Source organism: Oncorhynchus masou, chromosome 17 (genome assembly GCF_036934945.1).
Source record: "Oncorhynchus masou masou isolate Uvic2021 chromosome 17, UVic_Omas_1.1, whole genome shotgun sequence".
NCBI lineage: Eukaryota > Metazoa > Chordata > Actinopteri > Salmoniformes > Salmonidae > Oncorhynchus > Oncorhynchus masou.
In genome coordinates, this window is record NC_088228.1 from 463,811 (window position 1) to 535,899 (window position 72,089).

The following is a 72,089-nucleotide window of genomic DNA, read 5'->3' on the forward strand; positions in this document are numbered from 1 at the left end:
AATGAATGAGTAGGAGAGTGTACCTATCGGAATGAATGAGTAGGAGAGTGTACCTATAGGAATGAATGAGTAGGAGTGTGTACCTATCGGAATGAATGAGTAGGAGAGTGTACCTATAGGAATGAATGAGTAGGAGAGTGTACCTATCGGAATGAATGAGTAGGAGTGTTTCTATAGGCTTGCGTTGTTATTATTAGCGGCTTGGGTCTTTTTTTGATATCGAGGAATATTTCACTTTCTCTGTTCATAGGAGTAACAACATTAATTTGTGCATGAGACCAATACTCGAGTTTACCAATAAAACGGTGTCACATTTAGGTCAGTGGCAGAGCTGAGGGATGTTGAGGCGGACCCTCAGTCTGCTGCTTTCTCCTTAAGATACAAAGCATACTGTATTATTTAAATGTATGCTCACTCAGCTGTGCCTCAAGTAATACAACAACGGATCTATTACCGGTATGATCATATAGCCTACCTCAAATTTTGAAATATCTTTTTTTTTTTAAATGGCCCAAACAACAATGCATTGGCAGGTAAATTCAAGCAAAGCCAGTATGCGGTGATAATGTATTAGGTCTACAGCTTACTGCTCAAACCTCATTGCTACAGGACTGTTTTTAATTGGTTAATGTTGCATAGGTTTACGTTTTTTTAAGTCATGTTAAAAAGTCTCAGCGGTAGATCTGGGCATTTTGACTCAGAAAGTGATTTTTTATTTTATTTTATTACCCCTTTTTCTCCCCAATTTCGTGGTATCCAATTGTTAGTAGTTACTATTTTGTCTCATCGCTACAACTCCCATACGGGCTCAGGAGAGACGAAGGTTGAAAGTCATGCGTCCTCCGATACACAACCCAACCAAGCCGCACTGCTTCTTAACACAGTGCGCATACAACCCGGAAGCCAGCTGCACCAATGTGTCGGAGGAAACACTGTGCACCTGGCAACCTTGGTTAGCACACACTGCGCCCGGCCCGCCACAGGAGTCGCTGGTGCGCGATGAGACAAGGACATCCCTACCGACCAAGCCCTCCCTAACCCGGACGACGCAAGGCCAATTGTGCGTCGCCCCATGGACCTCTCGGTCGCGGCCGGTTACGACAGAGCCTGGGCTCAATATTTTACATAATTTCCCATCAATTCCCATTTTTAAAGTGGCTGGAGTTGAGTCAGTGTGTTGGCAGCAGCCACTCAATGTTAGTGGTTGCTGTTTAACAGTCTGATGGCCTTGAGATAGAAGCTGTTTTTCAGTCTCTCGGTCCCAGCTTTGATGCACTTGTACTGACCTCGCCTTCTGGATGATAGCGGGGTGAACAGGCAGTGGCTCGAGTGGTTGTTGTCCTTGATGATCTTTATGGCCTTCCGGTAACATCGGGTGGTGTAGGTGTCCTGGAGCGCAGGTAGTTTGACCCCGGTGATGCGTTGTGCAGACCTCACTACCCTCTGGAGAGCCTTACGGTTGTGGGCGGAGCAGTTGCCGTACCAGGCGGTGATACAGCCCGCCAGGATGCTCTCGATTGTGCATCTGTAGAAGTATGTGAGTGCTTTTGGTGACAAGCCAAATTTCTTCAGCCTCCTGAGGTTGAAGAGGCGCTGCTGCGCCTTCTTCACGATGCTGTCTGTGTGGGTAGACCAATTCAGTTTGTTTGTGATGTGTATGCCGAGGAACTTAAACCTTGCTACCCTCTCCACTACTGTTCCATCGATGTGGATAGGGGGGTGTACCCTCTGCTGTTTCCTGAAGTCCACAATCATCTCCTTAGTTTTGTTGACGTTGAGTGTGAGGTTATTTTCCTGACACCACACTCCGAGGGCCCTCACCTCCTCCTTGTAGGCCGTCTCGTCGTTGTTGGTAATCACTGTTGTGTCGTCCGTAAACTTGATGATTGAGTTGGAGGCGTGCGTGGCCACGCAGTAGTGGGTGAACAGGGAGTACAGGAGAGGGCTCAGAATGCACCCTTGTGGGGCCCCAGTGTTGAGGATCAGCGGGGTGGAGATGTTGTTGCCTACCCTCACCGCCTGGGGGCGGCCCGTCAGGAAGTCCAGTACCCAGTTGCACAGGGCGGGGTCGAGACCCAGGGTCTCGAGCTTGATGACGAGCTTGGAGGGTACTATGGTGTTAAATGCCGAGCTGTAGTCGATGAACAGCATTCTCACATAGGTATTCCTCTTGTCCAGATGGGCTAGGGCAGTGTGCAGTGTGGTTGAGATTGCATCGTCTGTGGACCTATTTGGGTGGTAAGCAAATTGGAGTGGGTCTAGGGTGTCAGGTAGGGTGGAGGTGATATGGTCCTTGACTAGTCTCTCAAAGCACTTCATGATGACGGAAGTGAGTGCTACGGGGCGGTAGTCGTTTAGCTCAGTTACCTTGGCTTTCTTGGGAACAGGAACAATGGTGGTCCTCTTGAAGCATGTGGGAACAGCAGACTGGTATGGGGATTGATTGAGGGCGCGGCTGAGGATGCCGTCTGGGCCTGCAGCCTTGCGAGGGTTAACACGTTTAAATGTTTTACTCACCTCGGCTGCAGTGAAGGAGTCCGCATGCTTTCGTTGCAGGCCGTGTCAGTGGCACTGTATTGTCCTCAAAGCGGGCGAAAAAGTTATTTAGTCTGCCAGGGAGCAAGACATCCTGGTCCGTGACTGGGCTGGTTTTCTTTTTGTAGTCCGTGATTGACTGTAGTCCTTGCCACATACCTCTTGTGTCTGAGCCGTTGAATTGAGATTCTACTTTGTCTCTATACTGACGCTTAGCTTGTTTGATAGCCTTGCGGAGGGAATAGCTGGGAATAGCTGCACTGTTTGTATTCGGTCATGTTTCCAGTCACCTTGCCCTGATTAAAAGCAGTGGTTCGCGCTTTCAGTTTCACGCGAATGCTGCCATCAATCCACGGTTTCTGGTTTGGGAATGTTTTAATTGTTGCTATGGGAACGACATCTTCAACGCACGTTCTAATGAACTCGCACACCGAATCAGCGTATTCGTCAATGTTGTTGTCTGACGCAATACGAAACATATCCCAGTCCACGTGATGGAAGCAGTCTTGGAGTGTGGAATCAGCTTGGTCGGACCAGCGTTGGACAGACCTCAGCGTGGGAGCTTCTTGTTTTAGTTTCTGTCTGTAGGCAGGGATCAGCAAAATGGAGTCATGGTCAGGTTTTCCAAAAGGAGGGCGGGTTAGGGCCTTATATGCGTCGTGGAAGTTAGAATTACAATGATCCAAGGTTTTGCCAGCCCTGGTTGCGCAATCGATATGCTGATACAATTTAGGGAGTCTTGTTTTCAGATTAGCCTTGTTAAAATCCCCAGCTACAATGAATGCAGCCTCAGGATGTATGGATTCCAGTTTGCAAAGAGTCAAATAAAGTTTGTTCAGAGCCATCAATGTGTCTGCTTGGGGGGGAATATATACGGCTGTGATTATAATCAAAGAGAATTCTCTTGGTAGATAATGCGGTCGACATTTGATTGTGAGGAATTCTAAATCAGGTGAACAGAAGGATTTGAGTTCCTGTATGTTTCTGGGATCACACCACGTCTCGTTAGCCATAAGGCATACGCCACCACCCCTCTTCTTACCAGAAAGATGTTTGTTTCTGTCGGCACGGCGTCTCTCCAGTGAGCCATGTTTCCGTGAAGCAAAGAACGTTACAGTCTCTGATGTCCCTCTGGAATGCTACCCTTGCTCGGATTTCATCAACCTTGTTGTCAAGAGACTGGACACTGGCAAGAAGAATGCTAGGGAGTGGTGCACGATGTGCCCGTCTCCGGAGTCTAACCAGAAGACCGCCTCGTTTCCCTCTTTTACGGAGTCGTTTTTTTGGGTCGCCGGCTTCGCGAAAGTCATATTCTTGGTCGTACTGATGGTGAGTTGATGCTGATCTTATATTCAGTAGTTCTTCTCGACTCTATGTAATGAAACCTAAGATGACCTGGAGTACTAATGTAAGAAATAACACGTTAAAAAAAAACGCAGGAGTCCTTTTGCCTTTTGGTAGGCCGTCATTGTAAATAAGACATTTGTCCTTAACTGACTTGCCTAGTTAAATAAAGGTTAAAAATCTAAATAAATAAACATTTAAAACCTATTTCCATGTTAAAATATTATGGGATGCATTTTCTCCACTGTTTTTAATGGTAGGCCACTCTGTTAGACCTACATTATGATCAAATAGCCACAGCAGCCTGCTTGACCACTGTTAAAACTAACTTAAAGTGGGTACAGCCTCCATATTGACAGTAAACATGCGCTGGAAGTTGCACAGAATGTACACAACATTCAAGTTTGCGCTCAGCATACAGTTCTCAGTGCCTAATATTTTTTGAGGGAACATTGTTTTGGCCGTGTGAAGATACGAACTCCAGAGTATGGTACAGGAACTAGCAACCCTGTAGTTACACCTGTGCCTTAAAGGTCAGGACCTCTTGAAAGAGACAATGCTCATTGCTCATATTCCAAGACCTAGAAGTATTTATAGTTTAGCAGTGTTTGCGTGCGTGTGCGTGTGTGTGTGTGTGCAGTTGGTGTACCAGATGGTGATGCAGCTGGTTACTCTCAATAGTGCAGCTGGAGAACTTCTTTAGGCTCTGAGCGCCATGCAGGGCTGAATTTCCTCCTGAGGTTGAAGAGGCTGTGATGCGCACGCAAAGGAACTTCACGTTTTTGACCCTCTCCACTGCAGCCCGTCGACGACAATAGGGGCATGCTCCTCCCCGTTTCCTGTAGTCCACGATCAGCTCCTTGGTTTTACTGACGTTGAATGAGACGTCTAATCTCCTCCCTGTAGTTTGTTACCAGGGCTCCAACCTCCTCCCTGTAGTTTGTTACCAGTGCTCTAACCTCCCCCCTGTAGTTTGTTACCAGGGCTCTAACCTCATCCCTGTAGTTTGTTACCAGGGCTCTAACCTCCTCCCTGTAGTTTGTTACCAGGGCTCTAACCTCATCCCTGTAGTTTGTTACCAGGGCTCTAACCTCCTCCCTGTAGTTTGTTACCAGGGCTCTAACCTCCCCCCTGTAGTTTGTTACCAGTGCTCTAACCTCATCCCTGTAGTTTGTTACCAGGGCTCTAACCTCCTCCCTGTAGTTTGTTACCAGGGCTCTAACCTCCCCTGTAGTTTGTTACCAGGGCTCTAACCTCCTCCCTGTAGTTTGTTACCAGGGCTCTAACCTCCCCCTGTAGTTTGTTACCAGGGCTCTAACCTCCTCCCTGTAGTTTGTTACCAGGGCTCTAACCTCCCCCTGTAGTTTGTTACCAGGGCTCTAACCTCCTCCCTGTAGTTTGTTACCAGGGCTCTAACCTCATCCCTGTAGTTTGTTACCAGGGCTCTAACCTCCTCCCTGTAGTTTGTTACCAGGGCTCTAACCTCCTCCCTGTAGTTTGTTACCAGGGCTCTAACCTCCTCCCTGTAGTTTGTTACCAGGGCTCTAACCTCCTCCCTGTAGTTTGTTACCAGGGCTCTAACCTCATCCCTGTAGTTTGTTACCAGGGCTCTAACCTCCTCCCTGTAGTTTGTTACCAGGGCTCTAACCTCCCCCCTGTAGTTTGTTACCAGGGCTCTAACCTCCTCCCTGTAGTTTGTTACCAGGGCTCTAACCTCCTCCCTGTAGTTTGTTACCAGGGCTCTAACCTCCTCCCTGTAGTTTGTTACCAGGGCTCTAACCTCCCCCTGTAGTTTGTTACCAGGGCTCTAACCTCCTCCCTGTAGTTTGTTACCAGGGCTCTAACCTCCTCCCTGTAGTTTGTTACCAGGGCTCTAACCTCCTCCCTGTAGTTTGTTACCAGGGCTCTAACCTCCTCCCTGTAGTTTGTTACCAGGGCTCTAACCTCCTCCCTGTAGTTTGTTACCAGGGCTCTAACCTCCCCCTGTAGTTTGTTACCAGGGCTCTAATCTCCTCCCTGTAGTTTGTTACCAGGGCTCAAACCTCCTCCCTGTAGTTTGTTACCAGGGCTCTAACCTCCCCCTGTAGTTTGTTACCAGGGCTCTAACCTCCCCCTGTAGTTTGTTACCAGGGCTCTAACCTCCTCCCTGTAGTTTGTTACCAGGGCTCTAACCTCCTCCCTGTAGTTTGTTACCAGGGCTCTAACCTCCTCCCTGTAGTTTGTTACCAGGGCTCTAACCTCCTCCCTGTAGTTTGTTACCAGGGCTCTAACCTCCTCCCTGTAGTTTGTTACCAGGGCTCTAACCTCCTCCTGTAGTTTGTTACCAGGGCTCTAACCTCCCCCCTGTAGTTTGTTACCAGGGCTCTAACCTCCTCCCTGTAGTTTGTTACCAGGGCTCTAACCTCCTCCCTGTAGTTTGTTACCAGGGCTCTAACCAGGTCTCTAACCTCTCACCACCGTCGTTTTGTCTGCAAACTTAATGATGGTGTTAGAGACCAGGGCTCTAACCTCCTCCCTGTAGTTTGTTACCAGGGCTCTAACCTCCCCCCTGTAGTTTGTTACCAGGGCTCTAACCTCCTCCCTGTAGTTTGTTACCAGGCTCTAACCTCCTCCCTGTAGTTTGTTACCAGGGCTCTAACCTCCTCCCTGTAGTTTGTTACCAGGGCTCTAACCTCCTCCCTGTAGTTTGTTACCAGGGCTCTAACCTCCCCCTGTAGTTTGTTACCAGGGCTCTAATCTCCTCCCTGTAGTTTGTTACCAGGGCTCAAACCTCCTCCCTGTAGTTTGTTACCAGGGCTCTAACCTCCCCCCTGTAGTTTGTTACCAGGGCTCTAACCTCCTCCCTGTAGTTTGTTACCAGGCTCTAACCTCCTCCCTGTAGTTTGTTACCAGGGCTCTAACCTCCTCCCTGTAGTTTGTTACCAGGTCTCTAACCTCGCCCCTGTAGTTTGTCTCACCACCGTCGTTTTGTCTGCAAACTTAATGATGGTGTTAGAGACCAGGGCTCTAACCTCCTCCCTGTAGTTTGTTACCAGGTCTCTAACCTCCCCCCTCTAGTTTGTCTCACCACCGTCGTTTTGTCTGCAAACTTAATGATGGTGTTGGAGTCGTGCATGGCCACGCAGTCATGGGTGAACAGGGAGTAAGGGGGGGTACTAAGCACACACCCGAGGGGCCCCTGTGTTGAGGGTCAGCGTGGCACGTGGCATGTGTTGTTGCCTACCCTTACCACCAGGGGGTGGCCCATCAGGAAGTCCAGGATCCAGTTGCAGAGGGAGGTAGGTGCTCATACCAAGGGCCTTGAGCTTTAGTGTCAAGCTTGTAGTGGACTATGATGTTGATGAACAGCATTCTCAAATAGGTGTTCCTCTTGTCCAGGTGGGATAGGCCTGTGTCCATCGTGCCTGAATGAATGTTTTTGCACCTCTATGTTGTACCAGAAAATGATCCATCGGGTCATTTGTAATTTTCAGTGATTAGTAATGTTTTGAGCTAGTCTATATTAAAATAGATATGTCCATTTTATATATGATAAAATAATGAACAGATTGCATTTTGCACCCCGTACCCCCGTCACCTCAAAATGAATGGTTTTGATCACTCAAAAGTGTAGTTTTTCTTTGCTTCCGCTTAACTGTATTGGCCTGTGTTGGACTGTGTTGGCATGTGTTGGCCTGTGTTGGCCTGTGTTGGCATGTGTTGGACTGTGTTGGCCTGTGTTGGCACAGTGCAGTCAGAAGGCACTAGTCGCACCACTGGTGTTAAAAAGAAAAGGCACCTGCTGAAGACAATGTTTATCTACTTCATTGTGCTGTTACATTTGTATCGTTGTTTTAATGTTCGGTGGTGTTGATCCAATAGTGTTGATCCAATGGGGTGTTGATCCGATAATGTTGGTCCGATGGTGTTGATCCAATGGTGTTGATCCGATAATGTTGGTCCGATGGTGTTGATCCGATAATGTTGGTCCGATGGTGTTGATCCGATAATGTTGGTCCGATGGTGTTGATCCGATAATGTTGGTCCGATAATGTTGATCCAATGGTGTTGATCCGATAATGTTGATCGGATAATGTTGATCCGATAATGTTGATCCAATGGTGTTGATCCGATAATGTTGATCGGATAATGTTGATCGGATAATGTTGATCGGATAATGTTGATCGGATAATGTTGATCCGATAATGTTGATCCAATGGTGTTGTTACATATCACTGAGCTGCGTGTAAACAGCACCACAAGCTGTTTACAGGCATTGAACACCATTCTTAATTTTGCCATCTATTTTCCAACTTCAATCGGTTAAATCACATTGTTACATTTTTTTCATTCAGTTACAAAAGTAACAGTCTTGGCCCATTTGAGAATGTAGCCAAGCTGTGTCTGTATGCCCTATGCGCCAAATGAAAAAGCACAGGATGTGTGTCTGGATAAAACAGCTCTGCATGGCAACACGACGGGGGCTAAAGTTGAAACTTGAGCCCCCCCAGTTTGTTTTATGTCCCTATATGAAAATAGCAAGACATTTAAAATAACCAGAGGCAAATTTAGCATGTAAATCTTGGTGGGGCAAACTCCCAAACATGTTTTAGATGCCAGCAAAGCCACTACACTACACAATGCATTAATTACACTATAACGGTGACAAGCGGTGCCCACAAGCTGTAAAGCCACTGGGCAGTGTAGGGGGGGCTATGTAAAGCCACTGGGCAGTGTAGGGGGGCTATGTAAAGCCACTGGGCAGTGTAGGGGGGCTATGTAAAGCCACTGGGCAGTGTAGGGGGGCTATGTAAAGCCACTGGACGGTGTAGAGGGGCTATGTAAAGCAACTGGGCAGTGTAGGGGGGGCTATGTAAAGCAACTGGGCAGTGTAGGGGGGGCTATGTAAAGCAACTGGGCAGTGTAGGGGGGGCTATGTAAAGCAACTGGGCAGTGTAGGGGGGGCCATGTAAAGCCACTGGGCGGTGTAGAGGGGCTATGTAAAGCCACTGGGCAGTGTAGGGGGGGCTATGTAAAGCCACTGGGCGGTGTAGGGGGGCTATGTAAAGCCACTGGGCAGTGTAGGGGGGCATATGTAAAGCCACTGGGCGGTGTAGAGGGGCTATGTAAAGCCACTGGGCAGTGTAGGGGGGGCTATGTAAAGCCACTGGGCAGTGTAGGGGGGCTATGTAAAGCCACTGGGCGGTGTAGAGGGGGCTATGTAAAGCCAACTGGGCGGTATAGGGGGGGCTATGTAAAGCCACTGGGCAGTGTAGGGGAGCTATTGAGAGCCGCTGGGCAGTGTAGGGGGGGCTATTGAGAGCCGCTGGGCGGTGTAGGGGGGCTGTGGAGAAAGTTGAAAGTTTACATACACTTAGGTTGGAGTCATTAAAACTCAATTTTCAATCACTCTACAAATTTCTGGTTAACAATCTATAGTTTTGTCAAGACGGTTAGGACATCTACTTTATGCATGACACGTCATTTTTCCAACAATTGTTTTCAGACAGATTATTCCACTTATAATTCACTGTATCACAATTCCAGTGGGTCAGAAGTTTACATACACTCAGTTGACTGTTCCTTTAAACAGCTTGGAACATTCCTGAGAATTATGCTATGGCTTTAGAAGCTTCCGATAGGCTAATTAATTTAATTAATTAATTTGAGTCAATTGGAGGTGTACCTGTGGATGTATTTCCAGGCCTACCTTTTAAACTCAGTGCCTCTTTGCGTGACATCATGGAAAAATCAAAAGAAATCAGCCAGGACCTCACATTTTTTGTAGACCTCCACAAGTCTGGTTCATTCTTGGTAGCAATTTCCAAATGCCTGAAGGTACCACATTCATCTGTCCAAACAATAGTACGCAAGTAAAACACCATCGGACCACGCAGCCGTCATATCGCTCAGGAAGGAGACGCGTTCTGTCTTGATGTGGAATAGAGTTCCATGTAGTCACGGCTCTATGTAGTACTGTGCGCCTCCCATAGTCTGTTCTGGACCTGGGGACTGTGTATAGAAAATGATTGTGTTCCTAGCTCCAACAGTACAGTAATATCTAACAATTCACAACAATACACACTCACTTCCGGCGCCGACAGAGATGGCCGCCTCGCTTCGCGTTCCTAGGAAACTATGCAGTTTTTGTTTTTTTTACGTGTTATTTCTTACATTAGTACCCCAGGTCATCTTAGGTTTCATTACATACAGTCGAGAAGAACTACTGTATATAAGATCAGCGTCAACTCACCATCAGTACGACCAAGAATATGTTTTTCGCGATGCGGATCCTGTGTTCTGCCTTACAAACAGGACAACGGAATGGATCGCATGCAGCGACCCAAAAAAACGACTCAGAAAAAGAGGGAAACGAGGCGGTCTTCTGGTCAGACTACGGAGACGGGCACATCGTGCCCCACTTCCTAGCATTCTTCTTGCCCATGTCCAGTCTCTTGACAACAAGGTTGATGAAATCCGAGCAAGGGTAGCATTCCAGAGGGACATCAGAGACTAACGTTCTGTGCTTCACGGAAACATGGCTCACTGGAGAGACGCTATCCGAAGCGGTGCAGCCAACGGGTTTCTCCACGCATCGCGCCGACAGAAACAAACACCTTTCTGGTAAGAAGAGGGGTGGGGGTGTATGCCTTATGACTAACGAGGCATGGTGCGATGAAAGAAACATACAGGAACTCAAATCCTTCTGTTCACCTGATTTAGAATTCCTCACAATCAAATGTAGACCGCATTATCTACCAAGAGAATTCTCTTCGATTATAATCACAGCCGTATATATCCCCCCAAGCAGACACATCGATGGCTCTGAACAAACTTTATTTAACTCTTTGCAAACTGGAAACCATTTATCCGGAGGCTGCATTCATTGTTGTTGGGGATTTTAACAAGGCTAATCTGAAAACAAGACTCCCTAAATTTTATCAGCATATCGATTGCGCAACCAGGGGCGGAAAAACCTTGGATCACTGTTACTCTAACTTCCGCAACGCATATAAGGCCCTGCCCCGCCCCCCTTCCGGAAAAGCTGACCACGACTCCATTTGGCTGATACCTACCTACAGACAAAAGCTAAAAAAAGAAGCTCCCACACTGAGGTCTGTCCAACGCTGGTCCGACCAAGCTGACTCCACACTCCAAGACTGCTTCCATCACGTGGACTGGGACATGTTTCGTAATGCGTCAGATAACAACATTGACGAATACGCTGATTCGGTGTGCGAGTTCATTAGAACGTGCGTTGAAGATGTCGTTCCCATAGCAACGATTAAAACATTCCCTAACCAGAAACCTTGGATTTATGGCAGCATTCGTGTGAAACTGAAAGCGAGAACCACTGCTTTCAATCAGGGCAAGGTGTCTGGTAACATGACTGAATACAAACAATGCAGCTATTCCCTCCGTAAGGCTATCAAACAAGCTAAGCGTCAGTACAGAGACAAAGTAGAATCCCAATTCAACGGCTCAGACACAAGAGGCATGTGGCAGGGTCTAGAGTCAATCACGGACTACAGGAAGAAATCCAGCCCAGTCACGGACCAGGATGTCTTGCTCCCAGGCAGACTAAATAACTTTTTTGCCCGCTTTGAGGACAATACAGTGCCACTGACACTGCCTGCAACGGAAAAATGCGGTCTCTCCTTCACTGCAGCCGAGGTGAGTAAAACATTTAAACGTGTTAACCCTCGCAAGGCTGCAGGCCCAGACGGCATCCCCAGCCGCGCCCTCAGAGCATGCGCAGACCAGCTGGCTGGTGTGTTTACGGACATATTCAATTAATCCCTATACCAGTCTGCTGTTCCCACATGCTTCAAGAGGGCCACCATTGTTCCTGTTCCCAAGAAAGCTAAGGTAACTCAGCTAAACGACTACCGCCCCGTAGCACTCACTTCCGTCATCATGAAGTGCTTTGAGAGACTAGTCAAAAACCATATCACCTGCACCCTACCTGACACCCTAGACCCACTCCAATTTGCTTACCGCTCAAATAGGTCCACAGACGATGCAATCTCAACCACACTGCACACTGCCCTAACCCATCTGGACAAGAGGAATACCTATGTGAGAATGCTGTTCATCGACTACAGCTCGGCATTCAACACCATAGTACCCTCCAAGCTCGTCATCAAGCTCGAGACCCTGGGTCTCGACCCCGCCCTGTGCAACTGGGTACTGGACTTCCTGACGGGCCGCCCCCAGGTGGTGAGGGTAGGTAACAACATCTCCTCCCCGCTGATCCTCAACACTGGGGCCCCACAAGGGTGCATTCTGAGCCCTCTCCTGTACTCCCTGTTCACCCACGACTGCATGGCCACGCACGCCTCCAACTCAATCATCAAGTTTGCGGACGACAACAGTGGTAGGCTTGATTACCAACAACGATGAGACGGCCTACAGGGAGGAGGTGAGGGCCCTCGGAGTGTGGTGTCAGGAAAATAACCTCACACTCAACGTCAACAAAACTAAGGAGATGATTGTGGACTTCAGGAAACAGCAGAGGGAACACCCCCCTATCCACATCGATGGAACAGTAGTGGAGAGAGTAGCAAGTTTTAAGTTCCTCGGCATACACATCACAGACAAACTGAATTGGTCCACTCACACAGACAGCATCGTGAAGAAGGCGCAGCAGCGCCTCTTCAACCTCAGGAGGCTGAAAAAATTTGGCTTGTCATCAAAAACACTCACAAACTTCTACAGATGCACAATCGAGAGCATCCTGGCGGGCTGTATCACCGCCTGGTACGGCAACTGCTCCGCCCTCAACCGTAAGGCTCTCCAGAGGGTAGTGAGGTCTGCACAACGCATCACCGGGGGCAAACTACCTGCCCTCCAGGACACCTACACCACCCGATGTTACAGGAAGGCCATAAAGATCATCAAGGACATCAACCACCCGAGCCACTGCCTGTTCACCCCGCTATCATCCAGAAGGCGAGGTCAGTACAGGTGCATCAAAGCTGGGACCGAGAGACTGAAAAACAGCTTCTATCTCAAGGCCATCAGACTGTTAAACAGCCACCACTAACATTGAGTGGCTGCTGCCAACACACTGACACTGACTCAACTCCAGCCACTTTAATAATGGGAATTGATGGGAAATGATGTAAATATATCACTAGCCACTTTAAACAATGCTACCTTATATAATGTTACTTACCCTACATTATTCATCTCATATGCATACGTATATACTGTACTCTATATCATCGACTGCATCCTTATGTAATACATGTATCACTAGCCACTTTAACTATGCCACTTTGTTTACATACTCATCTCATATGTATATACTGTACTCGATACCATCTACTGTATCTTGCCTATGCTGCTCTGTACCATCACTCATTCATATATCCTTATGTACATATTCTTTATCCCCTTACACTGTGTATAAGACAGTAGTTTAGGAATTGTTAGTTAGATTACTTGTTGGTTATTACTGCATTGTCGGAACTAGAAGCACAAGCATTTCGCTACACTCGCATTAACATTGCTAACCATGTGTATGTGACAAATAAAATGTGATTTGATTTGAAATCTATAAGTAAAAGAACAGTGGCATGTCATGTGGGGTATATATTGGTGTCTGAGCTGTGTGTTAGTAGTTTAAAACAGACAGCTCAGTGCTTTCATCATGTCAATACCTCTCACAAAGACAAGTAGTGATGCAGTCAATCCCTCCTGCACCCTGAGCCAGGAGAGCTTGTTAGCTCTGTGTAGATTTAAGGGCCAGCCGTGCTGCCCTGTTCTGGGCCAACTAACTTCTATAGGGGTATCAAGCACCTCCCCCGATAGCGAAGTCTCAGTGAAACAGATTACGTTCCAATATCTCATATCTCTCTGGTAGGAAATCTAATCTTACATAGTTCACTGTCCAGAGACTGTACATTAGCAAGTATTATACTAGGAAGTGGAGGGTGGTTTGCTTGTCGGTAATAGGAAACAATACTAGAAACTTTCTGAGCAAATATCTTTGATACTTGTGTGTGTGTGTGAGTGGGGGGAAGGGTAGAGATAGCCCTTAGTAGCAGTCAGTCAGTCAGCTCTAACCCAGGACAACAGCTGCTGCTCTGCTCATGGCTGCATTGGACAGCTGCTGCTCTGTTCTAATGTCACACTGAAGGACTCTCAGCTTCAAACACAGGCATTTTACAGTTGGGCTAAACGCAGATATACATGTCATCTCCTGTTTAAAGGGCATTCCATTATTCATATTAATGTAGGCCTATTACCATTTGTAATTTTTCACTTTTCAAAGATTAATGTATCTACAACTGAGTATATTCACCAGAATCTCTTTCATTCATTTGAATTGATTTATTGTAGAATGTCCCTGTACAGAATCTGTCAATCTGAGCCATTTATGTTTTCTTGGTGAAACTAAATGTTACATTTATTTGTCATACAAAAGTCTCCAGAATATTTCATTCATATCCTCACCGTGAAATGCTTATTACAAGCACTTAACAGTGCCGTTCAAGAAAGAGTTATGAAAATATTGACCAAATAACCATAACGAGGCTATATACAGTCATGGCCAAAAGTTGAGAATGACACAAATATTTCAAAGTTTGCTGCCTTCGTGTCTTTAGATATTTTTGTTAGATGTTACTATGGATTACTGAAGTATAATTACAAGCATTTTCATAAGTGTCAAAGGCTTTCATTGACAATTACATGAAGTTGATGCAAAGAGTCAATATTTGCAGTGTTGACCCTTCTTTTTCAAGACCTCTGCAATCCACCCTGGCATGCTGTCAATTAACTTCTGGGCCACATCTTGACTGATGGCAGCCCGTTCTTGCATAATCAATGCTTTTTGTCAGAATTTGTGGGTTTTTGTTTGTCCATCAGCCTCTTGAGGATTGACCACAAGTTCTCAATGGGATTAAGGTCTGGGAGTTTCCTGGCCATGGACCCAAAATATCGATGTTTTGTTCCCCGAGCCACTTAGTTATCACTTTTGCCTTATGGCAAGATGCTCCATCATGCTGGAAAAGGCATTGTTTGTCACCAAACTGTTCCTGGATGGTTTGGAGAAGTTGCTCTTGGAGGATATGTTGGAACCATTCTTTATTCATGGCTGTGTTCTTAGGCAAAATTGTGAGTGAGCCCACTCCCTTGGCTGAGAAGCAAGCCCACACATGAATGGTCTCAGGATGCTTTACTGTTGGCATGACACAGGACTGATAGTAGCCCTCACCATGTCTTCTCCGGACAAGCTTTTTTCTGGATGCCCCAAACAATCGGAAAGGGGATTCATCAGAGAAAATTACTTTACCCCTGTCCTCAGCAGTCCAATCCCTGTACCGTTTGCAGAATATCAGTCTGTCCCTGATGTTTTTCCCAGAGAGAAGTGGCTTCTTTGCTGCCCTTCTTGACACCAGGCCATCCTCCAAAAGTCTTCGCCTCACGGTGCATGCAGATGCACTCACACCTGCCTGCTGCCATTCCTGAGCAAGCTCTGTACTAGTGGTGCCCCGATCCCGCAGCTGAATCAACTTTAGGAGACGGTCCTGGCGCTTGCTGTTCTTTTTTGGGCACCCTGAAGTTTTCACAAAAATTGAACCGCTCTCCTTGAAGTTTTTGATGATCCAATAAATGGTTGATTTAGGTGCATTCTTAATGGCAGCAATATGCTTGCCTGTGAAGCCCTTTTTGTGCAAAGCAATGATGACGGCACGTGTTCCCTTGCAGGTAACCATGGTTGACAGAGGAAGAACAATGACTCCAAGCACCACTCTTCATAACATTCTGGAGTATATGCACATTTTTATCATACAAACTGAGGCAGCAGACTGAAAATTAATATTTGTGTCATTCTCAAAACCTTTGGCCAACACTGTACAGGGGGTACCGGTACAGAGTCAATGTGCGAGGGTACAGGTTAGTCTAGGTAATTTGTACATGTAGGTATGAGTGAATTGACTATGTATAGATAAAACAGCAAGTAGCAGCAATGTAAAAAACAAATGGAGGGGGCGGGGGTGTGTCAATGTAAATAGTCCGGATGACTGTTTGATTAATTGTTCAGCTGTCTTATGGCTTGGGGGTAGAAACTGTTTAGGAGCCTCTTGGTCCTATACTTGCCGCACTGGTACCGCTTGCCATGTGGTAGCAGAGAGAACAGTCTATGACTTGGGTCTGAAATTTTTGGGGGCTTTCCTCTGACCCCACCTAGTATATAGGTCCTGGATGGCAGGAAGCTTGGCCCCAGTGATGTACTGGGCCGTACACACTACCCTCTGTAGTGCCTTAGGGTCAGATGCCGAGCAGTTGCCATACCAAGCAGTGATGCAACCAGTCAGGATGCTCTCGATGATGCAGCTGTAAAACCATTTGAGGATCTGGGGACCCATGCCAAACCTTTTCAGTCTCCTGAGGGGGAAAAGGTTTTGTGGTGCCCTCTTCACAACTGTCTTGGTGTGCTTGGACCATGATAGTTTGTTGGTGATGTGGACACCAAGGATCTTGAAACTCTCGACCCGCTCCACTACAGCCCAGTTGATGTTAATGGGGGCCTGTTCAGTCCTTTTCCTGTAGTCCACGATCAGCTCCTATGGTCTTGCTCACATTGATGGATATGTTGTTGTTCCGAGTACACGTCCTGGTAATCCGTCTGGCCCTGCAGCCTTGTGAATGTTGACCTGTTTAAAAAGGTCTTACTCACATCGGCTACAGACAGCGTGATCCAAAACGGCTAATGCTCTCATGCATGGTTCAGTGTTGCTTGCGTCGAAGAGCGCATAGAAGTAATTTAGCTTGACTGGTAGTCCAGAGTTCATCTAAACAGGGGATCTTGTGTGTTTATTTGTGTGTGCTGTCTGTGTGAGATAGAACCCAGTGGAGTGGGGAACAAATACATAAATATTGACTCATCACAACTCCGCAGCTGTATGCTGGCCTGGTGCCACGCACAACATAGCGGAGGTCTTAGTTTTCTATTCCAACAACTCTTCTCCTGTGAGAGGCAAAAGAAGATCCAGGGTCCAATGCTGGACTTGCTGTGGTCGGTCTCTCAATCTGACACGTTTTTCAAAATGCATCTTAAACTACCTGAGAGACTTTACCTTACAGTTATGAGAGATGACAGCAGTCAAGAACCTGCGAAGAAACACAGCCCATCAGACCCTCTAGATTAGTTTTATTGGAATGCATACTCAACATTTTACACACGACACAAATAACTTCAGCCATTTAAAATTGATTACAACACAAAGTGCTATTTAAATCACCTTACATCACATACGTGTGAGGACACATGACATAATATACTGTAGCATGACCAGGAAATCAACATACAGCCAGAGTGGAAGAGAATTGACAGGTAAGAAAAGAGACACCTTTTACACATCAACTCCTGACATAAACTGGACAGTTGATCCAGGTAATTTCATTGGATGATGTACATAGATACACACTCAGCCACACATACACTGGTATGCATGTATACCCCAGTACATGTATGCAGACACGGAGTGGGTTCCATGCAGGGGTCAGGAGTTAGGAGATCAGCTCCTGGTGGCCACAGCCGGTTGCTGCTGCTGGTCAGACGACTGGAGCTGCTTCCCCAGATACTCCCTGTAGAGGAGAGGAGGAGTATATCATCAATAATCCAGAATCCATCCTTGGCCTCAACCCCATCAAACAGCTTTGGAATTAATTGGAACACCGACTTTTTTTTTTTTTTTTTTTACATTTTTGCTAATTTATATACAAAATAAAAAAAACTGAAATATTACATTTACATAAGTTCAGACCCTTTACTCAGTACTTTGTTGAACAACCTTTGGCAGCAATTACACCCTCAAGTCTTCTTGGGTGAGATGCATTTGGGGAGTTTCTCCCATTCTTCTCTGCAGATCCTCTCAAGCTCTGTCAGGTTGGATGGGGAGCGTCGCTGCACAGCTATTTTAATGTCTTTCCAGAGATGTTAGACCGGGTTCAAGTCCGGGCTCTGGCTGGGCCACTCAAGGACATTCAGAGACTTGTCCTGAAGCCACTCCTGTCTTGGCTTTTTGCTTAGGGTCGTTGTCCTGTTGGATGGTGAACCTTCCCCACAGTCTGAGGTCCTGAGTGCTCTGGAGCAGGTTTTCATCAAGGATCTCTCTGTACTTTGCTCCGTTTATCTTTCCCTCGATCCTGATTTGTCTCCCAGTCCCTGCCGCTGAAAAACATTCCCACAACATGATGCTGCCACAGTCATGCATTACCGTAGGGATGGTACCAGGTTTCCTCCAGATGTAACGCTTTGCATTCAGGCCAGAGTTTAATCTTGGTTTCATCAGACCAGAGAATCTTGTTTCTTATGGTCTGAGAGTCTTTAGGTGCCTTTTGGCAAACTTCAAGCGGGCTGCCATGTGCCTTTTACTGAGGAGTGACTTCCGTCTGGCCACTCTTGTATAAAGGACTGATTGGTGGAGTACTGAGGAGATGGGAGTACCTTCAAGAAGGACAACCATCTCCACAGAGGAACGCTGGAGCTCTGTCAGAGTGACCATTTGGTTCTTGGTCAACTCCCTGACCACGGCCCTTCTCCCTCGATTGCTCAGTTTGGCCGGGTGGCCAGCTCTAGGAAGAGTCTTGGTGGTTCCAAACTTCTTCCATTTAAAAATTATGGAGGCCACTGTACTTGGGGACCTTCAATGCTGCAGAAATGTTTTGGTACCCTTCCCCAGATCTGTGCCTCGACACAATCCTGTCTCGGAACCTCATGGCTTGGTTTTTGCTCTGACATGCACGGTCAACTGTGTGAACTTATATAGACAGGTGTGTGTCTTTCCAAATCATGTCAAATCAATTGAATTTACACAGCTGGACACCAAAAAAAGTGTAGAAACATCTCAAGGGTGATCAATGGAAACAGGATGCACCTGAGCTCAATTTCTAGTCTCATAGCAAAGGGTCTGAATACTTATGTAAATAAGTAATCTTTTTTATTTTTTCTAAATTTGGTACAATTTCTGAAAATCTGTTTTGCTTTGTCATTATGGGGCATTGTGTGTAGATTGCTGAGAATTTTTTTTTTATATTTTGTAATCCATTTTTAGAATAAGACTAACTTAACAAAATGTGGAAAAAGTCAAGGAGTCTGAATACTTTCACAAGGAACAGTATATAGTGAACGTGTTGTAAACCAACAGGTTCATATATACAGTACCAGTCAAAAGTTTGGACACATACTAATTGCAGGGTTTTTATTTTACTATTTTCTACATTGTAGAATAATAGTGAAGACATCAAAAACTATGAAGAATCTATATATAAAGCCTATTTCAGAGTAGCCACCCTTTACCTTGACAGCATTGCACACTCTTGGCACTCTCTCAACCAGCTTTATGAGGTAGTCACCTGGAATGCATTTCAATTAACAGGTGTTCCTTGCTAAAAGTGAATGTGGAATTTCTTTCCTTCTTAATGCGTTTCAGCCAATCAGTTGTGTTGTGACAAGGTAGGGGTGGTATACAGAAGACAGCTTTGGTAAAAGTCCAAGTCCATATTATTGCAAGAACAGCTCAAATAAGCAAAGAGAAACAACAGCCCATCATTACTTTAAACATACATTGCTTGCTGTTTGGAGTTTCAGGATGGGTTTCTGTATTGCACTTTGACATCGGCAGATGAAAAAAGGGCTTTATAAATTTGACTGATCAGTGAATTCAGAAAATTTCAAGAACTTTTAAAGTTTCTTCAAGTGCAGTCGCGCCAAGAGCTATAATGAAACTGGCTCTCATGAGCACCGCCACAGGAACGGAAGACCGAGAGTTACCTCTGCTACAGAGGATAAGTTCATTAGAGTTAACAGCATCAGAAATTGCAGCCCAAATAAATGCTCCACAGTTCAAGTAACTGACACATTTCAACATCAACTGTTCAGAGGAGACTCTATGAATCAGGCCTTCATGGTATAATTGCTGCAAAGAAACCACTAAAGGACACCAATAATAAGAAGAGACTTGCTTCGGCCAAGAAACACAAGCAATTGACATTAGACCAGTGGAAATCTGTCCTTTGGTCTGATGAGTCCAAATGTAAGATTTTTGGCTCCAACAGCCGTGTCTTTGTGAGACGCAGAGTAGGTAAACGGATTATCACCGCATGTGTGGTTCACACCGTGAAGCATGGACGAGGTGGTGTGATTTGCTGGTGACACTGTTGGTGATTTACTTAGAATTCAAGGCACACTTAACCAGCATGGCTACCACAGCATTCTGCAGCGACACACCATCCCATCTGGTTTGCGCTTAGTGGGACTATCATTTGTTTTTCAAAAGGACAATGACCCAACACACCTCCGGGCTGTATAAGGGTCATTTCACCAAGAAGGAGCGTGATAGAGTGCTGCATCACCCGACCTCAACCCAATTGAGATGGTTTGGAATGAGTTGGACCGCAAAGTGAAGGAAAAGCAGCTAACAAGTGCTCAGGATATGTGGGAACTCCTTCAAGACTGTTGGAAAAGCATTCCTCGTGAAACTGGTTGAAAGAATTGCCAAGAGTGTGCAAAGCTGTCAGATTTGTTTAACACTTTTTTGGTTACTACATGACTCCATGTGTTATTTCATAGTTTTGATGTCTTCACTATTATTCTACAATGTAGAAAATAATAATAAAGAAAAACCCTTGAATGAGTAGGCGTGTCCAAACTTTTGACTGGTACTGTATATACACTACCATTCAAAAGTTTGGAGTCACTTAGAAATGTTATTGTTTTTGAAAGAAAAACTATTTTTGTCCATTAAAATAACACAACATTTACCAGAAATACAGTGTAGACATTGTTAATATTGTAAATAACTATTGTAGCTGGAAACGGCTGCTTTTATATGGAAGACATAGAGGCCCATTATCAGCAACCATCACTTCTGTGTTCCAATGGCACGTTGTGTTAGCTAATCCAAGTTTACCATTTTAAAAGGCTAATTGATCATCAGAAAACCCTTTTTCAATTATGTTAGCACATCTGAAAACTGTTGTTCTGGTTAAAGAAGCAATAAAACTGGCCTTCTTTAGACTAGTTGAGTATCTGGAGCATCAGCATTTGTGATTTTGATTACAGGCCCAAAATGGCCAGAAATACAGAACTTTCTTCTGAATCGCATCAGTCTATTCTTGTTCTGAGAAATGAAGGCTATTCCATGTGAGAAATTGACAAGAAACTGAAGATCTCGTACAACACTGTGTACTACTCCCTTCATAGAACTGGCAGCTTCATTAAATAGTACCCGCAAAACACCAGTCAACGTCAACAGTGAAGAGGCGACTCCGGGATGCTGGCCTTCTAGGCAGAGTTCCTCTGTCCAGTCTCAACGTCAACAGTGAAGAGGCGACTACGGGATGCTGGCCTTCTAGGCAGAGTTCCTCTGTCCAGTCTCAACGTCAACAGTGAAGGGCGATGGGATGCTGGCCTTCTAGGCAGAGTTCCTCTGTCCAGTCTCAACGTCAGTGAAGAGGCGAGTGCTGGCCTTCTAGGCAGAGTTCCTCTGTCCAGTCTCAACGAACAGTGAAGAGGCGGGATGCTGGCCTTCTAGGCAGAGTTCCTCTGTCCAGTCTCAACGTCAACAGTGAAGAGGCGACTACGGGATGCTGGCCTTCTAGGCAGAGTTCCTCTGTCCAGTCTCAACGTGAAGAGGCGACAGGGATGCTCCTTCTAGGCAGAGTTCCTCTGTCCAGTCTCACAACAGTGAAGAGGCGACTACGGGATGCTGGCCTTCTAGGCAGAGTTCCTCTGTCCAGTCTCAACGTCAACAGTGAAGAGGCGACTCCGGGATGCTGGCCTTCTAGGCAGAGTTCCTCTGTCCAGTCTCAACGTCAACAGTGAAGAGGCGACTACGGGATGCTGGCCTTCTAGGCAGAGTTCCTCTGTCCAGTCTCAACGTCAACAGTGAAGAGGCGACTACGGGATGCTGGCCTTCTAGGCAGAGTTCCTCTGTCCAGTCTCAACGTCAACAGTGAAGAGGCGACTACGGGATGCTGGCCTTCTAGGCAGAGTTCCTCTGTCCAGTCTCAACGTCAACAGTGAAGAGGCGACTCCGGGATGCTGGCCTTCTAGGCAGAGTTCCAATGAAAAAGCTGTCCAGTGTCTGTTCTTTTGCTCATCTTAAATGTTTCTTTTTATTGGCCAGTCTGAGATATGGCTTTTTCATTGCAACTCTGCCTAGAAGGCCAGCATCCCGGGGGTTGCCTCTTCACTGTTGACGTTGAGACTGATGTTTTGCAGGTATTATTTAATGAAGCTGCCAGTTGACTATAAATGTATAGTATTGATATAGTAAGTACCAGTTATTGACTAAGACATAATAGTATTAGCTCCCAAGTGGAACAGGGGCCTACGGTACTGCATCTCAGTGCAAGAGGCGTCACTACAGTAACTGGTTCGAATCCAGGCTGTATCACACCCGGCCGTGATTGGGAGTCCCATAGGGCGGCGCACAATTGGCCCAGCGTCGGCCAGGGTAGGCAGTCATTGTAAATAAGAATTTGTTCTTAACTGACATGCCTAGTTAAATAAAGTATAATAACAAACAGTTGAAGACCATACGTACCAGTTGGGGACCATGAGTTTAAACTAGTATCTAGTAGTATAGTAGTAGTAGTAGTAGTAGTACGTACCGGTTGCAGTAGTAATAGTAGTAATATAGTAGTAGTATGTACCGGTTGGGGACCATCAATTTAAACTAGTATCTAGTAGTATAGTAGTAGTAGTAGTAGTAGTAGTACGTACCGGTTGCAGTAGTAATATAGTAGTAGTACGTATCAGTTGTGGACCATGAGTTTAAACTAGTATCTAGTAGTATAGTAGTAGTACATACCAGTTGTGGACCATGAGTTTCTGCACGGCCAGCAGGGCGTTGTAGCGGACCAGCTGATCGTCATGGTGCATGTGGTTCATCACCAGCTGTTTACCTCCAAGCTGCTCTATCACCCTGACACAGAGATAAACACTGGTTATATAAACACAGAGTGGACAAAACCTTCCCACAGTTGTGTCAAGTTGGCTGGATGTCCTTCGGATGATGGACCATTTATTGATATATGCAGGAAACTGTTGAGTGTAAAAAACCCAACAGCGTTGCAGTTCTTGACACACAAACCGGTGCGCCTGGCACCTACTACCATACCCCGTTCTAAGGTATTTCAATATTTTGTCCTAATCATTCACCCCCTGAATGGCACACATACACAATCCATGTCTCAAGGTTTAAACATCCTTCTTTAACCCGTCTCCTCCCCTTCATCTCCACTGATTGAAGTGGATTTAACAGGTGACATCAATAAGGGATTATAGATGTCACCTGTTCAGTCTATGCCATGGAAAGAGCAGGTGTTCATAATGTATTGTTCACTCAGTATATACGGTGTGTCCTTACCGTTTCCCCCGAGGGTAGTGTCTGACGTATTCTCCAACATCATGAGCAGCTACAGCAATAACCTGAGGGTCATCAGATACCTCCAACAGCCGAGTAAGGATCCTGAGGAGGGAGAACATATAACACATAACTAACCCTGACATCAGATACCTCCAACAGCCGAGTAAGGATCCTGAGGAGGGAGAACATATAACACATAACTAACCCTGACATCAGATACCTCCAACAGCCGCCGAGTAAGGATCCTGAGGAGGGAGAACATATAACACATAACTAACCCTGACATCAGATACCTCCAACAGCCGAGTAAGGATCCTGAGGAGGGAGAACATATAACACATAACTAACCCTGACATCAGATACCTCCAACAGCCGAGTAAGGATCCTGAGGAGGGAGAACATATAACACATAACTAACCCTGACATCAGATACCTCCAACAGCCGAGTAAGGATCCTGAGGAGGGAGAACATATAACACATAACTAACCCTGACATCAGATACCTCCAACAGCCGAGTAAGGATCCTGAGGAGAGAACATATAACACATAACTAACCCTGACATCAGATACCTCCAACAGCCGAGTAAGGATCCTGAGGAGGGAGAACATATAACACATAACTAACCCTGACATCAGATACCTCCAACAGCCGAGTAAGGATCCTGAGGAGGGAGAACATATAACACATAACTAACCCTGACATCAGATACCTCCAACAGCCGAGTAAGGATCCTGAGGGAGAACATATAACACATAACTAACCCTGACATCAGATACCTCCAACAGCCGAGTAAGGATCCTGAGGAGGGAGAACATATAACACATAACTAACCCTGACATCAGATACCTCCAACAGCCGGATCCTGAGGAGGGAGAACATATAACAAGGATCCTGAGGAGGGAGAACATATAACACATAACTAACCCTGACATCAGATACCAACAGCCGAGTAAGGATCCTGAGGAGGGAGGACATATAACACATAACCCCTGACATCAGATACCACCAACAGCCGAGTAAGGATCCTGAGGAGGGAGAACATATAACACATAACTAACCCTGACATCAGATACCTCCAACAGCCGAGTAAGGATCCTGAGGAGGGAGAACATATAACACATAACTAACCCTGACATCAGATACCTCCAACAGCCGAGTAAGGATCCTGAGGAGGGAGAACATATAACACATAACTAACCCTGACATCAGATACCTCCAACAGCCGAGTAAGGAGGGAGAACATATAACACATAACTAACCCTGACATCAGATACCTCCAACAGCCGAGTAAGGATCCTGAGGAGGGAGAACATATAACACATAACTAACCCTGACATCAGATACCTCCAACAGCCGAGTAAGGATCCTGAGGAGGGAGAACATATAACACATAACTAACCCTGACATCAGATACCTCCAACAGCCGAGTAAGGATCCTGAGGAGGGAGAACATATAACACATAACTAACCCTGACATCAGATACCTCCAACAGCCGAGTAAGGATCCTGAGGAGGGAGAACATATAACACATAACTAACCCTGACATCAGATACCTCCAACAGCCGAGTAAGGATCCTGAGGAGGGAGAACATATAACACATAACTAACCCTGACATCAGATACCTCCAACAGCCGAGTAAGGATCCTGAGGAGGGAGAACATATAACACATAACTAACCCTGACATCAGATACCTCCAACAGCCGAGTAAGGATCCTGAGGAGGGAGAACCCTGACATCAGATAAGGATCCACATATAACGTAACACCCTGACATCAGATACCACCTAAGGATCCTGAGGGAGAACATCACCCTGACATCAGATACCTCCAACAGCCGAGTAAGGATCCTGAGGAGAACATATAACACATAACTAACCCTGACATCAGATACCACAGCCGAGTAAGGATCCTGAGGAGGGAGACATCAGATACCACATAACTAACCCTGACATCAGATACCACCTCGTAAGGATCCTGAGGATCAGATAACACATAACTAACCCTGACATCAGATACCACCTCAGTCACCCTGACATCAGATACCACCTCAGATCACTCCTGACATCAGATCCTGAGGAGGGAGAACATATAACACATAACTAACCCTGACATCAGATACCACAGCCGAGACATCAGATAACCCTGACATCAGATACCACCCTGACATATAACAGATAACTAACCCTGACATCAGATACCTCCAACAGCCGAGTAAGGATCCTGAGGAGGGAGAACATATAACACATAACTAACCCTGACATCAGATACCTCCAACAGCCTAAGATCCTCAGATAACCACAACTAACCCTGACATCAGATCAACAGATACATATAACACATAACTAACCCTGACATCAGATACCTCCAACAGAGTATCCTGAGGAGGGAGAACATACCATAACTAACCCTGACATCAGATACCTCCAACAGCCATCAGGATCCTGAGGAGGAGGACATATAACACATAACTAACCCTGACATCAGATACCCAACAGCCGAGTAAGGATCCTGACATCAGATACCACCCTGACATCAGATACCACCCTGACATCAGATACCACCTCGTCACCCTGACATCAGATACCACCTCGTCACCCTGACATCAGATACCACCTCGTCACCCTGACATCAGATACCACCTCGTCACCCTGACATCAGATACCACCTCGTCACCCTGACATCAGATACCACCTCGTCAACCTGACATCAGATACCACCTCGTCAACCTGACATCAGATACCACCTCTTCACCCTGACATCAGATACCACCTCTTCACCCTGACATCAGATACCACCTCGTCACCCTAACTAACCCGAACATTAGAAACGTCATCACACTAACAGCAGATACATTTATGAACTACCATGTCTTTCAAAAATATTAGAATCACTGACAAACTCTCAGCTAAGGTGCTGGTCTGTCTACAGTACCTAGATGCAAAACCAAGACGGGTGTGGAGTGTTCTCTAGTAAAGCCCCCCAGTTACAGAACAGCGTTCTCTAGTAAAGCCCCCCAGTTACAGAACAGCGTTCTCTAGTAAAGCCCCCCAGTTACAGAACAGCGTTCTCTAGTAAAGCCCCCCAGTTACAGAACAGCGTTCTCTCTAAAGCCCCCAGTTAAGAACCCCCCAGTTACAGAACAGCGTTCTCTAGTAAAGCCCCCCAGTTACAGAACAGCGTTCTCTAGTAAAGCCCCCAGTTACAGAACAGCGTTCTCTAGTAAAGCCCCTCAGTTACAGAACAGCGTTCTCTAGTAAAGCCCCCCAGTTACAGAACAGCGTTCTCTAGTAAAGCCCCCCAGTTACAGAACAGCGTTCTCTAGTAAAAAGCCCCTCAATTACGGAACAGTTTGCCCTGTCAGGTAAGAGATGCAGACTCCATTGAGGTTTTTTAAATAACATTTAAAAACCAACCTTTTTAGCCAGGCCTTTAATAAGTGATTGTATTCTTATGTTATTTTATTTACACTTAGGGTGCCATTTGGGATGCAAACTCATTACCGACCATCCACACTAGGTAGTGCTCTGTGTCTTACCGAACCATCCACACTAGGTAGTGCTGTGTCTTACCGAACCATCCACACTAGGTAGTGCTGTGTCTTACCGAACCATCCACACTAGGTAGTGCTCTGTGTCTTACCGAACCATCCACACTAGGTAGTGCTCTTTGCTTACTTGAGGAGTTCGTAGTTCTTCTCGTTGAGGCGAACAGCGTTCTCACGCCAGAACTTCTCTGATTTGTGGACCGGGCTCCACTCCAGGCGACCCGACTTCAGCTCTGAGCTGTACTCATCAAACGAACTGCATGTGAGTGAAAGAGTGAGAGAAAACAAGCTTAAATAACAAGCAACAAACAAACTAGCAGATAAACTTTGTTGAAGAACAGCCTCAGTCCCGACAGTCCTTAATATAGAGAGATGTTGACCTGTTGGAGAGTTCAATTTGAGAGGTATTCCAGGACAGGTCCAGTTCCAGTGTGATTTAAGAGATCTGTACAGTTCTGCTAGCGTAGCGCCTAGATTCTCCAGGTTCAAGTAACAGCATAGTAATGCCTGCTAGCGTAGCACCTAGCAGAACAGCCGAGTTCCTCCAGGTTCAAGTAACAGCACAGTAATGCCTGCTAGCGTAGCGCCTAGTTTCTCCAGGTTCAAGAAACAGCACAGTAATGCCTGCTAGTGTAGCGCCTAGCAGAACAGCCTAGTTCCTCCAGGTTCAAGTAACAGCACAGTAATGCATGCTAGCGTAGCGCCTAGCAAAGCAGCCTAGTTTCTCCAGGTTCATGTAAAAGCACAGTAATGCCTGCTAGCGTAGCTGGGGTTGCAGTAACGTTACCTGTCAGGTCCTGGACACTCTCTCGAAGACTCTAGGTTTGGTCATGGAGAAGTTAGGGTTAGGGGTCAGAAGTAACCTACCTGAGGTCCTGAACGCTCTCTCCCAGACTCTCCAGCAGGAACTTGATGTCTTCCGTAATGTCCTCATCGTCATACTTCTGCTGGTCCAGATTTTCCAGCTGCTTCAGAACCTTACACTGGATCATGGCCAGAGCATACTCCTGACGGGTCTCCCTATCCGCTGACTTCTCCAACAGGTTCTAGAATAATATTAACATGTATCATGGCCAGAGTATACTCCTGATGGGTCTCCCACTCAGTCGATTTCTCCAGAACCCTCTACTACGTATGTGGTTTGAGGAGATAGCAAGGTAACTTTGGCCAACCCTGAGTTCGACTCTGGATAACAAGTACCACGAAAGTTGCTCAGCTTTTAGCCAGGTACATTTCTACGGCAACAAATCCTTCAGATTTGGTGGATTGAGACGCATCCAATGAAATAAAACAGATCTCTAGCTAAAAACGGACAGGTATTTATGGGGAATTTTGTATTATGCTAATTAGATTGCCGCTTAAAGTCAAGGCATTGCAATATTTTCCGAATGCACAACTCAAACTGCTACAGCGACAAACTCCACGCCGCTCCTACTACACACGCTGTTCCGCACTGCCACACGCGTTCAAGAAAGAGTTAAGAAAATAGTACAAAATTATTGAAAAAAGTAGCAATAAAGTGGCTATATACAGGGGATACCTGTACCGGGTCAATGTGCGAGAAAAGGAGGAGATAATGTTGTTCCCAGACTCTCCTGGCTCAAAGTGGAGGAGAGATTGACTTCATCACTACTTGTATTTATGAGAAGTATTGTCATGAATGCAATGAGCTGTCTGATTGAACTACTGGCGCACAGCTCGGACACCCATGCATACCGCACAAGACATGCAGAGGTCTCCGCCCCTTGCATTTCCTTCATGTGAATGACAGGGATTTGGGCCTTGTCTGGGGACAACATGATCTCCTCCTTCATGTGGATGACAGGGATTTGGGCCTTGTCTGGGGACAACATTATATCCTTCCTGACAGACTCATTAAAGATTAAATCGTCATCCAGTTCGAGGTGAGTAAATCGCTGTACTGATATCCTGAAGCTCTTTTCGGTCATAAGAGACGGTAGCATCAACATTATGTACAATTGCTTAGATTTCTTTGACAGATCATTTAAGACAAGCGTAGCTGCTGAATAGGTAACGTAACTAGCAGTACGTACCCTGAAGGCAGCCAGGATGATGCGCGTGACCTTCTCCTTGACAGACTCCTGCAGGATGTCAGACAGGGCCGGCACCACGTTGTAACGGCGTAGCTGCTCACAGAGCTGAGAGTTGAAGGCCAGCAGCCACACACAAAACCCCATCTGGTACTGCAGCTGGAAACCACACTTGTTACTGAGCACAGCCGTGATGCTAGAGGGAGGAGAGAGAACAGGGTCAGGTAGTAATGCTAGAGGGAGGAGAGAGAACAGGGTCAGGTAGTAATGCTAGAGGGAGGAGAGAGAACAGGGTCAGGGGTCAGGTGGTACAGGACACCACACTTGTCGATCACAGCATTTTTAAGGTGCATCGTGGTTTTATTGCATGGTTTTAGTTATGGAGTTTATGGCTTGAGTTACAGATAACAGCAGTGGTTAGGCTAACTTCCTCTTGTAGTGTAGTCAAGCAGCATAAAGCATCAGACAACCCCAAACACACTAATGATGTAATGCTGTAATACTACTAACAGATAGAAGTTAGTAGTAATAGAAGTATCCAGTGAAGTATCCAGTGATTGTAACAATGACAACTAACAGAAGTATACTGAACAAAACTATAAACGCAACATGTAAACTGTTGGTCCCATGTTTCATGAGCTGAAATAAAAGAAATGTTCCATATGAATAAATTAATAAAAATTATTATTTCTCAAAAATGTTGTGCACAAATTTGTTTACATCTCTGATAGTATTTCTCATTGCCAAGATAATCCATCAACCTGACAGAAGCTGATTAAACAGCATGATCATTACACAGGTGCACCTTGTGCTGGGGACAATAGGTCACTAAAATGTGCAGTTTTGTCAAAACGCCATGCCACAGATTCCTGAAGTTTTTTTTTAAACCTTTACTTAACTAGGCAAGTCAGTTAAGAACAAATTCTTATTTACAATGACGGCCAAACCCAGACAATGCTGGGCCAATTGTGCGCCACCCTATGGGTCTCCCAATCACAACCGGTGGTGATACAGCCTGGATTTGTTTGGCCCTGTCCGGGGGTGTCCTCGGATGGGGCTACAGTGTCTCCTGACCCCTCCTGTCTCACCCTCCAGTATTTATGCTGCAGTAGTTTATGTGTTTGGGGAATAGGGTCAGTTTGTTATATCTGGAGTACTTCTCCTGTCCTAGTCGGTGTCCTGTGTGAATTTAAGTGTACTCTCTCTAATTCTCTCTTTCTTTCTCTCTCTCGGAGGACCTGAGCCCCAGGACTACCTGACATGATGACTCCTTTCTGTCCCCAGTCCACCTGGCCATGCTGCTGCTCCAGCTTCAACTGTTCTGCCTTAATATTATTCGACCATGCTGGTCATTTATGAACATTTGAACATCTTGGCCATGTTCTGTTATAATCTCCACCCGGCAGAGCCAGAAGAGGACTGGCCACCCCACATAGCCTGGTTCCTCTAGGTTTCTTCCTAGGTTTTGGCCTTTCTAAGGAGTTTTTCCTAGCCACTGTGCTTCTACACCTGCATTGCTTGCTGTTTGGAGTTTTAGGCTGGGTTTCTGTACAGCACTTTGAGATATCAGCTGATGTACGAAGGGCTATATAAATCAATTTGATTTGATGTACAGGAAACCACACTTGTTAATAAATATAGTAATAGTATCCAGAGTCTAGTAGTCCGCAGTAGTAGATGTAGTAATAGTATTAGATGTAGTAATAGTATCCAGAGACTAGTAGTCCGCAGCATTAGTGGTAGTAATAGTATCCAGAGACCAGTAGTATTAGATGTAGTAATAGTAGTATATGTAGTAATAGTATAAGATGTAGTAATAGTATCCAGAGACCAGTAGTATTAGATGTAGTAATAGTAGTATATGTAGTAATAGTATTAGATGTAGTAATAGTATCCAGAGACCAGTAGTATTAGATGTAGTAATAGTAGTATATGTAGTAATAGTATTAGATGTAGTAATAGTATCCAGAGACCAGTAGTATTAGATGTAGTAATAGTAGTATATGTAGTAATAGTATAAGATGTAATAATAGTATCCAGAGACTCACCAGTTGACCCCGTCAGCCTCCACCCAGGCAAACCTGTACTCATTCACCCTCAACATCAGCTGGAGACAGCCTGCAACACACTGCACATACTGAGAGCTCTGCAGGGGGAGAACACAGACACAAACTTTTATTAAGACTGGTCAGGGAAACACAGGCAGGGATTTGGAGATACAGTGGGGCAAAAAAGTAATTAGTCAGCCACCAATTGTGCAAGTTGCCCAATTAAAAATATGAGAGGCCTGTAATTTTCATCATAGGTACACTTCAACTATGACAGACAAAATGAGAAAAACAATCCAGAAAATCACATTGTAGGATTTTTAATGAATTTATGTGCAAATTATGGTGGAAAATAAGTATTTGGTCACCTACAAAAGTTTCTCAATACTTTGTTATATACCCTTTGTTGGCAATGACAGAGGTCAAACGTTTTCTGTAAGTCTTCACAAGGTTTTCACACACTGTTGCTGGTATTTTGGCCCATTCCTCCATGCAGATCTCCTCTAGAGCAGTGATGTTTTGGGGCTGTTGCTGGGCAACACGGACTTTCAACTCCCTCCAAAGATTTTCTATGCGGTTGAGATCTGGAGACAAGCTAGGCCACTCCAGGACCTTGAAATGCTTCTTACGAAGCCACTCCTTTGTTGCACGGGCGGTGTGTTTGGGATCATTGTCATGCTGAAAGACCCAGCCACATTTAATCTTCAATGCCCCTTGCTGATGGAAGGAGGTTTTCACTCTAAATCTCACAATACATGGCCCCATTCATTCTTTCCTTTACACGGATCAGTCATCCTGGTCCCTTTGCAGAAAAACAGCCCCAAAGCATGATGTTTCCACCCCCATGCTTCATAGTAGGTATGGTATTCTTTGGATGCAACTCAGCATTCTTTGTCCTCCAAACATGACGAGTTGAGGGTTTACCAAAAAGTTATATTTTGGTTCCATCTGACCATATGACATTCTCCCAATCTTCTTCTGGATCATCCAAATGCTCTCTAGCAAACTTCAGATGGGCCTGGAAATGTACTGACATAAGCAGGGGGACATGTCTGGCACTGCAGGATTTGAGTCCCTGGCGGCGTAGTGTGTTACTGATGGTAGGCTTTGTTACTTTGGTCCCAGCTCTCTGCAGGTCATTCACTAGGTCCCCATATGGTGTTCTGGGATTTTTGCTCACCGTTCTTGTGATCATTTTGACCCCACGGGGTGAAATCTTGCGTGGAGCCCCAGATTGAGGGAGATTATCAGTGGTCTTGTATGTCTTCCATTTCCTAATAATTGCTCCCACAGTTGATATCTTCAAACCAAGCTGCTTACCTATTGCAGATTCAGTCTTCCCAGCCTGCTGCAGGTCTACAATTTTGTTTATGGTGTCCTTTGACAGCTCTTTGGTCTTGGCCATAGTGGAGTTTGGAGTGTGACTGTTTGAGATTGTGGACAGGTGTCTTTTATACTGATAACAAGTTCAAACAGGTGCCATTAATACAGGTAACGAGTGGAGTACAGAGGAGCCTCTTAAAGAAGTTAAAGGTCTGTGAGATCCAGAAATATTGCTTGTTTGTAGGTGACCAAATACTTATTTTCCACCATAATTTGCAAATAAATTCATAAAAAAATCCTACAAAGTGATTTTCTGGATTGTTTTTCTCATTTATTACAGGCCTCTCATCTTTTTAAGTGGGAGAACTTGCACAGTTGGTGGCTGACTAAATACTTTTTTGCCCCACTGTACCTGCTCTTCCATTCTGAAACAGGTGTGTTCAACATCACCAACCTCAATCAAATCCATCTTTATTTATATAGCCCACTTAACAAAAACAGCCACAGTGCTTGACAGTAATTGCTCAACAGTAACCGGCATCTGCAACCACGAGCACCATGCAGAACCATGCTAGACAAAGAGAGTATCATTACAGAACAGACAGGGACGTGTCCCCTCAAGGACCTGAGCAAAGAAAGCTGAGGAGAAAATAGATCCAATTAATCTGTTAGAGGCGTTTCATAAAAGCAAAAAAAAGGATCAGGAAGGAAGGGAGTGAAAACTGAGGAGACATCCTGAGAGCAACAGAAGCAGTAGAAACAGTCGTAATAATAGCAGCAGCACTAATAGTAGATGTAGTAGTACAAATACTAGTAGTAACAATAATAATAATAATAATAATAGTAGCAGATTTAGAAGTAGTAGTAATAATAGCAGCAATAATAGTAGATGTAGAAGTAGTAATAATAATAAGTAGTAGCAGATTTAGTAGCAGTAGTAATACTAATAGTAGTAGCAGTAGTAGTAGTAGCAGTAGTAGGCTCTCTCTGCAGTAGATTGCAACTCCACCCCCTATCTTGTCAGAAAATGTTATAGTTAGGGATGGAAATGTCAGGGTTTTTGGTGATCTTCCTAAACCAGGATTCAGACACGGATAGCACATCCGGGTTGGCAGAGTGTGCTAAGGCAGTGAATAAAACAAACTTAGGGAGGAGGAGGCTTCTAATGTTAACATGCAAGAAACCAAGGCTTTTACGATTACAGAAGTCAACAAATGAGAGCGCCTGGGGAATGGGAGTGGAGCGAGGCACTGCAGGGCCCAGATTAACCTCTACATCACCAGAGGAACAGAGAAGGAGTAGGATAAGGGTAAGGCTATTGAGCCTTTTCCCCACACATCTCTTTAAAACCTCTTCAGGATCTGACCCCCCCCCATTTTCAGTAGCTCATAACCTGAAGCAAGGATATGCATATTCTTGATACAATTTGAAAGGAAATACATTGAATTTATTGGAAATGTGAAATTCAAGAGAATATAACATTAGAACTGGTAGAAGAAAACAAAGATTGTTTTTATCATCATCTTTGAAATGCAAGAGAAAGGCCATAATGTACTATTCCAGGTTTGGTGCAATTTCGATTTTGGCCATCAAACTTGTCGTTGTCACTTTTGTGTTTAAACTTTTTCATATTGACATGCTGCATGACATCAGCAGCCTGGTGGTCCAAAATAGCATAACTGGTGTATTTTAACAGCAATAAACCCATCAGTTTAAAATGCATTTAGTATATATGTCAATCTAGAAAACCAGGCAACTAAAAGCAACTTTCTCAATGTTTTGGTTGGTTTCTAGCTTGTTAGATAGGTAGCTAACCTTACATTAGCTGGCTAACCAGTTCAAATAATGACCACATCATATAGCTGACAATGTCTTAGCTAATTTGGATTCATTATTACTGGAAAAGAAACTCAACAAGATCAATGTTCACAAGTTAATGGCGAGCTAATTAGAGAAAATAGCTTACGAATGTGAGTGAGAAAAGAAAAACAGGGCATTCTACCAGAGAATTTTAGAACTTGGACACTTTCTTGTTGGCCTAACGATATGTCCAAATCTGACTTTGGTGCAGGTCATGTTGTTCTTCCCATGTCAGTCTCTGGTAAACACACTATATAAGATAAAATCAAAGTTTGTTTGTCATATGCAGAGGATACAGAAGGGGTAAACGCTACAGTGAAATGGTTACTTGCATAGTGGAGTCTTCTGTATAGAAATGTAGCTAGCTAGCTAGACAATGAACCAAAATCCCCAACTCATGACGTTACTACCGTGCATGAATATACGGGTAGCTAAATTCAATATCAGCTAGCTGTTAACATTAGGCTATAACTGGCAATGCAAATGGCTCGTAGATACAAATAATATTACTACACAGATCATAAACGTAACGTTAGCTGGCTGGTTGGCTCGCTAGCTAACGTTAGCTAGTTAACAGTACACTAACGCATAATATCTAAAAATGTAGCTCGCTTGACTCTGGATGAATGCTTCTCCCTCTCTGTCACGGTTGCCGTTAGGTTGAAGAAGAAAACAAACAAATCAGGAGACGGGCTAACAGCGTTCTGTTCTATTTTCGACTCCATCCGCATTTGCAATCAAAAACCTGAATTGTCTCCATCTCTTTAGCCATCAAACTCTGCTTCCACCAGGCATTCCACTGATTTCAAAACTCGGTCCTCCAGAAATTGGATTCGATAGGGACACTACTGTTTCCCTGATGTCTTTCAAAAAAGCTGCTATAGAAAGGATTACCTACACATACTAAGCAACTCATATTATAGACAGAAACATGCTACATGGCAGACCAATCCGAAATCATCTCTAGGCATGTCCAGCCCATCATGGCTAGCGGGAAGGTTCCTGACTTTTTCCGTGGCTATACCAACAAGATTTGATTTGAAGGCTCGTAATTTAACCATTATATTCGTATTGAAGGATAATACAATTTTGTTATTAATTAAGGCACATGCTCCAGAAGGCATTTATGCCAAAAAAATGCATTAAAAAAGCAAAAAAAATATATAAATATTCTCTCCTGTGAATTAGTGACGCGACATACGCCTCGTTTCCAGCCTCACTGGCTGATGTCTCCACACCTCCATGGTTACAGTATTATAACAGAACAGAAGCAGCAGAGAGAGACAGCAAAGAGCCCAATAGAGAGTTGATTAGAGAGATAGCGGCGTTAGGATGAATCATCATCGTCTTCATCACTCTGTCATACTCACTTCACTGGGGGATATAGTGCCTTGTCCTGAGGAATCTGGACCTGTACCATGAAGCTTCTAATGGAAGAGAAAACACAGACAAGTAGCCATGTGGCTGGCTTAGATGACTGGGCTCTGGATGAAGTACTTTGTGTGTGTGTGTGAGAGAGAGAAAGACTCAGGGGCCAAGCCGGATTTTTTCAGCCTCCTGAGGCTGAAGAGATGCTGATGTGCCTTCTTCACCACACTGTCTGTGTGGGTGGACCATTTCAGATCGGCCTGTCGATGTGGATAGGGGCCCGAACTCTCACATGGTCTCCGTGAACACATCGACGGGGCTGCAGTGGAGAAGGTGGAAAGCTTCAAGTTCCTCTGTGTACACGTCACTGACGGTCTGAAATGGTCCAAAAACACACAGGAGGCTGAAGAAATCCGGCTTGGCCCTTAAGACCTTCACAAAGTTTTACAGATGCACAATCGAGAGCATCCTGTCGGGTTGTATCACCGCCTGGTACGGCAACTGCACCGCCCACAACCGCAGGGCTTTCCAGAGGGTTGTGCGGTCAGCACAACCCATCACCGTGGGTAAACTACCTGCCCTCCAGGACACCTATAACACCCGATGTCACAGGAAGGCCATAAAGATCATCAAGGACAACAACCACCCAAGCCACTGCCTGTTCACTGCCCGCTATCATCCAGAAGGCGAGGTCAGTACAGGTGCATCAAAGCTGGGACCGAGAGACTGAAAAACAGCTTCTATCTCAAGGCAATCAGACTGTTAAACAGCCATCACTAATATTGAGTGGCTGCTGCCAACATACTGACTCAACTCCAGCCACTTTAATAATGGAAACATTTATGTAAAAATATATCACTAGCCACTTAAACAATACCACTTAATATAAATGTTTACATACCCTACATTACTCATCCCATCACTTGCTTTAAGAGGCTGAAACAATATATATATATATATTGATTCTATCACATTCCCAGTGGGTCAGAAGTTTACATACACTCAGTTAGTATTTGGTAGCATTGCCTTTAAATTGTTTAACCTGGGTTAGCCTTCCACAAGCTTCCCACAAAAAGTTGGGTGAATTTTGACCCATTCCTCCTGACAGAGCTGGTGTAACTGAGTCAGGTTTGTAGGCCTCCTTGCTCGCACACACTTTTTCAGTTCTGCCCACAAGTTTTCTATAGGATTGAGTTAAGGGGTTTGTGTGGCTACTCCAATACCTTGACTTTGTTGTCCTTAAGCCATTTTGCCAATACTTTGGAAGTATGTTTGGGGTCATTGTCCATTTGGAAGACCCATTTGTGACCAAGCTTTAACTTACTGATGTTTTGAGACGTTGCTTCAGTATATCCACATAACTTTCCTTTCTCATGATGCCATTTATTTCATGTGCACCAGTCCCTCCTTCAGCGAAGCACCCTCCCACAACATGATGCTGCCTCCCCCGTGCTTCACGGTTGGGATGGTGTTCTTCGGCTTGCAAGCCTCCCCTTCGGCTTGCAAGCCTCCCCCGGCTTGCAAGCCTCCCCCGGCTTGCAAGCCTCCCCATAATGACAATGGTCATTATGGCCAAACAGTTTTTGTTTCATGAGACCTGAGGACATTTCTCCAAAAAAGTACAATCCTCCCCATGTGCAGTTGTAAATGGTAGTCTGGCTTGTATATGGCGGGTTTGGAGTGGTATGACTGGTCCCAAGGTGTTTATACTTGCATACTATTGTTAGTACAGATGAACGTGGTCCCTTCAGGGATTTGGAAATTGCTCCCAAGGATAAACCAGACTTGTGGAGGTCTACAAAAAAAAAGAATTCTTGGCTGATTTCTTTTGATTTTCCCATGATGTCAAGCAAAGAGGCACTGAGTCTGAAGGTAGGTCTTGAAATGTGTATATATAGTGGGGCAAAAAAGTATTTAGTCAGCTACCAATTGTGCAAGTTCTCCCACTTAAAAATGAGGCCTGTCATTTTCATCATAGGTACACTTCAACTATGACAGACAAAATGAGAGAAAAAAAAATCCAGAAAACCACATTGTAGGATTTTTAATGAATTTATTTTCAAATTATGGTGGAAAATAAGTATTTGGTCACCTACAAAAGTTTCTCCATACTTTGTTATATACCCTTTGTTGGCAATGACAGAGGTCAAATGTTTTCTGTAAGTCTTCACAAGGTTTTCACACACTGTTGCTGGTATTTTGGCCCATTCCTCCATGCAAATCTCCTCTAGAGCAGTGATGTTTTGGTGAGGTTGCTGGGCAACACGGACTTTCAACTCCCTCCAAAGATTTACCCATGGGGTTGAGATCTGGAGACTGGCTAGGCCACTCCAGGACCTTGAAATGCTTCTTACGAAGCCATTCCTTCGTTGCCCGGGCGATGTGTTTGGGATCATTGTCATGCTGAAAGACCCAGCCACGTTTCATCTTCAATGCCCTTACTGATGGAAGGAGGTTTTCACTCAAAATCTCACGATACATGGCCCCATTCATTCTTTCCTTTACACGGATCAGTCGTCCTGGTCCCTTTGCAGAAAAACAGCCCCAAAGCATCACAGTAGGTATGGTGTTCTTTGGATGCAACTCAGCATTCTTTGTCCTCCAAACACGACGAGTTGAGTTTTTACCAAAAAGCTCTATTTTGGTTCCATCTGACCATATGACATTCTCCCAATCTTCTTCTGGATCATCCAAATGTTCTCTAGCAAACTTCAGATGGGCCTGGACATGTACTGGCATAAGCAGGGGGACACGTCTGGCACTGCAGGATTTGTGTCCCTGGCGGCGTAGTGTGTTACTGATCATAGGCTTTGTTACTTTGGTCCCAGCTCTCTGTAGGTCATTCACTAGGTCCCCCCATGTGGTTCTGGGATTTTTGCTCACCGTTCTTGTGATCATTTTGACCCCACGGGGTGAGATCTTGCGTGGAGCCCCAGATCGAGGGAGATTATCAGTGGTCTTGTATGTCTTCCATTTCCTAATAATTGCCTGCTGCAGGTCTACAATTTTGTTTCTGGTGTCCTTTGACAGCTCTTTGGTCTTGGCCATAGTAGAGTTTGGAGTGTGACTGTTTGAGGTTGTGGACAGGTGTCTTTTATACTGATAACAAGTTCAAACAGGTGCCATTAATACAGGTAACGGGTGGAGGACAGAGGAGCCTCGTAAAGAAGTTAAAAGTCTGTGAGAGCCAGAAATCTTACTTGTTTGTAGGTGTCCAAATACTTATTTTCCACCATATTTTGCAAATAAATTCATTGAAAATCCTACAATGTGATTTTCTGTATTTTATTTCCTCATTTTGTCTGTCATAGTTGAAGTGTACCTATGATGAAAATTACAGGCCTCTCATCTTTTTACGTGGGAGAACTAGCACAATTGGTGGCCAACTAAATACTTTTTTGCCCCACTGTATGTATGTATGTATGTATGTATGTATGTATGTATGTATGTATGTATGTATGAATTACAGAACACGAGTCAGTTTACATTTTACTAACCTATTTTTGCTTTGTCATTATGGGGTAGTGTTTGTAGATTGATTGATTTAATCTTAGAATAAGTCTGTAGCCTAAATGTGGAAAAAGTCAAAGGGTCTGAATACTTTCCGAATGCACGGTATACAGCAGGAAGGAACAGTGTGATCTCCCAGGGTTCTCCACATTATTTTTGAAGACAGTGGTGCCAGTGGAGGCTGCTGAGGGGAGGACGGCTCATAATAGCTGGAAAGGCATCAAACCATGTTTTATGTATTTTATACCATCCCACAAATTCTGCTCCAGCCTTAACCACGAGCCCATCCTCCCAAATGAAGGCGCCACCAACCTCCTGTGGGTGGTCTGAATACTTCAAAAGGCACTGCACATGTGGTTTTAGTTCAGAGGGTTGGAGGGTTAAATACCTGGGAGCTGAGCTGGGTCTTGATCCAGTTGAAGTAGTAGTTGAGGTCACTTCCCTCCATCAGGTCACGACCCCAGGCTGCTAGCTTAGCGATGATCCTGGCCGCCTGGGAGAGACTACAAGTCAGACCCTAAAGCCCAGCCTGAGCCAGGCTCAATATTAAAGTCACTCACTATTCAATGCTGATGGTATGGCTTATTGTTCAAATTCCATTTCCACAGTCATGTTAATGCATTAGACATTCCACTATATATAAATGCATCTCTCCCAGAGAGAGACCAAAACTATCCTTCCATTTATAATATTTTATAACAAAAAGGCCACAAGATGGAAATCCAATCAACATGCAAATAACCTGCTGGTCATTCTGAAGACATGATAAATCTGCATTTGAATCATCTCGGTGCTCTTCTTTTCTGCTTCTCTCCGCCATCTCACCCTTTCTCCCTCCACTCCATCTCTTATTCTACTCCAGCTCTCCCCCAGTGCTAACTGTAGGGTAGTGTGTGGCGTAGTCATACTAACCATGTGGACGGTGAACAGGTCCTGGCGATTGAGCATGGGCAGAAAGTAGGACCAGGCGGTGTTCTTGGTCTTTTTGGAGTAGTCGAAGAAGATGTTCACCCTCTGGTGATTCTCCTACAGAAATATAACAACAATACAGTGTTGTAACCTCCGGTGGTTCTAAAGGAACACAACAGAACAGTTCCCCAACGGTCCCAAGCTAGGAGAGCTCTAGTTCCCCAACGGTCCCAAGCTAGGAGAGCTCTAGTTCCCCAACGGTCCCAAGCTAGGAGAGCTCTAGTTCCCCAACGGTCCCAAGCTAGGAGAGCTCTAGTTCCCCAACGGTCCCAAGCTAGGAGAGCTCTAGTTCCCCAACGGTCCCAAGCTAGGAGAGCTCTAGTTCCCCAACGGTCCCAAGCTAGGAGAGCTCTAGTTCCCCAACGGTCCCAAGCTAGGAGAGCTCTAGTTCCCCAACGGTCCCAAGCTAGGAGAGCTCTAGTTCCCCAACGGTCCCAAGCTAGGAGAGCTCTAGTTCCCCAACGGTCCCAAGCTAGGAGAGCTCTAGTTCCCCAACGGTCCCAAGCTAGGAGAGCTCTAGTTCCCCAACGGTCCCAAGCTAGGAGAGCTCCCAACGGTCCCAAGCTAGGAGAGCTCTAGTTCCCCAACGGTCCCAAGCTAGGAGAGCTCTAGTTCCCCAACGGTCCCAAGCTAGGAGAGCTCTAGTTCCCCAACGGTCCCAAGCTAGGAGAGCTCTCCCAACGGTCCCAAGCTAGGAGAGCTCTAGTTCCCCAACGGTCCCAAGCTAGGAGAGCTCTAGTTCCCCAACGGTCCCAAGCTAACGGTTCCCCAACGGCCCCAAGCTAGGAGAGCTCTAGTTCCCCAACGGCCCCAAGCTAGGAGAGCTCTAGTTCCCCAACGGCCCCAGCTAGGAGAGCTCTAGTTCCCCAACGGCCCCAGCTAGGAGAGCTCTAGTTCCCCAACGGCCCCAGCTAGGAGAGCTCTAGTTCCCCAACGGCCCCAGCTAGGAGAGCTCTAGTTCCCCAGAGCTAGGAGAGCTCTAGTTCCCCAACGGCCCCAGCTAGGAGAGCTCTAGTTCCCCAACGGCCCCAGCTAGGAGAGCTCAAAGAAGCACCTTATCGTTGAACACTCTTCTTTGAGTCATAATGCATTGAAATGACTTATGAACTGGGCACACTGGAGGTGTGGCCACTTGGAGACCTCTCACTCAAACCCTTGTCTTATGTTTCACCTACCTCAAATTTTCCAAGAATATTCTAATCATGTTACTAGATGTATCAAGAGTATTTTGAGATGTCATTATCAACAAATGTGATGAAACAGTACAGTAAATGTACTATGAACATAAAATCAACAGTGTAATGTTGGGATTCAGTATTGTGACAACTAAAGTCTAATTTTCCCATTATCTCCAAACTGGTCATGCATATGCTTTCCATATTTCTTTTGTAAGAAACATTTACATTTAGCCTTATTCATATAGGGCAATTCCCAGGAGTATAAAGGGTTAACAGAAGTCTGTTCCCCTACATTGAGATCTTCACTAGGTAGGTAGCCTAGTGGTTAGAGCATTGGGCCACTGAACAAAATGTTGCAGATCGAATCCCCAAGCTGACAAGGTAAGACTCTGTCATTCTGTCCCTGAACAAGGAAATTAACCCACTGTTCCTAGGCCGTCATTGTAAATAAGAATTTGTTCTTATTAACTGATTTGACCAGTTAAATAAAAGGTTAAATAAATAAAAAGTTTAAAAAATAAAATAAAAATCACAGATCCACCTGCGCCAGAACACCCAAAATGAGATCCATGACCCGACTAAATAATGTCACATGTCTCGGGTATGGGTCTGATATGATTGTCACAGGTCTCGGGTATGGGTCTGATATGATTGTCACACGTCTCGGGTATGGGTCTGATATGATTGTCACAGGTCTCGGGCATGGGTCTCTACTGCTGCAGTAGAGAGAAATGTTTATGCTGCTGCTCTTGCTTTTCATGAGAGTGGCACATGTAGCTTGGTGTTGGCCAGTCATGAGTCAGAGCTGCAGTAGGCTACAGTGATAGAGCCTCCGTGTGGTAAAAGTTAGGAGATATCTAATCAAAGGAAGATGGAATTAAAAGTTAAAGGAGAAGGATGGGCTACAACCAAGAGCCAACAGGCAGGCTGCTACCTTATATTCTGAATGGAGTTGTTGTTGTAGGATTAGAAAACGTGCACTGCAGCCTCTGTTAGCCTAGCTAGCTAATGGTAGCTAGCTTGACTAGCTTCTCCCGGTTTGATGCAGTCAAGACAAGTACTTCGTAATCATATTTGATAATAAATAACCTCGCTATGGAAGCCATTACTCTACTGCAGTGCGAGTTTGCTTGGTTGGTTACTGTCTCGCTCCACCCTGCTCCCCATGTCACTAGCTCAGAGTATGGCCCCTCCCCCCCTCCTAGAGCGAAACCACTCTCCCTCTCGCACTTTATTAACCCGGAGCTGACAAAGTAGCTTAAATTACTTTTCTGCTGATTCCCTCAGTCAGACCGGGTCTGGACCCAACCAGGTTATACGAAAGAGGTCTAGTTGTCCTCGGGTCCATTCGGAACAGGTCTCTATATTAACTTCTTGGACCCGTTCTTCTGCATTCACATCCCCAGACCAAAGTGAAGAACTAACAGTAACATCTGTCCACCGCAGGGTGATTCAGGGAGGAAGTAAAAACAGATGATTCAGAAAAGGTAGTTTCGGTATCTTTGTATCTCTAGGTAAGCGTGAACACGTGTGTTACCTGCAGGGTATCATCTATCAGAGTGAGGATGTACTGGACAGTCTGCTCCTTAGAGATGTGAGCCATCAGGTTCAGGAACGTCTTGGCACACTGGAAATACACAATATACACATGTTACTAACACTATACAGAGACTAGGGTTGGGAGATGTCAACCGTCATCCTACGTTGATTATGAAGTGATTAAGACAGTGATATACGATGCTATCGCTCACCATTTCCACCCCCCCAAAACATCTGGTTTAAGAAGTCGCTCACTATTCCCCCCCCAAAACATCTTGTTGAAGTCACTCACTATTCTCCCCCCCCAAAACATCTGGTTTAAGAAGTCGCTCCCTATTTCCCCCCCAAAACATCTGGTTGAAGTCACTCACTATGGTCCTTATATCCTTAAGGATTTTACCATTTTCTTCTCAGGAAAACCAGGGTTACAAGTAGAACACAAAACAGTTGAATGTTTTATTTTATTGCCAAATGTCAAAAGAAATTGTCCGCCGCATTTTTATGAATGCTGTACGTACAGACATTGTTCACTCAGTGGGAAATTAATATCCAACCAGTCAGTGACAACTGTATGGAGTTTGCTTTATCTTGGCCAGGTTGCAGTTGTAAATGAGAACTTGTTCTCAACTAGCCTACCTGGTTAAATAAAAGGTTAAATATTTATTTATTTATTTTGATTCATAGAGCAAAACGTGTACATGTGCGTGAGTCTCCGCTTTTAATAGGTTTGTAGCTCAAACAGACGTTTTTGTAAAAAGACCCGGCCGAGGGACCCGGCATTACGGTGGGACTCATTGGGTTAAGAAATAAATGACTGGCTAAGCCTAATCAGCCTTGCCTGTGCTAAATGGATCTCACACGCGAAGTGATACAAATGACTTCGCTGGTGACATGCCCCTCAAAATGTGACCGACCGCCTCGATGTTATGTAGCCAAATATGAAATGAGCTAGAAAATGGTATATCATGCAATGCAGTTTAAGAAAAAAGGGAATGTAATTATGCTTTGAAAATTGATAAACTTGTAATGCCATTTGATAAAATGGCCCTTGAATGTTTTGGTACCTACTGGAGAGCTCTTTGTCTTCACCCATTCAGCATCGTTCACACCCTCTTAAGCCTTAGCACCGCCCATCTCTTTAAGGATTCACATGTGAGGCCATGTGCTAAACAGAGTGAGTAGTGTAGTAAACAACCAAAGACTTCAAGACGGTGAAAGTAGTGGTGAAAGTAGTAGCCTACAATAAGGAAAAACTCCAGGTTAAAATACACTTCATCTGACATCACCGTCTCTGGTAAACGCACACTGTATCAAATAAAATAACACCTGTGTCCTGTGAAGGTGACAACAGTACAGTGAAATGGTTGCTTGCATAGTAGCAATATCAAAACGTGTCAATTATAATTATTAGACAAAGCTTACCTGACACATCTGTCTAAATTGATGGGTCATGTGAAGGAAATGCCGTAATCACCCCCAGACACATTAGCTAAGTGGATGGGTCACTATTGTCTAAACATGTTCATGAAATACAATAGATGGCCGTAGAAACATCTAAATGATGATTCATGGAAACAGGATGCACCTGAGCACAATTTTGAGTGTCTTAGCAAAGGGTCTGATACTTCTGGTGTTTTTTTATTATAATACTTTTTCAAAAATGTCTAAACACCTGTTTCTGCTTTGTCATTATGGGGTGTGTAGATTAATGAGGAAGAACATGTAATCCATGTTAGAATAAGGACATAACGTAGGAGGACATAGGAGGGACATAGGACATGACGTAGGAGGACATGACGTAGGAGGACATAGGACATGACGTAGGAGGACATAGGACATGACGTAGGAGGACATAGGACATGACGTAGGAGGACATAGGACATGACGTAGGAGGACATGACGTAGGAGGACATGACGTAGGAGGACGTGGGAGGACATAGGACATAACGTAAGGACGTAAAACATGAAAGGACGTTGATGGCGAATAGGAGGATTCGTGGAGGACAAAACAGGGGCGTACAGGACATGACGTGGGAGGACGTGGGAGGACATGATAGGACGTGGGAGGACATGTCCCCCAGGAGGACGTGGGTTTTAGGGACGTTATTTAGGAGGACGTAGGAGGACGTAGGAGGACGTTAGGACGTAGGAGGACATGCCGTTGAGGACAAGGACATGACGTTCCAACATGACGTAGGAGGACATGATAAGGACATGGCGTAGGAGGACGTAGGGAGGACATGAGTTACACGTAAAACAAATGTACAGGACATGATAACGTGACAATAGGAAACATGACGTATGAGGACGTGAGTGTGAGGACATAGGATGGCGTGACGTGGAGGGTAAGGCGTGAAAAATAGGACATGAGTAGGGAGGACGTAGGAGGACATGGGTTAGGAGGACGTTAAGGACATGGAGTATAGGAGCGTAGATTGTGGACATGAGTAGGAGGACATGACGTGGGAGTTCAAAGAGGACATAAAGGAGGACATAGGACATGACGTAACATAGGACATGACGTAGGAGGACATAGGACATGACGTAGGAGGACAGAGGACATGACGTAGGAGGACATAACGTAGGAGGACATAGGACATGAAGTAGGAGGACATGACGTAGGAGGACATAGGACATGACGTAGGAGGACATGACGTAGGAGGACACAGGACATGACGTAGGAGGACAGAGGACATGACGTAGGAGGACATAACGTAGGAGGACATAGGACATGACGTAGGAGGACATGACGTAGGAGGACATGACGTAGGAGGACGTAGGAGGACATGACGTAGGAGGAAATGACGTAGGAGGAGACGTAGGGAGGAAATGACGTGGGAGGACGTGGAGGACATGACGTGGAGGGTGTTGGAGGACATGAGTGGAGGACGTGGGAGGACATGACGTAGGAGGACATAGGACATGACGTCCGGGAGGACGTGAGAGGACATGACGTAGGAGGACATGACGTAGGAAGGACGTATGGAGGGGAGGACGTTTGGAAATTTACGTCTTACGTTAGGAGGACATGACGTAGGAGGACATGACGTAGGAGGACGTAGGAGGACATGACGTAGGAGGATATGTTTGACGTAGGAGGACATAGGACACTGCCTTACAAATAGGACATGACGAATGGGAGGACACAGGACATGACGTAGGAGGACAGAGGACATGACGAACGTAGGAGGACATAGGACATGACGGTCATGACGTAGGAGGACATGACGTAGGAGGACATGACGTAGGAGGACATGACGTAGGAGGACGTTCTTCTTGACATGAGTCGTCGTTGACAAGGACATAGGACATGACGTAGGAGGACGTGAAGGACATGACGTAGGAGGACATGACGAGGAGGACATGACGAGGAGGACGTTCTGGAGGGGAGGACGTAGGAAAAATGGCTCACTGGAGGACGTAGGAGGACATGACGTAGGAGGACATGACGTAGGAGGACGTAGGAGGACATGACGTAGGAGGACGTAGGAGGACATGACGTAGGAGGACATAGGACATGACGTAGGAGGACGTAGGAGGACATGACGTAGGAGGACATGACGTAGGAGGACATAACGTAGGAGGACATAGGACATGACGTAGGAGGACAGAGGACATGACGTAGGAGGACAGAGGACATGACGTAGGAGGACATAACGTCATAGGACATGATTTAGGAGGACATGACGTAGGAGGACATAGGACATGAATGTAGGAGGACATGACGTAGGATGACGTTCAGGAGGACATGACGTAGGAGGACGTGGAGGACATGATGGCTCTGGAGGACGTAGGAGGACATGATTTAGGAGGACGTAGGAGGACATGACGTAGGAGGACGTAGGAGGACATGACGTAGGAGGACATGACGTAGGAGGACGTAGGAGGACATGACGTAGGAGGACGTAGGAGGACATGACGTAGGAGGACGTAGGAGGACATGACGTAGGAGGACGTAGGAGGACGTAGGAGGACGTAGGAGGACGTAGGAGGACATGACGTAGGAGGGAAAAACCTTGGAGGACATGACTCTAACTTCCGGAGGACGTATAAGGACATGACGTAGGAGGACATGACGTAGGAGGACGTAGGGGAGGACGTAGGAGGACATGACGTAGGAGGACGTAGGAGGACATGACGTAGGAGGACGTAGGAGGACATGACGTAGGAGGACGTAGGAGGACATGACGTAGGAGGACATAGGACATGACGTAGGAGGACATAGGACATGACGTAGGAGGACATAGGACATGACATAGGAGGACATAGGACATGACGTAGGAGGACATAGGACATGACGTAGGAGGAAATAGGACATGACGTAGGAGGACATAACGTAGGAGGACATAACGTAGGACATAGGACATGACGTAGGAGGACAGAGGACATGACGTAGGAGGACATAACGTAGGAGGACATAGGACATGACGTAGGAGGACATAGGACATGACGTAACAAAACGTGGAAAAAGTTGATGGCTCTGAATACTTCCGAATTCACTGAAACAAAAAACACCACCGACACACTATACACACATTATATAACCTGTCCCCCAGAAGCTGGGTTTTAAATGGTATTTATTTCACCTTTATTTAACCAGGTAAGCCAGTTGAGAACAAGTTCTCATTTCCAACTGCGACCTGGTCAAGATAAAGCATGGCAGTGCGACAAAAGCGACAGAGTTACACTAAAACAAATGTACATTCAATAACACAATAGAAAAATATATGTACAGTGTGTGCAAATGGCGTGAGGAGGTAAGGCAAAAATAGGCCATAGTAGCGAAGTAATTACATTTTAGCAGATTAACACTGGAGTGATAGATGAGCAGATTGTGTGCAAGTAGTGATACTGGTGTTCAAAAGAGCAAAAAAAAGTAAAAAACAATATGGGGGGAGGTAGGTAGTTGGATGGGCTATTTACAGATGGGCTATGTACCGGTACAGTGATCTGTAAGCTGCTCTGACAGCTGATGCTTAAAGTTATTGAGGGAAATATGAGTCTCCAGCTTCAGTGATTCTTGCAATTCATTCCAGTCATTGGCAGCAGAGAACTGGAAGGAAAGGCGGCCAAAGAGGAGTTGGCTTTGGGGATGACCAGTGAAATATACCTGCTGGAGCGCGTGCTACGGGTGAGTGTTGCCACGGTGACCAGTGAGCTGAGATAAGGCGGGGCTTTACCTAGCAAAGACTTTCCTGACTCTTCCGGCGCCGACAGAGATGGCCGCCTCGCTTCGCGTTCCTAGGAAACTATGCAGTTTTTTGTTTTTTACGTGTTATTTCTTACATTAGTACCCCAGGTCATCTTAGGTTTCATTGCATACAGTCGAGAAGAACTACTGTATATAAGATCAGCGTCAACTCACCATCAGTACGACCAAGAATATGTTTTTCGCGACGCGGATCCTGTGTTCTGCCTTACAAACAGGACAACGGAATGGATCGCATGCAGCGACCCAAAAAAACGACTCAGAAAAAGAGGGAAACGAGGCGGTCTTCTGGTGAGACTACGGAGACGGGCACATCGTGCCCCACTTCATAGCATTCTTCTTGCCAATGTCCAGTCTCTTGAAAACAAGGTTGATGAAATCCGAGCAAGGGTAGCATTCCAGAGGGACATCAGAGACTAACGTTCTGTGCTTCACGGAAACATGGCTCACTGGAGAGACGCTATCCGAAGCGGTGCAGCCAACGGGTTTCTCCAAAAAAGTGGAAAGTGCGAACCACTGCTTTCAATCAGGGCAAGGTGTCTGGTAACATGACTGAATACAAACAGTGCAGCTATTCCCTCCGTAAGGCTATCAAACAAGCTAAGCGTCAGTACAGAGACAAAGTAGAATCTCAATTCAACGGCTCAGACACAAGAGGCATGTGGCAGGGTCTACAGTCAATCACGGACTACAGGGAGAAATCCAGCACAGTCACGGACCAGGATGTCTTGCTCCCAGGCAGACTAAATAACTTTTTTGCCCGCTTTGAGGATAATACAGTGCCACTGACACGGCCTGCAACGGAAACATGCGGTCTCTCCTTCACTGCAGCCGAGGTGAGTAAAACATTTAAACGTGTTAACCCTCGCAAGGCTGCAGGCCCAGACGGGGTGCCCCAGCCGCGCCCTCAGAGCATGCGCAGACCAGCTGGCTGGTGTGTTTACGGACATATTCAATCAATCCCTATACCAGTCTGCTGTTCCCACATGCTTCAAGAGGGCCACCATTGTTCCTGTTCCCAAGAAAGCTAAGGTAACTGAGCTAAACGACTACCGCCCCGTAGCACTCACTTCCGTCATCATGAAGTGCTTTGAGAGACTAGTCAAGGACCATATCACCTCCACCCTACCTGACACCCTAGACCCACTCCAATTTGCTTACCGCTCAAATAGGTCCACAAACGATGCAATCTCAACCACACTGCACACTGCCCTAACCCATCTGGACAAGAGGAATACCTATGTGAGAATGCTGTTCATCGACTACAGCTCAGCATTCAACACCATAGTACCCTCCAAGCTCGTCATCAAGCTCGAGACCCCGCCCTGTGCAACTGGGTACTGGACTTCCTGACGGGCCGCCCCCAGGTGGTGAGGGTAGGTAACAACATCTCCTCCCCACTGATCCTCAACACTGGGGCCCCACAAGGGTGCGTTCTGAGCCCTCTCCTGTACTCCCTGTTCACCCACGACTGCGTGGCCACGCACGCCTCCAACTCAATCATCAAGTTTGCGGACGACACAACAGTGGTAGGCTTGATTACCAACAACGACGAGACGGCCTACAGGGAGGAGGTGAGGGCCCTCGGAGTGTGGTGTCAGGAAAATAACCTCACACTCAACGTCAACAAAACTAAGGAGATGATTGTGGACTTCAGGAAACAGCAGAGGGAACACCCCCCTATCTACATCGATGGAACAGTAGTGGAGAGAGTAGCAAGTTTTAAGTTCCTCGGCATACACATCACAGACAAACTGAATTGGTCCACTCACACAGACAGCATAGTGAAGAAGGCGCAGCAGCGCCTCTTCAACCTCAGGAGCCTGAAGAAATTTGGCTTGTCACCAAAAGCACTCAAACTTTTACAGATGCACAATCGAGAGCATCCTGGCGGGCTGCATCACCGCCTGGTACGGCAACTGCTCCGCCCTCAACCGTAAGGCACTCCAGAGGGTAGTGAGGTCTGCACAACGCATCACCGGGGGCAAACTACCTGCCCTCCAGGACACCTACATCACCCGATGTTACAGGAAGGCCGTAAAGATCATCAAGGACATCAACCACCCGAGCCACTGCCTGTTCACCCCGCTATCATCCAGAAGGCAAGGTCAGTACAGGTGTAGAGGACACTGACTCAGGTGTACAGGACACTGACTCAACTCCAGCCACTTTAATAATGGGAATTGATGGGAAATGATGTAAATATATCACTAGCCACTTTAAACAATGCTACCTAATATAATATTACTTACCCTACATTATTCATCTCATATGCATACGTATATACTGTACTCTATATCATCGACAGCATCCTTATGTAATACATGTATCACTAGCCACTTTGTTTACATACTCATCTCATATGTATATACTGTACTCGATACCATCTACTGTATCTTGCCTATGCTGCTCTGTACCATCACTCATTCATATATCCTTATGTACATATTCTTTATCCCCTTACACTGTGTATAAGACAGTAGTTTAGGAATTGTTAGTTAGATTACTTGTTGGTTATTACTGCATTGTCGGAACTAGAAGCACAAGCATTTCGCTACACTCGCATTAACATCTGCTAACCATGTGTATGTGACAAATAAAATTTGATTTGATTTGACTTGAAGATGACCTGGAGGGCCTGCCGACGAGAGCATACAGGTCGCAGTGGTGTGTGGTATATGGGGCTTTGGTGACAAAACGGAGGGCACTGTGATAGCGAACTGGATGCAGTCTGAGTAGAGTGTTGGAGACTATTATGTAAATGATGTCGCCGAAGTTGAGGATCGGTAGGATAGTCAGTACACATGAAGACAGCACACAAGGAATACTGCATATGGCAGTAAATGTAGCTACAGATGTAATTCTCAATTACAGGTACTGTTTGTCGTAGCAAACATCATTCACAACTCGACGATAAAAGATATGTATGAAAATCTGGATAATGCCCAACCCTAGTCATGGAGAATCTCATCTGAAGCTAAAAAATGCAGCTGTGCAGTAACAGCGAGCTGGTTTATTGTGTGTGTGTGTGTGTGTGTGTGTGTGTTGTACCTGATGTCCTTCGTTGGTGAGGATGATCTGTTTCTCCTCAGAATGAGCCACTTCAAACTTCTTAATGAACTCACAGTCCTCGGCAGAAATCATCTGACCCCTATGAGACACACAGCATGAAAATTATACAACAGTCTATGAGACACACAGCATGATAATTATACAACAGTCTATGAGACAGACAGCATGATAATTATACAACAGTCTATGAGACACACAGCATGATAATTATACAACAGTCTATGAGACACACAGCATGAAAATTATACAACAGTCTATGAGACAGACAGCATGATAATTATACAACAGTCTATGAGACAGACAGCATGATAATTATACAACAGTCTATGAGACACACATCATGATAATTATACAACAGTCTTGGGGAAGCTACTATGAAAAAAGTTTTAAAAGCTGTCAATTACTTCCCACTGGAAGTGAAGCTACCTAAAGCTGAAAAATAAGTTGACTACATTCAAACTACTTGTTGATAAATTATCATATACAAAAATTGCAGGAACACTTTGGAATCATATGTTAAAACCGAATGAGTATTTTAGCAAATTAAAAACGGTTGTCTTTCTGTTTTGTATGCTTTATCTACTGTATTAAAGGCACCCATGTCACACTCTAATAGGGAAGTAAAGCTTCAGTAGTCTATCGCTCCTCTCGTAGGGCGTGCCAGATCAAATGTCTCAAAGGCTGTATGCTGGAGCCTGCAGGCATATGGGTAGAGAAGTAGTTGTCTGTCCATGGAAATGTACTTCCTAAATATTATTGGCTCATCTAGTCTCTGACATTGATTGGAAATAATGATAAAATATGTGTCGGTGTGCAAATTGTCCCGCTCCTATCAAAGTTGATTTTCAAATAAGTTCCGTTTTGTAGCTTATTCCTTATTGTATTAAAAGCACTTCCGTCACAATATTCACAAATTAATAGCCTAATTCTTGCTGATTTACATTGAGTAGGCTACCTTCCGTCTCTTTTGTTGGGCATGCCAGATCAAGTGCGCCTGTGTGGTCGCATTTAAAGAGCCTGTAGACTATTATGGGTGGAGAAGCATGCCCATTAAATGGCCGCAGGTAGCCTAGCGGTTAGAGCGTTGGACAAGTAGGCAAAAAGGTTGCTGGCTCGAATACCCGAGCCAACAAGGTGAAAAATCTGTCAATGTGTCCTTGAGCAAAGCACTTAACCCCAATTTGCTCAAGGGTCAACGTACTACTATGGCTGAACGTGTAAAAAGTGTATATTTCACAGCACTTGTGTGACACGTGTATATATATTTTTTTACCCATTTTTCATGATATCCAATTGCAATCTTGTCTCCTCGCTAAAACTCCCCAATGGGTGCTGGGCCAAATGGGCACCGCCCTATGGGACTCCTGGTCACAGCCAGTTGTGACAGCCTGGGATTGAACCCGTGTCTGTAGTGATGCCTCAAACACTGTGATGCAATCCCTTAGACCGCTGCGCCACTCGGGAGGCCGACCATTGGGTTCTTGGTCTCCTCCCTGACCAAGGCCCTTCTCCACAGATTGTTCAGTTTGGCCGGGTGGTCAGTTCTAGGAAGAGTCTTGGTGGTTCCAAACTTCTTCCATTTGGATAGAGGCAAATGTGTTCTTGGGGACCTTCAATGCTGCAGACATTTTTTGGTATCCTTCTCCAGATCTGTGCCTCGACACAATCCTGTCTCGGAGCTCTAAGATCATTTCTTTCAACCTCATGTTTTGGTTTTTGCTCTGACATGCACTGTCCACTGTGGAACCTTATATACTGTAGATAGGTGTGTGCCTTTCAAATCATGTCCAAACAATTGAATTTAGCCTAATATAAAATGGGCCAGGCGAGAATCTGTTATTTTTACTTTTTTCTTAGGATATTTTTGCGCATTTTGTTCCTGACTAGGCTGGATAAATACCTGGGGTTGGGGCTGCAAAGTGAGCTGCGTCACATAAGCCTAAAATAACACTGAAGGGCTTGCAGTCAGGTTTGGGACCAGTTCTTGCGCGAGAGGGATGACAGGCAGCGGGAGAGGGATGAAGAAATCAGTCCTGAGTAGACCTCTACTACATGGCAGAAAAGGAATTAACAACTGAAAACACTACCTATATTTAAATGTAGTTCAACTGCCAAGCTACTGCAAAACATTGTTCAATTACAAGTTTTCTAGGGGGTGGATCAGCTTTAATATTTACTAGTTTTATTGGGATCCCCAGCTACTCTTCCTGGGGTCCACACAAAATACAGCATGACAAAACACTGATAGACAAGAACAGTCACATTTAAAACAACCAAATACAAACAAAACAGCTAAAGAACAACATGTTAAGAGTGTGAGACAGTGTCTCTGTGCTTGTAATTTCAGTCCCCATTGTGCTACGAGGTTTGTTGTTTTAAGATAATTTTGCTGTTACTTCAGTAAATGGAGAGGAAAAGGAATTTGTTGAGATCCATGGCTTTGGCTGTGCATTACGGTGAAGGCGGTGTCAGTTGAAGGCCCTAAAAATTGTCATAGACCCCAGGGGCTGTAGTGGAGCAGGTTGAGAGCTTCAAATTCCTTGGTGTCCACATCAACAACAAACTAGAATGGTCCAAACACACCAAGACAGTCGTGAAGAGGGCACGACAAAGCCTATTCCCCCAGGAAACTAAAAAGACTTGGCATGGGTCCTGAGATCTTTAAAAGGTTCTACAGCTTTAACATCGTGAGCATCCTGACCGGTGGCATCACTGCCTGGTACAGCAGCCGCTCGGCCTCCGACCGCAAGGCACTTCAGAGGGTAGTGGGTACGGCCCAGTACATCACTGGGGCAAAGCTGCCTGCCATCCAGGACCTCGACACCAGCCGGTGTCAGTGGAAGGCCCTGAAAATTGTCAAAGACTCCAGTCACCCCAGTCATAGAATGTTCTCTCGACTACCGCATGGGGGCTCTGCCTTTTTCTGTAGTCCACGATCACCTCCTTTGTCTTTATCACGTCGAGGGAGAGGTTATTGTCCTGGCACCACACGGCCAGGTCTCTGACCTCCTCCCTATAGGCTGTCTCATTGTTGTCGATGATCAGACCTATCACAGTTGTGTCGTCAGCAAACTTAATGATGGTGTTGGAGTCGTGCTTGAGTTCTGAGCTGTATGATATTTGATTACGCAGACAACGCTCACAGTTTACTCCTTCACATGTTTATAATCCTCATAATATCTGGCTAAATGATTAACCCATAAGACATAGGCTACACAGCATGATTATTGAACTACAAATGTTCATTCAGTAATCCACTCCTGAAGTCACCTGACCCCAATCATATGACCTTGAGACACATACAAATTGATAGGCCTATATTATATAGATATTCATAGTTTTTCCCCGACCTCTGCTGAAATAATTTGACCCCTTTGAGACAAGATACACACAGTATGATTGATGACTATTAAAATACACGTTAGACATACAATGAGAACATTCAAAGAAAAATCTAATTTGGTATTTATTAGGATCCCATTAGCCACTGCAAAAGCATCATCTACTCTTCCTGGGGTAAACATAATTAGACTAGAATCCCAGTGTTGTGGGCCTAGCTCTGCTTTAGATGGAGCAGTGAATCCCAGGGTTATGGTCCTAGCTCTGCTTTAGATGGAGCAGTGAATCCCAGGGTTATGGGCCTAGCTCTGCTTTAGATGGAGCAGTGAATCCAAGGGTAATGGGCCTAGCTCTGCTTTAGATAAAGACACTGGGATTCACTTCTCTGTCTGTCTTTTTGACTTCTGTTTAACACTAACAGTACTTCCTAATTACAGAAGCAGCATACAGTAGCTGACAACACTGGCATTACCCCTGGAAATACTACAAGAGCAGAGTGAAGTGGCCATTTGTCCCAGCACTATACAAGCTGATTCAACATCTTATTAAAAGACCATGATTAGAAGAATCGGTGTAGTGCTATGAATGGACAGCCATGAATATCTCATATCCACAAGACTGTGACTCACAACCCAGAGAAATACCAAAATAACCTTTTGACTAGTACTAAGCCTAGTGCCCAGCATGAAAATGACTAAAATAAAAGGTGCACTATAGAGAAGAGAATCATTGTACCATCTAAAAAAAAAAGAAGATTTTCCATAACCCAAAATATTGGATTTTAAACTGGTGTACAAAACCAAAAGACGCAAAAACGAAACTTAAGACCGGGAAGCATATAAATAGCTCACAGAACAGATCTACCGCTTCTTAGAGACTTCCTTTCAATAAGAATGACAGATCGATAACACACATTTCTATGTGAATTTAGGTCAGGTCACCCAAAACGTTACATATTGCAGCTTTAAAGGGCGAACAGGCATAGTGCCCTATGAACAAAATATGAGGGAGCTCAAAAAATGCCATGAAGAGGGGTGGAGGAAGAGGAGTAGGGCGAAGGTGTACTTACTGCAGGTATGACTGCCAGTTGACCTTGTTGGCTCGGACTTCAGCTGCCTTGGCAGCAATGATGTTGGTGGGCACTGCAGCGTCCACCGCCCCGCGGATATCCATCCTGATACACCTGTAGGATATCTCTCTGGACAAGAATGAATAACTACCTGGAAGGAAGGAGACAGGTGGGTTTGATTGATAAATAATACATTATTATAGGTTATTATGAAAATTGAATGATGCAAAATCTCCCTAATTCTGCAGGTGAGAGCTCATGACCAACTCTGTAACCAGATCAGCTGCTTTAGCTAACGCAACATTACCCAGTAGCTAACTTGGCTAATGTAATGCAATGTCATGTTGGTGCAGTAACGTTCTTGACCAAACATGTGTATTATTTAGTTACAACGACAGCACTTGTCAACAAATGAAATGAGTGTTGTTGCTGAATGCGTTTGAGTCGTCTCGCCAGCTAAGTGAGCTAACTGGCTAATGTCAATACCCTGGTGCAAGCTAACGATAGAATATCTTGGCATTGATGCTAAATTAAGCTAACGATATAACACACAATACAGAACCTATCTCAAAGAAACATTCCAATACAATTTTCCTACCGTTAAAACACACAAGCCAAATAGAGCATTAATTTCTGTGGTTTAAAATCAAAAGGACATCAGTATCTCTCCGCTAACAACTACAACGTGATGCTGTCAGCAGGAAGCTCTGAAATCCAGTCAGCTGTCCTCGGCCCTTCAATGACGCTTTACGTCGCTTCAATGACGCTTTACGTCGTCACATCCCAGTGTACCTATTGTAGGGAGTAATAAATGTCCCTTCCCCAAGCAAGGGAGTGATGAGGAGTGAGTGAGTGAGTGAGTGAGTGAGTGAGTGAGTGAGTGAGAGAAAGAGAGAAAGAGAGAAAGAAAGAAAGAAAGAAGCAAGCGGATGATGGAAGTGGATTCTGAATACAATGGCGATAGAACCAAGGAGAATTGGAATATTGTCAAAAAGAATGGAAAACGGAGCAAAGTAGTTTACAGTGATGAGAATGACCCTTCGTATCTAGTAGGAGTACTGTTTGTAAATGAGGAGCAGCTGGGCAGAGTACCAATCTGGAAGAAACCATGAGTTATTCAAACTGGTAGAGAGGTGCTGGGTAAAGTGAAGGCTGTGAGGATCACGAGATGCAGGCTTTTTTGTTGGTGTGCCTCTGCAGATCAGAAGGAACATGCGTTGTATCTTAACCGATTTCATAAGTTTGAAGTGTCATGTGTGTCTCTGCAGAACAGGGCACCCCTCAACAGGGTTGATATTGAAGAGATGAAGCATGTCGTGATTGAAGCATGTCGATAAATCGTGTGGTGAATGGTGGAAAAGTGAAGTCTGTCAGTTATTAAAAAATTTATATGGAGTCTCTCCCTACTCAAGTGCAGTTAGGGTATATGAACTACAGAGTCCAAGCATTTATCCCAAGACCAATGCTATGTGATCATTGTAAAGCTTTTGGTCATGTAGCAAGTGTTTGCAGAAGGAAGAAGCCGAGATGTCCAAGTTGTGGAAAGGATCATATGTGTTATAAAAGTGATGAATATGTGACATGTTGCAATTGTGGTGGGAACCATGAAGCCACGTCTTCTGAATGCCCCACAAGGGGGAAAGAGAATCAGGTGGCCAAAGCCAGGGTTGTACAGAGCATTTCATACTGTATGCAGCAGCTGTGAAAAGGGTTGAGGGTTTGAATAGTGCATCAGAAGAGTCCATGGTGGTGGATTGGCCTACACTGCAGGCTGCAGGGGTTGCCTTTCACCAGCAGGTCCTGACATTTTAAAGGTTAAGAAGGTGGACTTTGTGGCATGTATAGCTGTGGAAATGAATGGCACTGCCGAGGTGGAGAGAAGGTCCAGGAAGATAGAATTTATAGTGCCACCCTCTCAAGTCCTAGAGCCGTACCACCCTCTCAGGTCCTAGAGCCGTACCACCCTCTCAGGTCCTAGAGCCGTACCACCCTCTCAGGTTCTAGAGCCGTACCACCCTCTCAAGTTCTAGAGCCGTACCACCCTCTCAGGTTCTAGAGCCGTACTACCCTCTCAGGTTCTAGAGCCGTACCACCCTCTCAGGTCCTAGAGCCGTACCACCCTCTCAGGTCCTAGAGCCGTACCACCCTCTCAGGTCCTAGAGCCGTACCACCCTCTCAGGTCCTAGAGCCGTACCACCCTCTCAGGTTCTAGAGCCGTACCACCCTCTCAGGTTCTAGAGCCGCACCACCCTCTCAGGTTCTAGAGCCGCACCACCCTCTCAGGTTCTAGAGCCGTACCACCCTCTCAAGTTCTAGAGCCGTACCACCCTCTCAGGTTCTAGAGCCGTACCACCCTCTCAGGTTCAGAGCCGTACCACCCTCTCAGGTTCTAGAGCCGTACCAAACTCTCAGGTTCTAGAGCCGTACCATCCTCTCAGGTTCTAGAGCCTGAGAAGCGTGATATGGAGAACTAAAATGAAGAAGTGGGAGTTTGTTTGTTTCGGTAATGTACTATTTTTTTGGGGTAGATTAAGTTAGCTTCACTATTACGTATGGATTTTTAAAACATTTTGGTTTCAAACCATCCAATTGGCTGCAATACACCTTTTTGGGTGTAGTCTGCCATAAAACCTACAGGAGAAGAATAAGAAGAGAGTGATGATTCGAGAGGCAACGTCCTCGGTGAAAATCTTAAAGTTGAGCTTAAAAATGTTAATTACTGTACCTATCAAGCTAACGTAGCTAGCTACAGTTCCAAATAGCTGGCTAGCTAGTTTTACAGTTTGGTAATTTATTCCAACACACTACAGAATTCCCCAAAATATGTTTATGAAGCTAGCTATGTTTTATAGGCTCCTCACTACTAGGCTGGCACATAGGTGAAATTAAGAGGGGAAAAGGGACCAAATGATTAGGGTGTGGCACATGGGCTACTAACAGCTTACTACACAACATACACTTAGTATTTTTTTCTGAGCTACAGTTTACATATCTCCCTGGCACATTACATCATTTATGCAGCAGCATACAATGCATTTTTGGACTCACCTTGTGCTGTGCTCACTTAAACAGGAAGGTGGTGTGGTCTGTCATTCTCTGGATTCATGGTGCTTTCAAGACAACTGGGAACTCTGAGGAAAAACAAGGTCGAATCATGATGACGTCAGTGATCTTCAGCTTGTAATTCCAAATTGGATGACCGTTCAAAAGGTATTTTCCCAGTGGAGCTCGTTTTTTTTGTTAGAGTTCCCAGTTGTCTTGAAGTCAGATTTTCTAGTTCCAAGTTTCCAGTTGTTTTGAATCATGATGACGTCAGTGATCTTCAGGTCGGCAGAAGTCATGCTGGATTGACAGCATGGCTAATGTTGAATGTTTATCATTTTAAGCTTGGAAAAGAGACCCTTAAACACAGACTTGGGACCACACACCCACTCCACTGAATAGCAGGCTAGTGATTGCTTTGCAATGCTTGCAGTTTGCCACTGATTCATTGCAAACCACTCATTGTTGAATTTACGATTTTCAACTTGTTTGTGTAATGTTTATGTCCAATGGCCGATGAGCACCGATACGTTTTATAAAAACAAATGGTGTGGTATTTTAGTTGGATCCCCATAAGCTGCTGCAAAAGCAGCTATACTGCCTGTTTACAACAAGAAATTGGGCAGGGAGCTATTAAATGTTGGATACAGGCAGGCAGAAGATGGTGGAAGTATGTGTTTTGGGGGATGCTCAACATTGCAATCATAAATGTGTACATTTGTATTTATTATGAATCTCCATTAGTTCCTGCCAAGGCAGCAGCTACACGTCCTGGGGTCCAAACACATTAAGGCACTTACATTACATATAAAACAGTACATCATAACATTATTACACCACTACATATCTACAATACAAAATGTATAATGCCACCATACAACGCTATTTCAATGTATGTGTGTAGAATGCTAGCATTTGTGTGTCTGTACCTGTGTGTGTTCACAATCCCCACTGTTCCTTAAGGTGTATTTTCATCTGGTTTTTAAATCTGATTCTACTGCTGCATCAGTTATCTGATGGGGAATAGAGTTCCATGTAGTCATGGCTCTATGTAGTACTGTGGAATAGAGTTCCATGTAGTCATGGCTCTATGTAGTACTGTGGAATAGAGTTCCATGTAGTCATGGCTCTATGTAGTACTGTGGAATAGAGTTCCATGTAGTCGTGGCTCTATGTAGTACTGTGGAATAGAGTTCCATGTAGTCATGGCTCTATGTAGTACTGTGGAATAGAGTTCCATGTAGTCATGGCTCTATGTAGTACTGTGGAATAGAGTTCCATGTAGTCATGGCTCTATGTAGTACTGTGGAATAGAGTTCCATGTAGTCATGGCTCTATGTAGTACTGTGGAATAGAGTTCCATGTAGTCATGGCTCTATGTAGTACTGTGGAATAGAGTTCCATGTAGTCATGGCTCTATGTAGTACTGTGGAATAGAGTTCCATGTAGTCATGGCTCTATGTAGTACTGTGGAATAGAGTTCCATGTAGTCATGACTCTATGTAGTACTGTGGAATAGAGTTCCATGTAGTCATGGCTCTATGTAGTACTGTACTTCCATGTGGAATAGAGTACTGTGGAATAGAGTTCCATGTAGCTCTATGTAGTACTGTGGAATAGAGTTCCATGTAGTCATGGCTCTATGTAGTACTGTGGAATAGAGTTCCATGTAGCTCTATGTAGTACTGTGGAATAGAGTTCCATGTAGTCGTGGCTCTATGTAGTACTGTGGAATAGAGTTCCATGTAGTCGTGGCTCTATGTAGTACTGTGGAATAGAGTTCCATGTAGTCGTGGCTCTATGTAGTACTGTGGAATAGAGTTCCATGTAGTCGTGGCTCTATGTAGTACTGTGGAATAGAGTTCCATGTAGTCGTGGCTCTATGTAGTACTGTGGAATAGAGTTCCATGTAGTCATTGCTCTATGTAGTACTGTGGAATAGAGTTCCATGTAGTCATGGCTCTATGTAGTACTGTGGAATAGAGTTCCATGTAGTCATGGCTCTATGTAGTACTGTGGAATAGAGTTCCATGTAGTCATGGCTCTATGTAGTACTGTGGAATAGAGTTCCATGTAGTCATGGCTCTATGTAGTACTGTGGAATAGAGTTCCATGTAGTCATGGCTCTATGTAGTACTGTGGAATAGAGTTCCATGTAGTCATGGCTCTATGTAGTACTGTGGAATAGAGTTCCATGTAGTCATGGCTCTATGTAGTACTGTGGAATAGAGTTCCATGTAGTCATGGCTCTATGTAGTACTGTGGAATAGAGTTCCATGTAGTCATGGCTCTATGTAGTACTGTGGAATAGAGTTCCATGTAGTCATGGCTCTATGTAGTACTGTGGAATAGAGTTCCATGTAGTCATGGCTCTATGTAGTACTGTGGAATAGAGTTCCATGTAGTCATGGCTCTATGTAGTAGTGTGGAATAGAGTTCCATGTAGTCATGGCTCTATGTAGTACTGTGGAATAGAGTTCCATGTAGTCATGGCTCTATGTAGTACTGTGGAATAGAGTTCCATGTAGTCATGGCTCTATGTAGTACTGTGGAATAGAGTTCCATGTAGTCATGGCTCTATGTAGTACTGTGGAATAGAGTTCCATGTAGTCATGGCTCTATGTAGTACTGTGGAATAGAGTTCCATGTAGTCATGGCTCTATGTAGTACTGTGGAATAGAGTTCCATGTAGTCATGGCTCTATGTAGTACTGTGGAATAGAGTTCCATGTAGTCATGGCTCTATGTAGTAGTGTGGAATAGAGTTCCATGTAGTCATGGCTCTATGTAGTACTGTGGAATAGAGTTCCATGTAGTCATGGCTCTATGTAGTACTGTGGAATAGAGTTCCATGTAGTCATGGCTCTATGTAGTACTGTGGAATAGAGTTCCATGTAGTCATGGCTCTATATAGTACTGTGGAATAGAGTTCCATGTAGTCATGGCTCTATGTAATACTGGGGAATAGAGTTCCATGTAGTCATGGCTCTATATAGTACTGTGTGCCTCCCATAGTCTGTTCTGGACTTTGGGATTGTGAAGAGACCTCTTGTGGCATGTCTTTTTGTGTCCGAGCTGTGTGCCAGTAGCTTGGTGCATTCAACACTGATTCATTGCAAACCACTCATTGTTGAGTGAAAGAGGCCTGAATACAAATGGTGAAGTCAATCTCTCCTCCACTTTGAGCCATGAGAGATTGACATGCATATGATTAATGTTCTGCGTGAAGATCCAAGGGCCAGCCTTGTTTTAGATTCCGTCTCTCACAGTTGAAGTGTACCTATGATAAAAAATTACAGACCTCTACATGCTTTGTAAGTAGGGAAAACCTGCAAAATCGGCAGTGTATCAAATACTTGTTCTCCACACTGTATATACATACTGACTAAATACTTTTGCCCCACTGTATATATACATACACATACAGTGCCTTGCGAAAGTATTCGGCCCCCTTGAACTTTGTGACCTTTTGCCACATTTCAGGCTTCAAACAAAGATAAAACTGTATTTTTTTGTGAAGAATCAACAACAAGTGGGACACAATCATGAAGTGGAACGACATTTATTGGATATTTCAAACTTTTTTAACAAATCAAAAACTGAAAAATTGGGCGTGCAAAATTATTCAGCCCCTTTAATTTCAGTGCAGCAAACTCTCTCCAGAAGTTCAGTGAGGATCTCTGAACGATCCAATGTTGACCTAAATGACTAATGATGATAAATACAATCCACCTGTGTGTAATCAAGTCTCCGTATAAATGCACCTGCACTGTGATAGTCTCAGAGGTCCGTTAAAAGCACAGAGAGCATCATGAAGAACAAGGAACACACCAGGCAGGTCCAAGATACTGTTGTGAAGAAGTTTAAAGCCGGATTTGGATACAAAAAGATTTCCCAAGCTTTAAACATCCCAAGGAGCACTGTGCAAGCGATAATATTGAAATGGAAGGAGTATCAGACCACTGCAAATCTACCAAGGCCTGGCCGTCCCTCCAAACTTTCAGCTCATACAAGGAGAAGACTGATCAGAGATGCAGCCAAGAGGCCCATGATCACTCTGGATGAACTGCAGAGATCTACAGCTGAGGTGGGAGACTCTGTCCATAGGACAACAATCAGTCGTATATTGCACAAATCTGGCCTTTATGGAAGAGTGGCAAGAAGAAAGCCATTTCTTAAAGATATCCATAAAAAGTGTTGATTAAAGTTTGCCACAAGCCACCTGGGAGACACACCAAACATGTGGAAGAAGGTGCTCTGGTCAGATGAAACCAAAATTGAACTTTTTGGCAACAATGCAAAACGGTATGTTTAGCGTAAAAGCAACACAGCTCATCACCTTGAACACACCATCACCACTGTCAAACATGGTGGTCGCAGCATCATGGTTTGGGCCAGCTTTTCTTCAGCAGGGACAGGGGAGATGGTTAAAATTGATGGGAAGATGGATGGAGCCAAATACAGGACCATTCTGAAAGAAAACCTGATGGAGTCTGCAAAAGACCTGAGACTGGGACAGAGATGATGACAATGATCCAAAACATAAAGCAAAATCTACAATGGAATGGTTCAAAAATAAACATATCCAGGTGTTAGAATGGCCAAGTCAAAGTCCAGACCTGAATCCAATCGAGAATCTGTGGAAAGACCTGAGAACTGCTGTTCACAAATGCTCTCCATCCAACCTCACTGAGCTCGAGCTGTTTTGCAAGGAGGAATGGGAAAAAATTTCAGTCTCTCGATGTGCAAAACTGATAGACATAACCCAAGCGACTTACAGCTATAATCGCAGCAAAAGGTGGCGCTACAAAGTATTAACTTAAGGGGGCTGAATAATTTTGCACGCCCAATTTTTCAGTTTTTGATTTGTTAAAAAAGTTTGAAATATCCAATAAATGTCGTTCCACTTCATGATTTTGTCCCACTTATTGTTGATTCTTCACAAAAATACAGTTTTATATCTTTGTTTGAAGCCTGAAATGTGGCAAAAGGTCGCAAAGTTCAAGGGGGCCGAATACTTTCGCAAGGCACTGTATATACACATATATACTGTACATACACATTTTACAGACAATCTATTTTACAATAGTTCTCTCGTTTGTTCTTAGTCCTTCCTCTATTTCTGATGTCCATCCAGTTTGATTTTGATTTTTAACTGCTATTTCGCAACATTTCTGAACCTATATACATGTTACAGACCCCGTATGTTTTACATTGTTTATCTTGTTATTAGTCCCACCCTTCAGCTCCATTCAACCCCTCCCATCTATCTCTCAACACCATCCATTTCGGATTTATATTTGCCATACATTTTTCTACTGTGCTGTGATGCTTCACAAAAGTACTGAAACGTTCTATTCTCATAGCTTCTACAGATTGTAAATTAAAAATAAACATTTTTGCTGAAATCATTTTTTATATTATTGATTGATTGACTAGGGCTTTTCAAATCACCCAGTATTGCTGTCTGCAGCGTTAGTTCTAGGCAAATGTTGCAATTCTTCAGCCATTCCTGGACCTGTGACCGAAAACGAGCTACATATGGACAATACCAAAATAAATGATCTAATGACTCTGCCTCCTCACAGCAGAATCTGCAGAGCTGGGAAGATTGTATCCCCCATATATATAACATTCTATTGGTTGCAAGAATTTTGTATAGTAATTTAAATTGAAAAATTTGAAGTTTTGAATCCGGCGTTGTTTTGTGTATCAATTCATAAACCATGTGCCATGGAATGGGTACATCAAATCTCTTCCCAACTATTTTGCAATTTATATGGCACAGCTGCCAGATTTTTGTTCCTTAAATGAAATTGGCACGTTTTTATTTATCACACTTTTCTTTAACCAGTTATGTTCTTTAATACAGAGCCGACATACAAGTTCCTTACTTCCCCCCTTCTACTTGCCTCTTCCATTTTTGTGGTAATGCTGCAATTAGTTGGTTGTAATTTTGGGTAGAGCAGATATCTCCATATGTCTGTGTTAGCTGCATGTGTGGCATAACTCCACCAGTCCTATTTATGATATCATTCACAAAAAGTATACCCTTTTTAAAAATTTAGTTGAAAAATACATTTTTTTTAATCAATTAGTATGTTTGAGTTTTACCACAACATTTGCTGTATTATTTGTTCTGTCTTTTCAGGTGGATTAAACTGAAATTTCAACCAACTTTCTGAGGCTTGTTGAAAAAAATAAAGATATTTTGGAGATTATTTCCTTTTCAAACAACCCAAAGTGGGCCGGTGTAATCTGAAAAGGGAAAAGGGACATTCTTGAACATAGGATGAGACATTCCTACCAATTTACTAGAGAACCAGTTTGGATTTAAGTATAACTTTTGTAGGACTGATGCCTTTAGTGAGAGGTCAAATGCTTTAATATTTAATAATTTCTGCCCTCCGAATTCATATTCGCTATATAAATAAGGCCCTTTTAATTTTGTCTGGCTTGCCATTCCAAATAAAATTGAATATTTTTTGTTCATATAATTTAAAAAGCAGGTCACTAGGTGTAGGCAAAACCATACACAAATAGGTAAACTGTGATGTGACTAAAGAGTTAATCAGGGTGATTTTTACACAAATAGACCGGTATTTTCCTTTCCATGGTAGCAAGATCTTATCTATTTTTGCTAACTTTCTATAAAAATGTATTGTTGTGAGATAATTTCTTTCTTTTGGGATTTGTATACCGAGTATGTCCACATCTCCATCAGACCATTTAATTGGTAAACTACACGGTAATGTAAAATTAGCATTTTTTTTACTGATCCAATATCATAATTTGGTTTTAATCCAGAGAAGATAGCAAAAGTATCTAGATCCTCTATGAGGCCGTGGAGAGACTCTAATTGTGGTTTTAAAAGAAAACATGAATCATAGCGTACAATGACACCTTAGTTTTTAAGCCACAGATTTCTAATCCCTTAATATTATTGTTTCATCTAATCTTAACTACTAAAATTTCGATGGCAATAATAAATAGATATGTCGATAGTGGACAACCTTGTTTTGCTCCTCTATAGAGTTTAAAACTTTGAGATGTAGTCATTATTTACTATTTTACACCTATGGGTACTATACATAACTTTAACCCATTTTATAAAGAGATTCCCCAAAATTGAAATATTCTAGGCATTTATATATAAACTCCAGTCAAACTTTATCAAAAGCCTTTTCAAAATCAGCTATGAAAACCATGCCTGGTTTCCCCGATATTTCATAGTATTCTATTGTTTCTAGTACTTGTCTTCTATTATCTCCATGTTTTAAAAAAAACGGTCTGATTAGGATGAATAATATCTGACAATACTTTTTTACTTCTATGCGGCAAGCATTTTGCTAGGATTTTTGAATCACAACACTGAAGTGTAAGTGGTCCCCAATTTTTTAAATGGACTGGATCTTTATATTTTCCACTTGGATCCTGTTTCAGTAATAATGATATCAGACCTTCTTGTTGCGTGTCTGATAATCTACCATTTATATAGGAGTGGTTAAAACATGCTAATAATGATTCTCTGAGTATATATAAAAACAAGTTTTGTATACTTATAATGGTAGGCCATCCAACCCTGGAGTTTTCCCAGACTTAAATACTTTAATTGCATCATGAAGTTCCTCCTATGTAATATGGCCTTCACATGAGTCTTTCTCTACAGATGTTAATTTTACATTATTAGGGGAAAAAACATACAATTAGTTTCAGTTAGTGGAGATGGAGGAGACTGAAACAAAAACAAATTCTTAAAGTACTTTACTTCCTCTTTCAAAATATCATTCGGCGAATCATGTGTGACTCCATCATTTGTAACAAGTTTCAACAAAAACATTTTTGTAGCATTTCTATATTGAAGATTGAAAAATAATTTGGTTCATTTTTCCCCATATTCCATCCAGTTGCTTTATTTTTATAATATATTACACTGGATCTTTCTGGAATAAGTTCCTCCATTTCTTTTTGTTTTTCCTCTAACGTATTCTGTGCCTCTGTGGTCGTTTTATTGCTATCTAACTGTACTATTCGTAATATGGACTCTTGATCTAAATTGCTTTTGTTTTATAAGTACTGAATTGCATGGCCTCTAAAGGCACATTTAAAAGTGTCCCATACAGTAAGGGGATCTGCTGTACCTATGTTATGTCTGAAAAAGGCAATTATAAATTGTTTAGAACAAGGACAGAATAATTTATCTAGTGGGCTTTGATTCAATTTCCAATATCCTCTCCCACGTGGAAATTCTGTAAGAGTAATACATATGCCAATTATGTGACGATCCGACCACATTCTGTCCCCATTCAACACTTTTTAAACTTTTTGTGCCAGAGAGAATGGCATAAGAAAGTAGTCAAGACGACTAGCTTGATTAAGCCTCCGCCATGTATATCTCACTAGATCAGGGTATTAAAGTCTCCATATATACACTAATTCCAATATATCCATGATTTCCTTAAGTGCCAGAGGGTGATAGTTTGTAGTGTGATTTCCTTTATGGTCCAGAGGTATTTAAGACCGTATTAAAATCTCCCACCAATAATAGTCTAGTGTTGCTTGTAGAGTTGATAAATTCTTATTTTTTCAAATAAGCTTGGATCATCATTATTCGGACCATTATTTACCATTAAAAAGTAACATGATGATTGTCTATATGGCTGTACCTTGATATTTGCATCGCTACTAAGTAAACCACCAATTGGTCCCCACCATTTCACCCGCTAAAAGCCCTCCTCATCCCGAACTGGGACGTCATCCCAATGCCCGGCAGAACACTCCCGACCCCCCACATCCCATAGCCCTGAACAGACTGGGTTCCGTCCTTTGAAAAGAGAACACCTTTTGCCATTTACAGAAGTAGATCAACTGCCAAATGCATTTCCATCGCCTCACCTCGATTTGTATTATATACAGCCATGAAAAAAATATAGATATATTAAATATCCTGTTTCTTATTTTCCATAATTAGCTATTAATATTTGTAGTAATGTAGGCAATTTATGCAAAGGATTTTACCTCTCACCATTACCAAAATTACATTATTACAAGCAAATATTATATTAGCAAACAATTATTGTGAATCATCCTCTATTGTCACTAACATCTTTTACTCCTTCGCAACAGTTGTGGGATACGCACACACCCACACTCGTACACACTCAACCCTTTCCTCCCACACAACCATAGGCCCACATTCTCAACAGTTGCACCATCCCATAGCCCAACTCAGGAAAGGTCTTGATTTACGAATGCATATACAGTTGCAGCTGTATGAGAAGGCCTGCAAGACTGCGCAAAACATTTGACAGATTTTATTAACCATTGTCACGTCCTAGATTATGGAGGTCAAATGTTCACCTTTTCCCTGAAACACCCAGAACACAGTCCCCCGTATTGACCATATTCCCAAGCATTTCCATGCAGTCAGATTTTGTGCCACCAGGGCCACAATAATATACCCCCTCTCTGAATGTCCGAGTGTGACCCCCTCCCCATGGGTTACTGCAGCTACTGTGGCCAGCACTGCCACTGCCTGGGTGGGGGAACACCCCACCGGCTAGGTACAAGGTCATCAAGGTTCTCCTTAGCAGCTTTGAGAATGTCCTTGTACAGTATGCCTTTAGATTGAAGGACTGTTCCTGTGACTGGCAGCCCTTCACACATTTTCAGAAATAGATGTCTTACTGTGGTTAGTAAAGCAAAGACAACATTGTGTTTGAAATGCGGTGCCTGTTATCGAATCACAGCCGACTTCAACTGAGCCAAACGGGGGCTGCTTTAACACGCATCCGAGAAAAAAGCACTATCGTTGCACAAATGTACAAACAGCAATGCCTTTCTTAAATCAATACACAGAAGTACATTTTTTTTTAAACCTGCATATTTAGTTCAAAATAAATAAATTCATGTTAGCAGGCAATATTAACTAAGGAAATTGTGTCACTTCTCTTGTGTTCAGTGCACGCAGAGTCAGGGTATATGCAACAGTTTGGGCTGCCTGGCTCGTTGCGAACTGTGAACTAATTTGCCAGAATTTTACATTATTATGACATAACATTGAAGGTTGTGCAATGTAACAGCAATACTGAGAGTTAGGGTTGCCACCTGTTCGATAAAATACGTAACGGTTCAGTATTTCACTGAAAGAATAAACATTTTGTTTTCTAAATGATAGTTTCTGGATTTGACCATATTAATGACCTAAGGCTCGTATTCCTGTGTGTTATTATATTTAATTAAGTCTATGATTTGATATTTGATAGAGCAGTCTGAGCGGGGGTAGGCAGCAGCAGGCTCGTAAGCATTCATTCAAACAGCACTTTACTGCGTTTGCCAGCAGCTCTTTATGAATTCAAGCCTACCAACTCCTGAGATTAGGGTGGCAATACAAAAGTGCCTATAAGAACATCCAATAGTCAAAGGTATACGAAATACAAATGGTATAGAGAAAAATAGTCAACGTGTCATAATTCCTATAACAACCTAAAACTTCTTACCTGGGAATATTGAAGACTGATGTTAAAAGGAACCACCAGCTTTCATATGTTCTCATGTTCCGAGCAAGGAACTTAAACAGGTATCGTTTTTTTTTGGTCCTCCAGTAACCGGTATCGACGTTGAAAAATCATAAAATCGGTCGACCTCTAGTATCAATGGAAAGAGCCGGCTTCATCTGAGACTCAGTGATATGACGTTGCCACTGGCAGCAAGATGAGGCTAGAATATTGCAGATGGGTGCAATGCAACACTCGCAAAGTATATCTGTATCTGTGCACATGCACGCTTCATTGTACTGTAAAATGATAGCTGTAATCGCTGTAACAGCATCGCTGTTGCGGAGGTCGGTCTGATGCTGTGGTCGGTCTGATGCGGAGGTCGGTCTGATGCTGTGGTCGGTCTGATGCTGTGGTCGGTCTGATGCTGTGGTCGGTCTGATGCTGTGGTCGGTCTGATGCTGTGGTCGGTCTGATGCTGTGGTCGGTCTGATGCTGTGGTCGGTCTGATGCTGTGGTCGGTCTGATGCTGTGGTCGGTCTGATGGTCGGTCTGATGCTGTGGTCGGTCTGATGCTGTGGTCGGTCTGATTGCTGTGGTCGGTCTGATGCTGTGGTCGGTCTGATGCTGTGGTCGGTCTGTTGCTGTGGAGGTCGGTCTGATGCTGTGGAGGGTCTGATGCTGTCGGTCTGATGCTGTGGAGGTCGGTCTGTTGCTGTGGAGGTCGGTCTGATGCTGTGGAGGTCGGTCTGATGCTGTGGAGGTCGGTCTGATGCTGTGGTCGGTCTGATGCTGTGGTCGGTCTGATGCTGTGGTCGGTCTGATGCTGTGGTCGGTCTGATGCTGTGGTCGGTCTGTTGCTGTGGTCGGTGTGTTGCTGTGGTCGGTGATGATGGTCTGATGGTCGGTCTGATGCTGTGGTCGGTCTGATGCTGTGGTCGGTCTGATGCTGTGGTCGGTCTGATGCTGTGGTCGGTCTGATGCTGTGGTCGGTCTGATGCTGTGGTCGGTCTGATGCTGTGGTCGGTCTGATGCTGTGGTCGGTCTGATGCTGTGGTCGGTCTGATGCTGTGGTCGGTCTGATGCTGTGGTCTACTTCATGCATTGAAGACTTAACCTTTAATGTTGGTCTGGGAAACCCATCCAAGAGGATGTTTGTATCAGAACTTGTTCAGGACAAAAAAAAAGAGACATTTTTATTAAACAAATGGATAAAATTTTACTGGTAATTTAAATTAAATAAAAATTCATGAAGGTCGAAGAAGCTAAACTCAATAGTAAATTGTAGATCCAAGTTTTGTCTAAATGTTAAAACTACATATAAAATGTTGGATGGTAACAGAAGAAACAGTGTTGATCATCATCTGAACGGCTGATGGGTGGAGACAGGGGCGTGGCTATGGACAATATCTTCCAATAGAAATATTGGGTGAGTCTGTATGGTTGGTTGATTGGTTCCAGGGGTCAGAGGTTCCGTCTGAAGGTCTCCTCCTCCCGATCTCAACAGAACTAGAAGATGAACAGTAAAGAAGGCCTTAGATGGGGACAGAGAAGGGACTGTGTATATATTGTTATATATAGACTGTGTATATGTAGTTAAACAACACCTACATTAAGCAATGTGGTGAAACAGACAAAAGGGATTCGGTAAGTCTATGTTTACAGCGTGCGTGTAGACTGTGTGTTACAGTATCAACATACCTTCCATCTGTTTCCACAGTCATTACAGAAGACGAAGGTGGTCATGGGTTCATCAGCACTGCGGGTCTGCACCTGTAAGACCAACACACACAGGATTACTGTACACACTGAGACAACACTGTAGGGGTGGAAGGCTTCACCAATGTAAATGGCAATGTAAATTGCCCAGTGGCAATTTTTATGAACTGTTCAGCAGTCTAATGGCTTGGGGGTAGAAGCTGTGCGGTAGCAGAGAGAACAGTCTATGACTTGGGTGACTCGAGTCTCTGACCAATTTTTGGGCTTTCCTCTGACACCGCCTAGTATATAGGTCCTGGAACTTGAAACTCTCAACCCGCTCCACTACAGCCCCGTTGATGTTAATGGGGGCCTGTTCGACCCGCCTTTTCCTGTAGTCCACGATCAGCTCCTTTGCTTTGCTCACATTGAGGGAGAGGTTGTTGTCCTGGCACCACACGGCCAGTTCTGACCTCCTCCCTATAGGCTGTCTCATCGTTGATCAGGCCTACCACTGTCGTGTCGTCAGCAAACTTAATGATGGTGTTTGGCCACGCAGTCGTGGGTGAACAGGGAACACAGGAGGGGCCCCAGTGTTGAGGATCAACATGGCAGACGTGTTGTTGCCTACCCTTACCACCTGGGGGCGGCCCGTCAGGAAGTCTGGGATCCAGTTGCAAAGGGAGGTGTTTAGTCCCAGAGTCATTAGCTTAGTGATGAGCTTCGTGGGCACTATGGTGTTGAATGCTAAGCTGTAGTCGATGAACAGCATTCCCACACAGGTGTTCCTTTTGTCCAGGTGAGAAAGGGCGCTGTGGAGTGCGATTGAGTCACCTGTGGATCCGTCGGGGCGGCATGTGAATTGGAGTGGGTCTAGGGTGTCCGGGAGGATGCTGTTGATGTGAGCCATGACCAGCCTTTCAAAGCACTTCTTGGCTACCGACGTGAGTGCTATGGGGCGGTAATTATTTAGGCAGGTTATCTTCACTTCCTTGGGCACAGGGACTATGGTGGTCTGCTTGAAACATATAGGTATTACAAACTCGGTCAGGGAGAGGTTGAAAATGTCAGTGAAGACACTTGAGAATTGGTCTGCGCATGCATTGGTAGATAGTGTGGTCTACAGCTTATCATGAGGTACTCCACCTCAGGCGAGCAATACCTCAAGACTTCTTTAATATTAGACATCACGCACCAGCTGTTATTGACAAAAGGACACACACCACCACCCCTAGTCTTACCAGAGGTAGCATCTCTGTTCTGCCGGTGCATGGAAAATTCAAGCTCAATATTGTCCGTTTCTTTGTTCATGGTTCGTTGAGGGCATCGGGAAACACAAGATGTTACAGTTTCTAATGTCCCCTGGTAGGATAATCTTAATAACAGGTCATCAATTTTATTTTCTAAAAACAGTCCTGCACGTTAGCAAGCAGAATGGAAGGCATTGGGAGTTTACTTCCTGCTTTAGGATTCTCAGAAGGATCCCCGATCTTATGGTCGTCCCAAATGGAGGGCTTTTCCG

General features: G+C 44.4%; 2 protein-coding genes across 7 annotated transcripts in view; both read right to left on the reverse strand.

The window, feature by feature from the left end:
- Nucleotides 1-17,006: 17,006 nt before the first annotated feature.
- Nucleotides 17,007-56,061, reverse strand: LOC135558291 (V-type proton ATPase subunit H). Of its 3 annotated transcripts, none has more exons than XM_064992008.1 (14): nucleotides 55,931-56,061; nucleotides 55,333-55,479; nucleotides 50,904-51,003; nucleotides 42,642-42,731; nucleotides 39,870-39,983; nucleotides 39,346-39,450; nucleotides 35,450-35,506; nucleotides 30,897-30,994; nucleotides 28,852-29,044; nucleotides 27,665-27,843; nucleotides 26,928-27,053; nucleotides 23,250-23,351; nucleotides 22,692-22,805; nucleotides 17,007-17,460 (listed from the first exon to the last, which is right to left on the reverse strand). In XM_064992008.1, exons 2-14 carry the CDS (start codon nucleotides 55,434-55,436, stop codon nucleotides 17,391-17,393), a joined length of 1,452 nt encoding a protein of 483 aa, XP_064848080.1. In that variant the 5' UTR covers nucleotides 55,437-55,479; nucleotides 55,931-56,061; the 3' UTR covers nucleotides 17,007-17,390. The 3 variants fall into 3 exon arrangements, with proteins under 3 accessions (XP_064848080.1, XP_064848079.1, XP_064848081.1); XM_064992007.1 differs by having other exon boundaries at nucleotides 55,333-55,483; XM_064992009.1 differs by lacking the exon at nucleotides 35,450-35,506 and having other exon boundaries at nucleotides 55,333-55,483.
- A 14,001-nt stretch (nucleotides 56,062-70,062) lies between these two features.
- Nucleotides 70,063-72,089, reverse strand: part of tcea1 (transcription elongation factor A (SII), 1) — a 22,561-nt gene continuing 20,534 nt past the window's right edge. For 2 of the 4 annotated variants that reach the window (XM_064992012.1, XM_064992010.1), the window contains 2 exons: nucleotides 70,571-70,642; nucleotides 70,063-70,378 (listed from right to left, as the gene is read on the reverse strand). In XM_064992012.1, the coding sequence (XP_064848084.1) occupies nucleotides 70,370-70,378; nucleotides 70,571-70,642 (81 nt within the window). In that variant the 3' untranslated portion in view covers nucleotides 70,063-70,369. Of the gene's footprint in view, nucleotides 70,379-70,561; nucleotides 70,643-72,089 lie in introns of those variants that run through there. The other 2 variants (XM_064992013.1, XM_064992011.1) reach the window with 1 other exon arrangement.

Coding starts and splice junctions, on each gene's coding strand:
- LOC135558291 (XM_064992008.1), bottom strand. CDS start 55,436: ATGGATATCCGCGGGGCGGTGGACGCTGCAGTGCCCACCAACATCATT. Junction 39,984..42,641: donor TGATAGATGATACCCTGCAG/GTAACACACGTG, acceptor ATATTTCTGTAG/GAGAATCACCAGAGGGTGAA. Junction 30,995..35,449: donor GCACTATATCCCCCAGTGAA/GTGAGTATGACA, acceptor CTCCCCCTGCAG/AGCTCTCAGTATGTGCAGTG.